The 72,089-nt window shown below is 39.6% G+C and overlaps 3 protein-coding genes across 6 annotated transcripts in view; 1 reads left to right on the plus strand and 2 right to left on the minus strand.

The window, feature by feature from the left end:
* Window positions 1-24,178, plus strand: part of LOC140564044 (palmitoyltransferase ZDHHC14-like) — a 69,737-nt gene extending 45,559 nt beyond the window's left edge. For 2 of the 3 annotated variants that reach the window (XM_072689088.1, XM_072689089.1), the window contains exons 7-10: window positions 3,251-3,353; window positions 4,641-4,750; window positions 10,255-10,357; window positions 22,967-24,178. In XM_072689088.1, coding sequence (XP_072545189.1) covers window positions 3,251-3,353; window positions 4,641-4,750; window positions 10,255-10,357; window positions 22,967-23,365 — 715 coding nt within the window. In that variant the 3' untranslated portion in view covers window positions 23,366-24,178. The remainder of the gene's footprint in view (window positions 1-3,250; window positions 3,354-4,640; window positions 4,751-10,254; window positions 10,358-22,966) is intronic. The other variant, XM_072689090.1, reaches the window with a different exon arrangement.
* Window positions 24,179-25,774: 1,596 nt separating this feature from the next.
* lgals8b (galectin 8b) lies at window positions 25,775-31,828 on the minus strand. 2 transcript variants are annotated; one of them, XM_072690268.1, is made up of 8 exons: window positions 31,655-31,828; window positions 31,340-31,428; window positions 30,949-31,159; window positions 28,606-28,725; window positions 28,487-28,513; window positions 28,304-28,392; window positions 27,437-27,602; window positions 25,775-26,694 (listed from the first exon to the last, which is right to left on the minus strand). In XM_072690268.1, exons 1-8 carry the CDS (start codon window positions 31,691-31,693, stop codon window positions 26,545-26,547), a joined length of 891 nt encoding a protein of 296 aa, XP_072546369.1. In that variant the 5' UTR covers window positions 31,694-31,828; the 3' UTR covers window positions 25,775-26,544. The 2 variants fall into 2 exon arrangements, with proteins under 2 accessions (XP_072546369.1, XP_072546368.1); XM_072690267.1 differs by lacking the exons at window positions 31,340-31,428; window positions 31,655-31,828 and having other exon boundaries at window positions 30,949-31,332.
* A 1,468-nt stretch (window positions 31,829-33,296) lies between these two features.
* Window positions 33,297-50,706, minus strand: gnmt (glycine N-methyltransferase). The gene is made up of 6 exons (XM_072690269.1): window positions 50,415-50,706; window positions 36,940-37,067; window positions 36,722-36,835; window positions 36,505-36,647; window positions 35,678-35,802; window positions 33,297-35,421 (listed from the first exon to the last, which is right to left on the minus strand). Exons 1-6 carry the CDS (start codon window positions 50,618-50,620, stop codon window positions 35,250-35,252), a joined length of 888 nt encoding a protein of 295 aa, XP_072546370.1. The 5' UTR covers window positions 50,621-50,706; the 3' UTR covers window positions 33,297-35,249.
* Between the last annotated feature and the right edge of the window lie 21,383 nt (window positions 50,707-72,089).

Consider the following 72,089-nt stretch of genomic DNA (forward strand, 5'->3'; position numbering starts at 1 on the left):
TCCATGATTTGTACTCTGTACAATAGAAGAACAGATATTTTATGTTTAAAGAAAAGGAAACCTAACCAAAGCTATAGAGTCAAATCTGGCTGTGCAGACTGCCAATGTGAATTATGCAGCTAACTGTAATTCATTGTGTAATAGTGTGATGACATTCATAGTGCGTAGTTCATAGCAGAACAACAGTAATAACTGTAGCCATGTAAGGGTTTCACTTCTCATTTCACAGAAGTGCTTCTTCTATGGCATCTCTCCAAAGAACCTTTTTTTTTTTTTTATTTATTTTTTTTTTTATTTAAGCTTTCCTAGTTTTAAGAGCGTTTTGCCAGCAGCTGCCGAGTCTCACCTCAAAGCTCCCTCTCTATCTCTATCTGAATCCCTCTCTGCCAGCCTTCTGTCTCTACAGAGTCTGGGCTTTATGTGTGGCTTAACCAGCACGCAAGGTGCTGCTGCCTAACCCCCCCTTTTTTTTTTTTTTTTTTTTTTTTTTTTTTTTATTAAGCAGGGGACAATGATCAGTTTTTGGATTATATGTTAACAGTTAATTCCGGTCATGCTGAGAATGAAAGACTTCAGCGGTGGGCAGTATTGGTCAGAGAGCCATTTCCAGCAGTTTGTGTGGTTTACAGCTGCATAAAAATAACAGGAAAGCAAAAAGGCATGGCCATTATGCTACTGTGCTCATCAGATCTTGGTGACGGCCCTCTTCAGTGGCAGTGCTACAGGTCACAAAAGCCTCAGGGGTGGGTCATTAAAATGGCCTGCATAAGGTCATTGTGTGTTTTTGCTGTAAATGCCACAGCCGTGCCAGATAAGGGCTCCGTGCTGAGAGGAGAAACCTTTGTTACCTGGAAGAGAACAACCAGCGCTGCAGTCGCCGTTCAGGAGAAAGCAGGTCATGAGGATAACATCTCTTCAAACTCTCCTTTTGTGATTGATGGAATAGCGGTCCGATCACGTCCTTGAGATTCTGTAGAGGCTGAGAGAAGCTTTTAAGAGTCTCTTAAACTAGTTTTTTATTGAGCAAACTGTCCCAATTATATTCACTGTGAAGAGCGTACAGTGAAGATCACCTGCCACCAACTATATGTTGATGGTCATCTGCATGCCACCAAAACAGCTCACTCTACAAGTCATGTGAAGGGGCTCTTGTAGAGGCACCAAGACAAGAGCATCAGGTCCTTTAACCACCGTCAGTCGTGAGGTTAAAAACACTTGCATACCCGAATATCCAGGTGATGTAGGAGACAGCAGGACTCCTCAGATCTTCATCCATTGCTCCAAGGTTCAGTCCAGACACTTGTGGACCCAGTGTAGGCACCTTTTGTGGTGGACAGGAGTTAGAATGGGCTCCCTGACTGGACTACAGCTGCTCAGCAGGGACACTGCACTGTTTGTTGTGAGGAACTCCTCCTGTCACATTACAGTAACTTTCCCAGACTTATGCCAAAGGAGCTGATCTGTCTGTTCCACCCAGATGGGCTCATCAGATAGGAGCATTTGTTGCCTTGATACGTCGATGGCCTTATGATACCTGACACCCTGGTGCTGTTTTTTAATTCGTCCCTCCTCAGACAACTATCCATAGTTACTTGCCAAGGCTGACCAGTAACCAGCCCACAAGCTGGAGATCCTCTAACCCAGTTGTCTGACCATAGCCATTTAGCTCTGTTCCACGCTTGGCAAGAAGCATTATTTGGCGTAACATCGATGGGACCCTTTCTGCTGCTGTATTGAGCCATTTCAAATGTTCTGTTTGGAACCATCTGCAAGATGTTGGCAACTCTTGCGTGCCTGACCATCAAGTGAAGTAAAATGGAACCGGTCTCCTCAGACCAGCTCCTCTTTTATTGCTCCAGGCTCCATTCTAGATGTGGTGTGCCCATTGTAGACACTTTTGGCACTTTGTTTGTTGTGAGATACTCCTCCTGTGGGTACTCCTCCTCTCGTAACCATCAATAAAAATTGACTAGTGTCACAGTGGCCACCCAATGGGATCATCAGATAAATGCCTTCATTGCCCTCTTACATCAATGACCCTTCACTGTCACTGTCTTTTGAAGTGTCCCTCCTTGAACTAGTGTCTGCAGTTACCTGCCACAGCTGACCAGGAGCTGGCCCATGAGCCTTTTTGAGATGTTCTGACTCGCCATGACAATTTGACCCTTGTGTTATTCCTAACAAAAAGGGTTGGGATCTTTAAGAGGCTTACCTTTACTAAAGGACTCCCCTCTAGAGTGTAGAACTACTACTTCTGGTTCTCTAAAGATCTTTCAGTGGATCTTCTTTAAAGAACCCTGAGATGTGAAGAGTCCTCACATAGTGTGAATGCTCTGTAGTGTTTAAAGGTTTGTCCTACACTGGTTAAAGGACTAGATCTTTAAGGAGTGTTTTTGGAGGTTCTTCAATTTGAAACTGCACAGGAACCTCTTAGGGTGCTTTGAGGAACCTTCAAGAAACCTTCTACTAAAAACTGTACCGACCTTGTCTTAAAGGTTCCTCCAAGCACCTTAAGAAGTTCCTCCACAGTGTCGAGCTGAAGAACCTCTAAAGGTTCATCAAGGATCTTGTCCTTTTAACAGTGTAGACCCATATATCTGGGCGAGGAACCTTTTAGGAACCTTTTTTTTTTTTTAGGATTTATGAGTGTAGACAAGAAGTGCCACCTTCTGATTGTTTATTTTACCTGCAAGGTTTGATGCAAGAACAGTACATGGGGTGGGGGTGCACTCTTTAAAAATGTAAGGGGTTCTTCAAGAAACCTTCTACTATAAAACTGCTTTGAGGAAACTTCACAGTTTTAAATTGAAGAACCTCCAAAAGTTCCTCAAGGGACTTTTACACAAGTGTGGTAGCAGGGCTTGTGGTTTGTTTTATCTTCCAAAAGGAGGTTTCAGCTTGTCAGCACTCGTGGATGAGGAGCTCCCAGTCAGCTACTGCTGGCCCTGCTTCTAGCACATTAAGTGTGGCGCAAAGTGGTGAGAAATCCGCCTCTGGCAGCTTTACAGGTCGATGTGTTAGTCATGGGATTATCAGCCTGTGCACACATGTCCAGTCTGTCTTTTTAATATGTGTGTGTGTGTGTGTGTGTGTGTGTGTGTGTGTGTGTGTGTGTGTGTGTGTGTGTGTGTGTGTGTGTGTGTGTGTGGCAGTCATACCATGATAATTAGGGCTTTGTGCAGATTTCTATGGTTAAGCAGTAGGTTTGCCCCTTGTGTTCTGAGGTGTTCTCTCCTTGACCCTTGTTTACTGTGCTGGAGGTGGTGGTGTGTTTCTTCTCTGTGTGGTCAATAGTGGGACTCTCCGGTTTCCACACCTACCTAATAGGATCCAATCAGACCACAAATGAAGATGTAAGTACAGTGTGTTGCTTTTGTGTTTATTATGTCTATTAACAGATGATGAACCAAAGAAGATTCTGAAAACATAGCAGCATGTTCACTATATGTCCATATATTTGTGGACACCTCTTCTAATGAATGCATTCAGCTACTTTAACATGCACCCATTGCTGATGTAGATGTGCAAATGCCCACACAGTTTGTCTAGTTCTTGTAGAGATGTACTGCCAATAGAATAGGACTCTCTGGAGCAGAAAAGCATGAACATGTTGTCACCATGCTGCCTAATGCCAGGCGTGTGCTACAGGGGTACAAAGCCCTCCAGCATTGAGCTGTGGAGTAGCTGGAATGATGGATGGTGCTCTATTCAAAACATTTGGGATGAGGTGGGGAGTTGTGGATGAGCTGCAAGATCTAGTAGAAATCCCCTTCTGGACTGCAGAGACCATGACTACAACGAAAGCAGGACATATAATATCTAATTCTAAATAGACTATTTTATGTATAGACCCTGGATTTCAGAAGAATCAGTGAATGAGCAGGTGTCCTTTAAAATACTTTGATAATATTTTGAATTAATTAAATCTGTTAATGTAAAAAAAAAAAAAAAAAAAAAAAAAAAAAATATATATATATATATATATATATATATATATATATATATATATATATATATATATATATATATATATATATATATATTATTGTTATTATGGTGTATTATTGGCCACAAGTTCCTTTCATATCCACAGACTTCTTAAAATATTGAAAAATTAAAATAGTAAAATAAATTAATATGACAAGTGACTTCCTATTTTTGAACATCAATATTTATACTCTGAGAGACGGATGTACTCATGTATTATGTATTTTGAGTACATGTCGCAAACCTCTAAGGATAACCAGTGATACCCAAGTTTGCATAGTACATTTATTCTCTCACATCCAAAATTATATTTATTTCTTTTTTTTTTTTTTTTTTTAATTTAAAATTGTATTCCAAAATCTAAACTTTCAGCTACAGTTTGGCAGCCCTGGTCAGATCATAATAAAATAATATTTAATGTGCCATTACTTTTGTCCATGCCACATTTCTGTTTTCTTTTTTACACATGTTAAAATAAGCAGATAACTGTAGTAATGCTTGAGAGTGTGCATAAGACTGCAAGTCGCAGAGTAAAATGTAATGTAATGTTAATCTTAAAATCTTACTCTGTATGATTTAAACCATCATGCTTTTAATGCCCTAATGTCTTTCTCTTTTCTAAAGGTGCTTAAACCGTGTTTCCTTCTCTCTAGATAAAAGGGTCATGGTCGTCCAAAAGAGGGAAAGAAAATTACAACCCCTACAGCTATGGAAACATTTTCACAAACTGTTGTGCAGCCCTCTGTGGTCCTCTACCGCCCAGGTGAGTTACAGGTGGTCAGATGCAGCTTCTGTAACGTCTCTGCTTGCTCTTTCTGCCCATTGACAAATACAGCAATCTCACTGTTTAATAGATGCAGGTCAATTTTCTCTGTAATTGGTGGGACTGCAGGTTATAGTTAACGCATTAATGCTGTGGAATGGTGTTTAATACTCAACTAATAAAAGTGACTAAAAGTAACTAAAATGATCAGTAAATTTAAAAACTCAATCCAGCCATTAAGTATCCAAAAAATCAAAAACCAGTAGTTTATGGGTAGTTTCAAATAAATCCTAAGTGCCAAACAAAGCATTTACTGAGCACTTTAAGACATTTAAGGCTATTTACCATCCTGTTATTTTGCCTCTGGGGAAAAATAAATTAATAAATAATAATAATATATATATATATATATATATATATATATATATATATATATATATATATATAATAAAACAGTAAAACAGTAAGCTCTGCTCTGATTGGGCGGTTTATGGCACCAGGGAGCCCACGTTATGGCATACTTTTAACACTGTAACAAATTCAGGAAACAAGACTGTCACATAACAGTTTACAATCGACTCGTTTTACAGCTCTATTCTTGTTTTCCTGGTTTTCCTCGGTTTGTCAGTTGCATGTACAGAACTCTCATTATTTAACTGTACTAAGATAAACACAGTTGGATTGTCTAGGGCACCTTTTAGGTACGTTTTCAGATTATAAAAACCCAACCCTTTTTTTGTGTTGTTTTTTTTGTTTTTCCTCCCTCTATTCCTTCAGATGACTCCCTTTCATCATCCCTTTAATGAGAAGCCTCCTGTATCTGACTGCTTATCTCATTTGTTCTGAAATTAGTCCACTTGCCATTTTCTCCCCTTTGCACCATCAGCAAACATAAAAAGGCCAGTCTTGCTCATCTAGATTCAGAGTGATGTGAGGAGACTGTTCCCTCAGCTGTTTTCATTTACATTTGTGTGCAAAGGTTGTATTGCGTCTGTCTTGCCTGATGATCAGTTCTTGATTTTGTGGGTTGAAGCTGAAGCTGGAGATGGTCCTGCTGGATTGCACTATTGCTGTAGAAATATTGTTCTGTGGTTTAAAAAATAATGAATTAGTTTTAATGACCTTTTTTAACAAAATCCTTACAATGGAATAAAATGTGCTACTGGAGACGGGTTTGTAATGTTAAACACGTTTTGTTTATTATTTATTACTGTGTATTTTATTTACAGTAATTGTCATTTTGACTATTATTGTATATTTTATATACAGCAGTATATAATAAAATATTACTGTGTATCATTGGTGTATATTATATATACTATACAGTTCTGTAATACTGTATCACTGTTATATAATGTGGTTATTTACAGTTTATTACTGTACTTAGTGTGTGTGTGTGTGTGTATATATATATGTATATGTATATATGTATATATGTATATGTATATATATATGTATGTATGTATGTATGTATATATATGTATGTATGTATATATATATATATATATATATATATATATATATATATATATATGTATATGTGTGTGTGTGTGTAATTAATGTATACTATATACAAAAATAATTTTGACTGTTGTATATTTTACAGTGGGAAAGAAAGTATTTGGTCAGTCACCAATTGTGCAAGTTCTTCCACTTAAGAAAATGAGAGAGGCCTGTAATTGACATCATAGGTAGACCTGATTTTTAAAGAATTTATTTACAAATAATGGTGGAAAATAAGTATTTGGTCACCTACAAACAAGCAAGATTTCTGGCTGTCACAGACCCTGTAACTTCTTCTTTAAGAGGCTTCTCTATCCACCACTCATTACCTGTATTAATGGCACCTGTTTAAACTCGTTAACAGTATAAAAGACACCTGCCCACAACCTCAAACAGTCACACTCCAAACTCCACTATGGTGAAGACCAAAGAGCTGTCGAAGGACACCAGAAACAAAATTGTAGACCTGCACCAGGCTGGGAAGACTGAATCTGCAATAGGCAGCAGCTTGGTGTGATGAAATCTACTGTGGGAGCAATAATCAGAAAATGGGAGACCTACAAGACCACTGCTAATCTCCCTCGATCAGGGGCTCCAGGCAAGATCTCAGCCCGTGGGGTCAAAATGATCACAAGAACGGGGAGCAAAAATCCCAGAACCACACAGAGGGACCTAGTGAATGACCTGCAGAAAGCTGGGACCAACGTTACAAAGGCTACCGTCAGTAACACACTACGCCGCCAGGGAATCTGATCTTGCGGTGCCAGACGTGTTCCCCTGCTTAAGCCAGTACATATCCGGGCGCGTCTGAAGTTTGCTAGAGAGCATTTGGATGTTCCGGAAGAGTATTGGGAGAATGTCTTATGGTCAGATGAAACCAAAGTAGAACTGTTTGGTACAAACACAACTCGAAGAGTGAATGCTGAGTTGCATCCAAAGAACACCATACCAACTGTGAAGCATGGGGGTGGCAACATCATGCTTTGGGGCTGTTTCTCTGCAAAGGGACTAGGACGACTGGTCCGTGGACATGAAAGAATGAATGGGGCCATGTATTGTGAGATTTTGAGTGCAAACCTCCTTCCATCAGCAAGGGCATTGAAGATGAAACGTGGCTGGGTCTTTCAGCATGACAATGATCCCAAGCACACTGCCAGGGCAACAAAGGAGTGGCTTCGTAAGAAGCATTTTAAGGTCCTGGAGTGGCCTAGCCAGTCTCCAGATCTACCTATGATGTCAATTACAGCCTCTCTCATCTTTTTAAGTGGGAGAACTTGCACAATTGGTGGCTGACTAAATACTTTTTTTTCCCCACTGTATATACAGTAGTATATAATATACACTTTTGCTGTAATTTATATATACTACAAATTTCTGTAATACTGTATCGGTGTATTATGAACTAAGCATTTTAGAAGTTTGTTTATACTGTTACTTTGTTATACGGTCATTTAGTGTTATTGTAATCTTTCACATTTTAGAAGTAAATAATTCATAGTACTGTATTGTACATTGGTACAGTAATAATATACAGTATATTGAGGTATTGTTTCCACATTTTAGTTCATTTATATTGTTACTTTATATTATACAGTAATTTAGTGTTGTAATTTTTACATTTTATTAGTCATTCATTGATATTACGGTATTATACAGTGATGGTGCTTTACACTGTATTACTGTATTTTGTCCACAGGATACAGGTTGCAGTGTTTTGCTGCATTTTTCTCATTTTAGATGTGTTTATTGTTAATGTATTTTATACAATAGAGTAGTTTACAATGTTGCTGTATTTTTATTTTAGTTTTTGATATTATATACAGTAATGTAGAGTATGTTGCTGTATTTTCCACATTTCAGAAGTTACTACTGTATAGAAACTTACAATCTACACAGTAGACTGAGTTTGACCTGAGTGAATTAGGACTCCTACTGTGCCTTCCTCTTTTGGTCGCACTCACACTGTAAATGTACGTGCCTTTGCTCACGTCTCCATCCTCACTTGGGCCGAGATAGTCCCTATCTCTTATCTCCACTTCAGCACACCACTTCTCTTCTCCTAACAGCCGGAGATCTTGCAGAGTGTGCTCCTGCCACACATCAGTTAAAGGTCATCAACAGCCTGAGAGATAGTCTGCAGAACAAGGCTAAAGATGAATGGCTGAAAAGCTTTTTAAGTGCAAGCAAATTGAGCTTTCTGTAAGATGTGCAGTGTGTGTACTGGAATGGAAGACCTTGGTTCTGTGAGCATTGCTTATTGAATGGATATAAGTGATGGCCTTTCCAGAGCATGTATACATCATCTGAAGCTCAGGAGAGTGCTGTACTGTGGTTTCTTCCTTTATATTTTGTGAGCACTTCCCAAAAACAAATTCCTGTATTTGTTAACCTGTAATTCTGAGGTTGATTTGCTGGTTGTTTTAGTTTTAGTATTTGATCATTTGTTGTACAAATTAATTCAACTTTTATTTTTGTGTGCCTTAATAGATTTTAAATAATTAGGAAATTTTAGATGAGTCCACAATGATGAACAGGGCTGTAGATGACTCTGGAATGACTGAAAAAAGCTTTCAAGAATGAAGGAATGGTCAAATTAATGTCCAGAATTCATCTTCCTGAGATAACTTAAAGCAGCATTATGCAAGAATTGGTATTTCATTCCAGAGTAGAAACAATACTACTCTATTCTCCCTATTGCACATTAATGGAGCTTCACAGTGATTTTGAAGATTATTTTAAGGTAAAAATGCTACTTAATGTTGCTTTTAATGCGACCTGTGATTTAATGTTTTTTGATGTGGACTGGGAGCATCCTGACCAGTGATGCTCCGGATGAGTTTTTGTGGGCGTTTTGGTTGCCTGAAGGGATCTGTACGATCCAACAAACCTAACTGTGTTCAAAATAGTGCTTCATTATAGGTGAGGGCATATTTTAAGTTCTGTTAAGTAGCAGAATTGCAGTGTGTTAAGGTGTCCATATCGTACAGCCCTGTGCAGTCTTAAAAACAAAGTTCTAGGTGCTTCGAGTGGTCCAGCAGGTCCAGCGAGAGGTCACAATTGGCCTTGCTCTCTCGGGCTGGGTAGATGTTGCTGTCTCTTACTGCACATCAGTTCGGCGTGATGCTGGCTGGCAGGGGTGTCTGCTAACCGATGCGTCAGAACCAGGTACCCAACTCTTTTTCTTCAAGCGCATTGGTTGCCCGTTGATGTTGCATCAGTGGCAGTTCTTATAAAGAGGCAGTAGCTGGTTGCGTTTGTGACGGAGGAGGCATGCATCAGCCCTCACCTTCCCAGAGTCGGTAGCATCCGGGGGAGAGTATCAACCAGTGGGCTGGAAATGAGCTATTATAAGGTTCTTATAAATAAAGGTGCTAGAAAAGGTACTTTTAGAGAGGTCACAGAAGAACGGCTATTAGAGTTGTGTGAGTGGGAAGAACCTTCACACCACCTGTTAATTAAGTTCATTGAGTTAATTGTCCCTATTAATAAAAGTGGGTCTTCTGTGTTCTCCTAAAGAACCCACCTTTATTGTTAGGAGCGTAATGCAGGCAGATTTCCAGAGACGTCATCTTTCGTGCTTTATTTCACGTTGAGTGATTTCCGATTGTGTACCTTTTTCTGCTGGTTCATCCAGAGGGACAGCTCTGCTGCACTGACAGAACTGCTTGAAAAATCTAATGAAAGTAAATGTGCGTTGGGTGATGTCCACTTTCCTTTAGAGCTGACTCAGAGAGGATTAACAGGCTTTCTGTTGCTCGTTAACCCTTTCTCCAGTGCCCCCGCTCTGACGTTCTCTGCCATTCACTCCCCTCACTGTTCATTGTTTGGCCTGTTACTGCAAGTTCTTTAATCAACACAGGCTTTTTTTGTGTAAAGGATCCATTTCTTTGTGTCTCTGCAAGGGACACTCTGTCCATCTCAGATGCTAAACAAACTACAGCATTCTCTCCCTGATAATCCCTCACTGCTGTACATCAGAGTCTCTGTGTTTCTCTCCACAGTCTCATTGACAGAAGAGGCTTCGTGCTGCCAGATACGCCCCAGCCGGCACCACCCACCAACGGCATCACAATGTACGGTGCCACTCAGTCCCAGACACACATGGTAAGCTTGAACCCTCAGAGACTGACACTAAACTCAGTGCACCTCTTCTACAGCACAGCTGCACTGTCAGGGCTCCTTTCCCCATCCCCAGATTTACTGGGTGTTAGGACTAGAGAAGAACATATGAAATGTTTCTGTGCACTGTGGAAAACTCTGGAATAAATCATTGCATGATCATGAACTAAGCTGCGGTGCATGAAGTGCTTTTGACATCGCTGATCTAATATCATGGAGCCAGAGCAGGAGAGTTTTTTTATTAGCATTGGTAAATAGGTGATTTTCTGAATCAGTTTGAGTAGTTACTAGTCCTATGATTTAGTTACTGAAAATATTTCTTTTTTTTCTTTTTGTAAACCTAATCTAAGGCTTCTCACTTTTGTTCTTAATAAAAGAAGTAGGAAGAGAAGTTGCCTCAAAACAGAGAATCTAATAAGCAGGTGCTGAGACTGAAGCACCTCGTCATTGGGATCTCTCTCTCTCTCTCTCTCTCTCTCTCACTCTCACTCTCACTCTCACTCTCTCACTCTCACTCTCTCTGTTTTTGTCTTTCTTGCTCTTTCTCTCTCACACTCTTTCTCTTTGTCTATCTTTGTCTCAGAATGATCTCTCTCGATTAAAATACTTTTACTAAAAAAATAAAATGAAAAAATAATATATCTATATTGGATCTGATAATCTATTGGATCTGTTGAATCGATTGGATTTTTGTCCCATACAGTGTTATCTTCATAAATTACAGCTGTGTGTGAGTATAAAGATGAAAGATGAATAACTTATTCATAAATCCAATATTTTAATTAAATTTCCTGCTAATATAGCTGATTAATAAAACTTCAATATCTTTTTCTTGTCAAATTAGCAGCAATAAAGTATAACAAAACAATTTTTTTACATAATCAGTTTCCAATAATGTTTTAAAAGTAAATAAAAAATGGAGACCAATGTGAGAGAATAGTTTGAGAGTATTTAGTGCCGCTGATACCATTGTATTAATGACTGAGCCACATCATCATTATCAACCCTCCTCTGCTCATGTCGTAACTAGCAACCTGATTGGCTCATTTTGTTAAAAGGCAGGACTTATTTGTGTCCCACCCCGGGCTTTCTAAGCGGCTGCCCATGTCTCTAATCTAGGAATCCGCCTCTGGTCTAGGCGTTGGCCTTTGTTATTGGGAGTTTGCTGATTCGATCCCTGGTGAGTGCCAGAGAGCACAATTGGCCCTGTTTTCTCTGGGTGGTTTGGAAGCCTCCACCCCCAAATCACTCAGTGAGATGTTAACCAGTGCAGCTGTCTTTTAGCTGATGATCTTCTCTGAGCGTGTTGAGCTAGCTGTCCAATACCATGGAATTAGCAGCAGTTTGAAAAAATGTGGTGGCTCACTTAATGTGACTTGGTCACATGCTAGTCTTCACCCTCTCAGCACTGGTAGGGTTGTGTAATGGGATGATTTCTAACTTACATTTTACAGAACATTTAGAAAGTAGTTTCCTTCTCGCCTCAAATGTAGATGTGGAAGCCAGAGTTATGAGGCTAATGTAGCTAAGGTGTGTGTGTATGTATGTATGTGTGTGTATATATTTGTGTGTATGTGTGTGTGTGTGTATATATATATATATATATATATATATATATATATATATATATATATATATATATATATATATATATATATATATATATATATACACACACACACACACACACACACACACACACACACACACACACACACACACACACAGTCTGCTACATCATCTTCTGTTCTATTAGCCTCGATGCTCCAGGGTGAAACTAAAGAAACAGACTACTAAAGCCAAACATGTCTTGGCTGATCAACTACAATTTGGATGAGGAATGCTTTTCAGTGAACTGTTCTTTTAAGAAGCTGTTTCACCCCCTTCAGATCAACCTGATTTCAATCAAATGACCATTTAACTACATTATCTCCGTTATCTTAGTTTATTATTCGACTTATTTGTGTCCCAAGCCATTCACAATTAGTGTGAAAAATGTGTGATGACGTCTTCAACTAATCGAAAAACGAACTTGCTCGTCGATTAGTCGTCGCACCCCTAAAACCATCTTCATTTTCTTGCGCTGGTCTCTTAGGAGTCTAGTATTATTTAGAGTTACCATCCAACACCTGCTTTGGCAGATTAGTGCTTGTTAAAGCTAAGACAGCTGTGCTGATGATTTCTTGGTGGCTGGGTCACTTGCTTCGAAATGAATTTAATTAATTTATTTTTTAATAAATAAATAAATAAACACTTATCGCAGAGATGAATGATTTCAAAAAATGTGCTTAGGTGCCTAAAACTTCTGCAAAGCTCAGCATTTCTGCCCTCTTCACTTTCCAGTCATTTTTCTTTCCAGTCTATTCTCCTTTTGACCAAACACTGACCAAAATGCACAATTTAACCACTGGGAATTGTGGCTCATTGTGTATCATTGATTTCGTAATTGATTCATCATGAGATGTGTTGTCCTGATGGCTTCATAAACATCAGCCTTTTTGAAACTGGTCCTGCACACGTCTGGTTGAGGCGGTCAGGAAGGTTTCAGGTGTATATATTTCTTATGGTATTTTAGTTTTGGCTTGTCTGGTGTTTTTTAAAGCAGCTAGGCTGTTTAAATGTCAGTCAGTAAGATCTAGCTTTCAGCTTGTGTTCCTCCTGCTGGAGGAAGCCTTTTGAAATATGCTATTATAATTTTGGACCGGCACATTAGAATTATTGGCTGAGCTTCAGTCTGAGTTTTTTTGACTGTTGATGGCTGTACTGTATCATTATTGGAGAGGCAGGATGTGATCTGCTTTCAGCTGGACGTGAAATGAATGAGGCTGGGAGTTCATGGTAATTCTAGCTCTTGTTTTAGTGTTTTTAGCTTTTTCTTCTTTCCTTTTTTTTTTGTCCAGTGTTGACATCTTCTCATTCTGATTCTCTTTCCCGTTCTCCCCGGAGAAACTGCAGCTCAGGCTCATCTTAGTACAGCCTGTACCCAGCCGTCAGGATAGGAAAACAAATAGTCCAACCCTTCGCTCAGCGAGACACACGTTTAAACAGTCACTCGATATCAGTCTATTTCCAGTTCAGAGAATGTTTTCCTTGTCAGGCTGAAAATATCAGGAGTTAAGTGATGTAATCTGAATGGACAGACGTGTACTGGCAGTCTGAGCGAATGGTACAGCTTGGACAGAATTGGCTGATCATTCATGAAACAACCTATATTCATAGTTGTTTTTTTTTTGTTGTTTTTTTTGGTTTTCCCACCTGCTGGGACCTTTCAGAGTTCTCTTCTCTTGACTTCTACACTTTTATATATTTATTTGCTTGTTTTCTCCCAAGTGCAAAAAAATGGTACAGGAAGCCAGAACAACCTGCTGCAGTGGAATTATTGCTTTCACACTTTCTCACCTTTCAGATTTTGGTTCCTGCTTTCGCAGAATGACCCAATTCTCATGTCTCCATTGTTCTTCTAATATAGGTCCTTATATGTTAAGTAGGTGTGTCTAAACTTTTGATTGGAAGTGGTTGTTGTAAATAGATTTACCCAACCCTCTCTGCCCTCAATCACATGCCCCTGACACTGGGAGGGTGAGGCCTGACGCATGCCAACCAGCCACCACATCTTTTCAAACTGCCAGCGATGCAACATCACCCGGCAACCAACACACTCTGAGAAAGGTGACTGGTCCCCAGCTTGGATGCATTGGCTAGAATGACATCCCTGCAGGCCGGCATCACGCTGAAGTGATGTGGGAAGATAGAGGTCGATTGTGCTCTCTTGGTCTCTGGCTGCTGATGGCAGGCACCGTGACCCGGGATTTGACCCGGGATTTGAACCGGTGGCAGCACCTTAGTACGCTGGACCAATCAGAGCCCAAAAATTTTCTAAGTCAGCAGTGCAAAAGAAATAAATCTGTTCTAGTTTCTATGTTTTTCTCAAATGCGTTACAACTACAAATTCCAACTTGTGTACAGAGGCTTCCGAGTGGCACGGCCGTTTAGACCTGTGGCGGTTCTAGCTTGTACTGCCAGTGCCCTATATCACACATACACAAATAGAATAACACACTCCTGACCTATTGCACTTCAAACAAGAAACACACTAATAAAAAAATAACAAAAAAATACACAACTGCCATCAAAGACCCGACCTTATTTTTCTTCTTTGATGCAAAGTCATCAATTTTATAATTTCACATCCTCCCTCTCCGAGACAGACCTTTGCAGATTGGCCATTAGGAAGTTCAGATATTTTCTGATGGTCCGGTCATCAGAGCAGAAAAAATGAAGCCGAAACAATGACCTCAGTATTATGTATGACTGGGAGAGCAGGACCCAAACTAACATACAGTACCAATTGTATTAATAATGAAACTGGTCCAAGTAGAACTTGCGTTTGGTCATGATCTCATTCTCACAGCAACGTCAGCTTGCAGTATTCCTCAGGATTCACCCTTTTCAATCAGTTGTTTTTATCTTACACTTGGTGTCTTGGTGTTGATGCGAGGGCTGATGTTTTCACCGTAAACTATGCAGCCTTATGTAACCTATATCTAGCCCTTGTTTGAAGTATCTTGCACTCGATTTTGAAACATGGATAGAAAGCTAAATGAGAGAGGAAGGAAAATAAAAAAGAAAAGCCTTCGCTGGCTTACTCCGCAAAGTGTGCTAGCGGAGTGGTGTGCAGGTGATGAGGACGTCCCACCCGAGCTTTCTGTATTTTTTTATGTGGGCAACTAAGCGGCTGCCCATGTCTCTAATCTAGGAATCCGCCTCTGGTCTAGGCGTTGGCCTTTGTTATTGGGAGTTTACTGATTCGATCCCTGGTGAGTGCCAGAGAGCACAATTGGCCCTGTTTTCTCTGGGTGGTTTGGAAGCCTCCACCCCCAAATCACTCAGTGAGATGTTAACCAGTGCAGCTGTCTTTTAGCTGATGATCTTCTCCGAGCGTGTTGAGCTAGCTGTCCAATACCATGGAATTAGCAGCAGTTTGAAAAAATGTGGTGGCTCACTTAATGTGACTTGGTCACATGCTAGTCTTCACCCTCTCAGCACTGGTAGGGTTGTGTAATGGGATGATTTCTAACTTACTTATATTTTGGAGAAATAAAAATGTACATTTTACAGAACATTTAGAAAGTAGTTTCCTTCTCGCCTCAAATGTAGATGTTGAAGCCAGAGTTATGAGGCTAATGTAGCTAAGGTGTGTGTGTGTGTGTATATGTGTGTGTATATGTGTGTATATATATATATATATATATATATATATATATATATATATATATATATATATATATATTACACTGCTACATCTTCTGTTCTATTAGCCTCGATGCTCCAGGGTGAAACTAAAGAAACAGACTACTGAAGCCAAACATGTCTTGGCTGATCAACTACAAGTTGGATGAGGAATGCTTTTCAGTGAACTGTTCTTTTAAGAAGCTGTTTCACCCCCTTCAGATCAACCTGATTTCAATCAAATGACCATTTAACTATTTAACTATTATCTCAGTTTATCTCTTCATTCACTACCTTGAGTTTCATCAGTTAGTTTTTCTTACTCTCACCCTGATGTTTATAGTTGGAGCCAATCTGCTGCCTTTTTTTTTTTCTGCTGTCAGTGTGATGTCCCCCTCTATTTTCTTTTATGGCGTGCAGTAGGATTTGGTGTTTTGCTGTAGAAGTAGGTCAGCAGCAGGCAAGGCTGGGAGAGATTTGTGATGGTGTGAGGTGGCTTCAGAATGTGTATCGCTTGTCTTTCTGGCTGGCGCACATTCTTTGCCTCGCTAATACTCACACCTAACGTCCTCTCTGATGTCTCGACACTTATTGTGCTTATGAAAGAGATTCTGATACATGTTTGGATTATTGGATTATCTTACAGCGCTCTCTGCAAAGCAGAAATGAAAAGCGCAGTTTACTGCTGGATGCTCGTGCTTCTGACATAAGAAGGTGAATACCTTACAGAAGTATGTGTAGTCCATCTGTTGTCCATAGTGCTTGATTTTACAGCAGGAAAAATGACCTCAGTATTTTTATATGGCTGGAAGAGCAGGACACACACTTATAGAGTCAAATAGGTCCAAGTAGAACTTGCTTTTGATCGTCTTGTCGTTTCAGTTGTTTTAATCTCACTCTTTGTGTCTACATTTGAAGCTCCACTTTGAATCCTTTTAATAACTCTCATCGAGAGCTTGCTTGACCTCCACATGCTGGGGCTAGATATAAGTGTTAAGTCTCTGTAGAGAAAACAATGAGACCCCCCCCCCCCATATAAACTCAATATAACTGATATTTGAAGGCGTTCATTCAAACATTCATCAGAAACAGTCATAGTGTATAGATTTGGAAGTGAATCAGGTGAGCTGCTGGTGGAACTGAACAAATCCCTACAGTGTCCAGAAGCCAAACCTGTGTTCTTCTGAATATGTTTGGTAGATCAATTGTTTGAGTAGCTAGCTGGTAAGTTGTTTGGTTGGGTAGTTGCTTGGTAGGTTTTGTTAGTACGCTGGTTAGTTTTGTGGTTGTTCGGGTACTTAGTTGGGTAGTTGGTTGGTTGCTGGGTAGGTTGCATAGTAAGCTGGATTGTTTTTTGGTTGGTTGGGTATTTAGTTGGGTAGTTAGTTTAGTAGTTGGTTGCTTGCTTGGTAGGTTGTGTTGTAAGCTGGTTAGTTCTTTGGTTGGTTGGGTATTTAGTTGGGTAGTTGGTTAAGTAGTTGGTTGCTTGCTTGGTAGGTTGTGTTGTAAGCTGGTTAGTTCTTTGGTTGGTTGGGTACTTAGTTGGGTAGTTGGTTAAGTAGTTGGTTGGTTGCTGGGTAGGTTGCATAGTAAGCTGGATTGTTTTTTGGTTGGTTGGGTATTTAGTTGGGTAGTTGGTTAAGTAGTTGGTTGCTTGCTTGGTAGGTTGTGTTGTAAGCTGGTTAGTTCTTTGGTTGGTTGGGTACTTGGTTGGGTAGTTGGTGAAGTAGTTGATTGCTTGCTTGGTAGGTTGTGTTGTAAGCTGGTTAGTTCTTTGGTTGGTTGGGTACTTGGTTGGGTAGTTGGTTGGGTACTTGGTGAAGTAGTTGATTGCTTGCTTGGTAGGTTGTGTTGTAAGCTGGTTAGTTTTGTGGTGTCTGTAGGTTATATGGTTGCTTGATTGATTGGTTGTAGTTAGCTGGGTGGTTGGTTTGAGTAGTTAGCTGGGTAGTTATTTGGTTGGGTAAGTAGATAGCTTGGTAGGTTGATTGGTTAAGAAGCTAAATTGACATTTTAAGTCATTCTTATCCAGAGTGACTTACAAAAGTGCTTCACTGTTTAATCAAAGTATGTTACGCTAGTTTCTATAGGCTAGAGTCCAAAAGATACCTCTAAGCTTCAGTACTACTAAAAAATACAAAAGTCAGTATGGAGACCACAATACTCAGCTTGGTAGTTAGCTTGTTAGTTGGTTGGTTGATTGGTCTGTTGGTTGTTTACCATTTCAAAAGCCAAACGTTACTGATCAGATACTTATAAACAACGTTTGTTGTCTTTTTGCAACTTCTGAAAGTTGGAAAATGGAGAAAGACAAAGGCCTTACTCTTTTGAACATGCCTCCAATCTTGGCAGGCGAAGGGTGCAGTGGTTGCACTGGTGGTATGCTGATGACTCACTTGTGACATGTTCACACCTGTCACTATAACTGGGCACAGATCTGTAATCAGCCTCCTGCTTTTGAGTCTCGGGGTAAAGCTACTCTGTAGTGCTCTGTTGTTTCCATAACTTATTTGATCTGTAACTTCCAGCGCTGAGCAGTCTGCTGATGGGTCAGTCTCCTTTGGCGTCATAATTATAGAAGTTAATTATAGAACATAAAAAAGAACTTCTTGGTTGTAAATGACACCGATAAGAAGCAGAGCTTTCAGGGGCTGGCGGTATGGCTTAGCCCTTAAGACTGGAGCAGACCTGAGCATGTGTAGCTCTTTGTTCCTGTTCAGCCACAAGGTTCTGCCTTTCTCGGAAGAGATAAAGGCCTTTTTGAAGTCACTTGGACTCCTAGTTTGAAACATGACTTCATGGCTTCATTTGATCACAAAAGCCACATTTGAAGCAGCAGGAAATGGTGTGTCCAGGGAGAGGATTCTGGAATGCATGTGTGACTATAAATGGACTCACTGTGATCAAAAACAGCGACTTATCTCGGCTCTAAAAGTGCTTGTGTTAAGAACCGTGTCCATTTAAGTGGATTATTTAAACAGATGATCAGATGCTCACCACCTGCTGGTGCAGGTGGCAAAAATGAGAAGCTTATTGGCATCATATTGCAGTCTAGTGCTATGGCTAGTCACAGGAAAACACACAGCAAGCAATCTGCTTGCTTGACCCAGCTATTATAGGGCATAAGTGTGGGAGATATGACAAGTATATATCAGGATCCTTTAAGGCAGTGGTCTCTAACTCTCCTCCTGGAGGTCTGTTGTCTTGCAGGTTCCACCGCTCCAACCAAAAGGGAATAATGGCAGTTAATGGTGCTCTGAACACTGTGGTTAAAACAAAGACTCGGAACTGGATTAGGATTAAAATAGCCAGTACCAGATCCATTAAAATACGCCTGGATCGCTATAATACTTTACTGTAATACTTTTTTTCACTTTATAATTTAAATTAAAATAAAGCTTTTTTTAGAAATGTATTAATGTATATAAAAATATCAGTATACACAGATGAATTATTTTGTATCTTAATGTTTATTTCATATACTGCTCCATATCTGATAAAACAGAACTGTATAATTTGTAATCTTCCAGTTGGTTAGTACTGACCGTATACAACATAATGATTTATTAAATCATTTATTAAATTATTTTCAATTCTTTTTCATTTATTTAATGGAGCATTCACTCACTTTTTGTGAAAGCTTCTGGAACAGGCATGTGTCAGTGACCCAAGACGAGCTGGAAGATGATGTAATTTGAGCTGAACCTCTGGATGGATCGCTATATTTTAAAAACAGAATAGTGAATAGTCCACTAATATTGTGTCTGCAAAATAACAAATAACTGACATTTTACATACCATCAGGGTTCATGTTATTGCATTTACTCTGCTATGTAAGACTAGGCTCAGACAAGCTGCCAGCAGGCATTTTCATCATAATCTCACAATCCATATCAACTACATTTAATCAGACTGTTGTTTCATAAAATTCCAGTGGGAAATTATACTTTGCCCAATTCCTCATAATATAATGCAGTTTAGCTGGTCAATAACTACAGCTCTGTAAAAGATCTATTTTAATTAGAGTGGAATTAAGTGGAGGAACTACTTGTGCACACCTGAAAGAAAAATGGGTCGGGATCAGACTATTAATAATTAAACCATGTTTTAATAATGAAAGTCTATTAGCAAAACATTGCAGTGATGAATATTAACTTACAAGCTGTGCCAGTGTGTGACAACCTTACTTAAACTTTTAAGAACTATGGTGCTCTCTGCTTTCAGAACCACGTGGGCGCCTGAGTCCTGTTGGAGTAGAACATTGCAGCTCTTTACTATGATATGATGGGTGATGCTAGATCTGGAGGGTGGGAGGAGAAGTAAGACTTATTGAGGACATGTGATACAGCTTTATTGCACTGTTTAGAGTAAACCACACACTTATCTAGTCCCTGTAGAGAAGTACTGCCAATAGAATAGGACTCTCTGGAGCAGCTGAGCATGAACCTATTGGCATCATGCTGCCTAATGCCAGGTGTGGGCTAGAGGGGTATAAGGCCCCCCAGCATTGAGCTGCTGAGCAGTGGAATGATATATGGTGGTCCATGCAATACATTTGGGATGAGGTACGGAGTTTGGCATGAGGTGATATTGGGTGGTGATCATCCAACATCCTGACGCCACTAACATTCTTGTTGCTGAATGCAATCAAATCATAACAGCAATGCTCCATAATCTAGTAGAAAGCCAACTTTACTGGACAGTAGAGACAGTTACTTCAACAAAAGCAGAATAAACTTTTTTTTTTTATTTCACTTACTTTTAGAAGAAAGCAGGTGTCCCAATACTTTTGTCTAGTTAGTGTACTATGGGCTAGATGTCTTGCTGTACTTTAACACACCAGTTTTTCAAAAGGACAGTAAATACCTAGTTGTTTAAATATGGTCTCATTACTTGCTAGAACCCATACAGATCAGGGGTGTCCAATCTTGTCCACAAAGAACTGGGGTGGTGCAGGTTTTCATTCCAGCCAAGCAGAAGCACATGTGATCAGTTGTTTGATGACTGACCAATTGATTAAACCAGTGGAATCAGCTGTGATGCAGGTGTGACCTGCAGTCATGCCGGCCATTTGTGGATAAGCTTGGACACCCTTGACATTTTTTCTGTTGGTTTAAAAAGGAAGCTATTTGGGGGTAACTCAGACCATTCTGCACACAGACGTTCTTTAACTGACCTGTGTGATCAGCTGTGTTTCTTTTTTAATCAGAGCTAGTCTTTGCTTCATAACTCCAAGCAGTTAAACTCAGTTCCAGGAAAAGCCAGGCTGTGGCTATTTCTGATCTGGTTTATTATCATTATTTATGCATTCAAGTGTTAAAGTGTTTTCAAAGCAGTTGTTGTTGTTGTTTTTGTAATGGATGCAGTTCTCTGCTCCATATTTAAAAAGCAGTGATTTGCCACAGCCGTTTACGCCTTCATCAGATGTGCCGTCTGTTCCTCCAAATACATTCTGAATGCAATTATTTAGATAAAATTGTTTGCCTTGTCTCCAGAGCTAAGCCACCTTCGTTTCACAAAGAAATCACGTCTGTTCTGAGAGAAATGACCCAGTCCGAGTCTTCGGGAGCATGGCAGTGGCGACAGCGGCCAAACAAAACTAGAGGAAGGAACCTTGAGAGGAACCAAGACTCAGAAGAGGAACTGTTCCTTTTCTGGTCATCAGCAGACAGCAGAAAGGGAAACAGAAGAAAGCAGGTCTAATTACAGGACAGTAGTGGGGGAGTAAAGCAATGGGGAGTACAATTTATAAGGAGAGCTGTGTCCTGGTGTAAGAGCAAGAGCAAGCCATGGGTTATGTAGAGAGAATGATGATGAGGGAAGTAAGTGCAGGACACATGGCTCAGTATGTTCTACAGAAGGATGGAGTGAAGCTGTTGTGGAGGTCATACATGATATGCAGCCCTTAACAACTAATTGCATTTAACCAGGATGAATACCATCTTCCAGTTGTCTGTTGTGCTGTCCAGCAGGATGGATGGTTCCTTGGTTTCTCTCAAGGTTTCTCTGAAGGTTTCTCACTGTTATCATTAGCTTCTCCAAAAGAGGCTTGGACACAGATCCCTATAAAGCTCCTTTGTGAGAACGGCTGCTTTGTAAAGATCTATCTGTCTGTCTGTCTATCTACTTATGTCTGTCTCTGTCTGAATCTATATAAAAGTCTCCATCTTCTTCTGTCTACACGACTGTCTGTCTATCTAGGTATCTATGTGTCTATCTATGTACCTGTCTGTCTGTCTTAACTCTATATATCTCTGTCTGTTTATCTGTCTATATCTTTGTCTATGTATCTGGCTGTCTGTCTGTATATCCTGCGTGTCTGGCTACAACTCTATGGATCTATCTCTCTGTGTCTATTTACAAGTCTGTCTGTCTGTCTCTCTATCTGGCTGTCTGTCTGTCGTTTGGTCGGTCGATCTATCTATCTAGTTATCTATGTATCTGTCTTTTTGTCTGTCTATCTATCTATATTTGTTTATCTTTCTGTCTGTCTGTCTATATACAGCTCTATGGATGTATCTGCCCCTGTCTGTCTATCTATATCCATCTTTCTTTGTCTATCTGTCCGTCTATACCGTTCTTTCTGGCCTATTTGCCGGTCTGTCTAGGTATCTATGTATCTATCTATCTGGCTGTCTGTCTACAACTTTCTTTGTCTCTCTCTTTCTATATGTCTCGGTCTCTCTCTGGCCTATATCTTGCTGTATATATTACATATTAATGATCGAATGAGTCAGTTACCTCTTGGTGTAATATATTCCTACACTATCCTACACTCCAGCTAGTGTTTCTTTCATTAGTCAGTCCAGTCCTGAACGGTATTTGTGTGTACAGTGCACAAGCACTGGTTATGTAACCTCTATTATCTGCTTGTAAAAGATCTCCTGGCCATATGCTTCTTTTAAAAGTCGCTTAATCTCTGCATCTACTACAAACTGGTCCTGTCTGTCTGGCTCGAAGAAATGCAGCCCTTGATCTAAAATATGTTTTGTGATGTAATTGTTTTGAAAGGTCTGCCTTTAAGTAGACCGCAGATGTTTTCCCAGCGTGATCGATTGTTCCCTGTGATCCAAAAGGCCCTTTAATGGTTGTTACAATTAAGGTAGCAGAGGCATGATCAATACTTGAGTTTTAGAATGGCTCTTCATGTCTCGCCCACTCATTGATTCAGCTGTGCATTTTGTAAATGTGGGCCAGGTAGGAACATGTTTCTTCAGTGGTTTGTAGTAAAATAATGAACATCTATACTAACACCTACTGTCTTCTTTTCTTACTCACCCACGTGATCCTCTCTCTGCTCACCCTCCCTTTCCATCTCCCTCTCTTCCTCCTACTCTTCTATCTCCTTGTGCTGTTCCCTTTCAGTGTGACCAAGACCAGTGCATTCAGAGCACCAAATTCGTTTTGCAGGCTGCTGCCACTCCCCTGCTGCAGAGCGAGCCCGTAGTCATGGCGGACGAGTCGTCTCTTCCTGGCCGGACGGCTCTGAGTGGTCCGTGCACGCTGCTTCCTTTAGGCCAGCCCACGCCGCCCACCTCCACGCCCAACCTGAGCTGTGAGCCAGAGATGCTGCATCAGAGCCATCCTGCACCAGAGGGACACCACCACTTCCTCACACCTGACGAAGCCCCCTCGCCTCCCGGCATGCTGCCCTGCGGCAGTCCGCTGGGCCACAGCCACACCATGCCTTTCTATAACCCTGCCAGCCAGGACTCCCTCCACGAGGACTCCGTCAGGGGCCTGGTGAAACTCAGCTCGGTTTAAAAACGAACCCGTGAGCGCTCGTAACCATCATCCGTCCCTCAACACCTCCCTTTAATCTGTGCCAAGGACTCGGCACCTCCACGTTTTAACCACCTCTTCTTTCTCCTCTGTAGCGTCATGGGTCTCAGTGATGGCCTGAACTCTGCTCCACCCAGTCTACAATCTGCCAGACTGCCACATCAAACTCAAAGGCAGTCTGTCTTTGCTCCTCTAAGGACTGTGTATGGATGCACGACCTACTGCCCTGAAGGCTGGGTGGCTGGTAAAACAAAGGGCTGTACCCAGTGGAGTGTATCAGAACATAAAGAGGTGGCGTGACGGTTCCTCTTGAAAAGCTGCTTCTTATCTAGGTTGCTGGGCTCCCTTCACCGTCTTTCTCTTATTTTGTAAGTCGGATGAGTTGAACAGCCTACCTGGCAACTCAACGAACGAACACTGTCCTGTCCTTCGTATTTCTTGAGATTGTTGTTGACGGTCGATAACATGAGTTGCTGTCATCATGATGCATATCATACTGTCATTTTTTAAGTTACATATTTTGAAAGGAATATGGTAATGTGTTGTGCCATAATAACCCCCCCCACAAATTGGTATATTTCCTGTGGATATTAATAAATTCCCAGAGTTTTTTAATGGGATTCTGTAACCGTTGTTTGTGAATCTCTCAAAGATTGAACGACTCGGTGTTGCGTGCTGCATAACTGCGGTGTCCTCTTGTGACGATTGCCTGTGGTTGTTATCCACTAACCAGACCTATAATACTGTGTCATGAAAGGATGCACTGCCCAATAAAATCTCTCATTCGTACAAGCATCAGTGGCTGGCGCCTACGCTGTCCCCAGGGGTTTCTTTTAGGGTTTTGAATATTGTCACTGTCACACAATTTAGAGACCTCATATATCAAAAATGGTAACTTTACAGGAGAAGGACAAAGCCTTCCTAACTTTCAGTGGAAGTCGAACAAATATAAAATATTTCATTTTCCAATAGACCAATAGAAATGCTCCAAAAAGGCTTGGAATAAAATCTTTCTGCATTGATTTCCATTGAAAGTTAAGTTTTTCTTCCTGCTCCTGTAAATTTGCAATCTTGAAAATATAGGGATTTGCTTGACTATGGCAATATAATCACATTAGAGGGTATTATTATGGTATAAAGTATTAATATAACATTATTATTGAATATGTTATTATTGAGTTGTTTTAAAATTGCAGGCAGAGTGGGAGTCACTCAAAGTTTAATAGCTGAAAATGGTGCGACAGTATGATATTTACTAAACGAATGCCACCCACCCCACCATTCAACATGGCTATCTAGCTCCACCTGGTGGCATTGAGTGTGTTCGTCATATAAGCTCATTCATTTCATCTCTGAACCAGGTTTTAGGAGTATGTGTGATTAAGCTGCATTAAGGAGCTTCTCTTTATGCAACAGACCAGGGCTGCCCAAAGTGGACCTGTGGTCCTGCCGGACGACTACCTTTACCCAACTCATGCTTTAACATTTTTAATCTTTATATACATGTTTGTATATTAAACATATTCAATTCATATTTCTTTTTTTCTGTACCTTTTTATGTCTTAAGTCTTTTAGTAACACAATACAGTTTAAAAAAAAGCCTTCCTAACTTTTTTTTACTTGAATAATGTTTTGTCTTTTTGACCTTTGGCCCACCACAGAAACTGCACTGCACTTTGAATTTCAACACAACACAGTACAAATAGACTTTGGGCACCCTTGCAGTAGACTACGCTCATGAGTTTGGACTGTTGGTCAGTGTGTTAAAATAATTAAGTAATGTTGAACAGAAAATGGGTCAGGTCTGAGACTATGCCTGAGATTAAATCTAATCTAAAGGTAAATTATTTATTTATTTGTTACATAAATTTATTTAGTATTTATAATTTATATTTTGTTACAAAATATGTGTGTGTGTATATATATATATATATATATATATATATATATATATATATATATGTATATATATGTATATATAGTATTAATTATATATTGTATATTAATTATATATATAATTTAATCATTAATGTTTATCCAAATTTATGTAACAAATAAATGTTATATATAACATTTATTTAATACATACATTTATTATTTATCTATTATTTTTGTTACAATATATATATATATATATATATATATATATATATATATATATATATATATATATATAAAAATCAATGTTTAAACCCGTATATATGAGCTCATTACCCACCCTTACCTAACCTTGAAGGGGTTGATTCTATAGACCATCATTTTAACTTTGAGTTCAGTTACATTTATTACTCAGTTGAACGTTGGTGAGCATCTATAATGGACGTCTATACTGGACCACCCAAAAGTGTTAGCAAATGCAGCTGTATCCAAATATAACACTGTGGACACGTCTGAATATTGTAAGCTATATTTTTCACCATATATTTATTGAAAACCATTTTACATGCTTTTAGAGATCAGTAATCTATAAAGTACATTACCAGGAACGCTATTACTCTGTAACAGTCCATTTGCCCCTTGTTTCCTCATACAGTCCTCCTTTTACACCAGAAGTCTACGATGGCCTTTAAACACGTACCTCTGTCACTTCAGGATATCCATTCAAGCAATTCAGGATCTTAGAGAATTTATAATGAACACTGGCATTCCAATTAATGACTTAATTAACTGCATACATGCCTTTTCTAACCTGCTTTGAGAGGCAGCAACTGCTTGTGGTGGTTTAGTTTTAAAAAACTGTTTCAAGCTTGTAAAATGCTTCTTTCCTCACATTGTAGCATATAAGGCATGTAGGTGTTGCCACTGGCTAGCTAGTTACTGATACTGACTATATACTTAATTACGTAGCAGTGCTCTGGACCACATTATAGTCTTACTGACGAAGCTGAGCCACTTCATTTGTTTATTCTATTATAAACTCTCCTTTCCCAAAAGTCCAGATTCTCCATCTCCTCCTACAAAAACTAAAGCAGGAAAAAGCTGCAGATTTCAGTTTAGCCTTCCATCTGAATGTTCACGTTTCAGAAACTCACCTCTTACTCTCTTACACAAGGCCAAGACAAAGAAATATAGACAACCTCTCTGTGATACCGATAGCTGAACTAGGGTGAAAAGGGCTGAAATACAAATGAAACACAACGTCCCATTTGCTGATGACCGAGTCACCACAGCTTAATGTCCTGTAACTCCAAATCCCCCAGGACCTCCAGCTGGTTAATGGAGCTCAGGTCCTGCACTCTGTGCCTGTAGTCCAGCAGATGGGCTCCATTTACAGCCATTTTGAACTGATGTGATTGGCACAGGACGATTATCTGAGGAGACAGAAAAGAACATCAGAGTGAAGATGATGTGGTCAATGTGTTTCCGAGTTCTAGAGGACACCATCCTTTTTCTAAGAGCAGAAGAACCTACCAGGAAGGGATCGGCCAGTATGAGGTCTGAAGATTCTGCTAGGCTACTACTAATATTGGCCCAATACAGATTATTTTATATATATATATATATATATATATATATATATATATATATATATATATATATATATAATGTGTGTGTGTATACATATATAAAATCATGGTGAAAGTGCCTCAATTTCTCATTTTTTTGCAGGTCTCTCACAATGTCACATTTCTGGAGCAACTTGCAACGTGCAAAATGCCTACTAATATGTCTAGTAAGCTAAATGGCTTTGTAATTATGCAGAATTTCACAGTGAAGCATGTAACCCCAGCAGCAGCATCTCACTGGTCAGCCTTCAGGTGATAGATTGGGAGAACTGAAGACCCAAAGTGACCATCACTGCAAAGAAGAGGTTTGTCAAACCATTCCTACAATGTATCCAACTGGGTGCTGTGCTAGAGCTGGTGTTCGGTCCTCTCCTTAACAATATATCAGTGCTCTGATCCAGTATCAGGAGTTGATCTTTCCATGATTTGAATCTTTTATTTGATTTTATCAGCTGCTTATAGATAGCTAAGAGACTTGGTTTCCTGCAGACCACCGTTATCATGAAAGCAAGTTGCCTCGTTCTTGAGTAACATGACTCAGCAATACCTCAAAGTATTTCCCAGCAGAGAATGGGAAAGACGACAGCTCAAGCTCCTCCGGGCCCCATGACTGGCTTAAGAAAGAGTTGCGGACGAACATGCTTGATTTCATCCGAGCGTTGAGGTGCAGGGCAATGTTTTCTGACTGGCTGCATCTCAGGTTTATAGTAAAACTGAGAAACGAAGAACAAAAAAATTACTTTTATCATGTGATATTAGACAGACAGGGCAGAAAATACCAGGGTTACTAGAATCTATCAAAAGTAACTAACACTAGACTGATCTTTAGAGTTGACTGATATTTACTGAACTATTTATTAATCTCCAAAGGAGCAGAGAGGTGATGCTGGACTTCTGCATTACAATATCTGCATTTTAATCAGATTACTGCATTTATTATATATTATATATTAGTTATATTATTATCTAACTAATAAATTAAATAAATGTCAGACTTTCGTACCCTGTAGTCTCTGTTTCTCCATTTACTAAATGTTTCCCAGCCAACATGCTCATGTGGGGCTCACATGGGCTCCAGTTGGGCTCTGAATGGGTTTATTCATGTGTTTTTTCCAAGGACCCAGTTGGGCCCCATTGTTACATCCCACCTTAATCTCACATGAGTCCCATCTAGGTCCCATATGCAATGTACAACCCAGATAGGTCCCATGTTTAACCCCTCCTGATCCCATTACTGACCCTGGTGGGCATCACTGACCCATATGTGGGGCCAATATGGAACCTACATATCTACACAGGCCCCGCATGGACATGTTAGCTGGGTTATGATCTGATATCACACTCACATCAGCACAAATGGCCCACAAATTCCCAGATCAGTGCGTCCCCAGAAAAGACCCAGATGTGTACGCACCTGTGAGGGAATAAGCTGATGTGGCCCTTTATTGTGATGTGCTGTCCTGATCTGAGCCCTTTAAGTATACTGCCTTTGTAGGGTATACTCTTTAGGAGAAGAAATCATGGCACTGTATAAAAAGCATTGCCTTTAGAGGATGCCAGCATTAGTAATCTGTAATAATGGGAAATATGAACTTACCAAATCACCTGATTCTGAAAATATTGCCTGTGAGGAGATTGTAGAACATTAGAGCGATCACCCGGCTGACTCAGCTCTAAACTCAGTGAGGGCAGGAGAGAAGAACCAAAGCTACTTACTGAGTTGGGGACGTAGCCAATGGCATGTATTTTGACCTTTCCTGATATGGAGAACGTGTCGACCCGTTCCAGAGGGATTCTGTGCTTGTACTCCAGTACGTGGGTACCGTTCACTGCCACCTAGAGGAGTGACTGACCAATCAGCAACAACGTACAGATAAAGTAGCCTCACAAAAAAATAAAAATCAATGTAACTGTTGGAAACTGCAAAACATTTACTTTACACACTGTGACACATTTCTGAATAAGGCTCAGTATCAGGCAAGGGTTTCTGGGTTTCCAGAGGGTTTTGGGAGGTGGAGATGACATGCTATTTCCCTGTCTGCTGGTGCAGGGTGAGTCAGAATTGTGTCATTATGCATGATAAATATGTGCTTAATATGATCAGAGATGCAATCTAATGAAGCTTAAAAAAAGAAAAAGCCTGTTCTGATTTCGGGTTGACTTTAGAGGGGAAATGCACTGATTTTCAGTGGATCCACCAATCACAGTGGTTTAATGTGATATGGTTCATTGTCTAGACATTTGCACTGTATAGAAAGACATATGAAGCCGCCCCCCCCCCCCCAAAAAACAAAAAAACAAAAACATTGCTATTTCAAGATGTACCTCTATCTTACCTTTATCATCATACATACATCTACAACTCAGAGGGTTCACTGGGGGTTTTGGATAATAAACAAAATGGCTATATTTGGGTTGTAGCTGGAGCTGGGCAATATGACAATATTTTACTGTATCGCGATAAATCATGTTACCGTGATACACAAGGATGCTTAATAAACACTGATCGGCTGCAGGTTTCATTACAAATGAGTGTAATTAGACTGGTTTAGTTGGAAGAAGAGCAGCAGATGTTGAATAATAATCACTGTACTCGGTCTGGGAGAAGATCTGAATGGTAGTTTTTAAAAATCTGTCGCTACTGATGTGTTTAGCGTAGTGAAAAATGTCTTTAAATAATAGTGATATAGTATTTTCACCATGTCGCGCAGACCTGGGTTGTAGTCATAGCCACTCCTGGTTTCTGTCACCACTAAACATCCCACTTGCTAATGCTGCGATCCATTAATCTCTGAGGTCAGCTAAAGGATTTGACAATCCAACCAGTTTGGTTTGAGTCTAACCAAAATATGTCCCACTTCTTATGTCCAAGGTCCGCATTGTTAGTAATACTAGTGGGATCATGTCCACAGACATCATGTCCACAAGTTGGACAGTACCATATGTGTATAGGACTAATTTAAAAAGGCACACACAGATAGAAGTGCTGATAAACTGTATAACCCTGCTGCTGTTACTACTGTTGATGTACGGTGCAGCCATCCTGGATTTTGAACTCTGGCTTGGTGAGGCTCTCCTGACTTTCCGAATAGGAAATTTGACTTGTGGGGGCGTTCCAGTTAAAATACCAGTTAAAATTTCATACTTGGATCTGGGACATTCCAGCATCCCAGTTTAACTGGGACGCAGTGCTCATTGGAAGGTTGTAAATAACAGATGTGTAACTAGTAAGTACTTCAGTTCGGGGGATTGTCAGAAGATCCGCCCACTACGCATGGAGATCCAGAAAATATCAGAAAACAATGACATGATGCTGTCCACAAACACTGTCAAATATCAAATTAATTAAAAAAAAAAGTCAGCTGAGCAAAAAAAAATAAATTAATTAAAAACTGAATTTAAAACCATATAGAAAAGAATAAAGGTTGCAATATACATCACATCTCCTGGTGGTGGTTGGTGTGGCGCAACAGATAACACCACTACCTGCCACGGCCCACACCATGTGGGCACCATTCTGGGTAACTATGCTGTGCTACACCAATAAGAGTCCTTGGGCAAGACTCCTAACACTACATTGGCCCACCTCTGTAATATGAGTAACCTTGTAAGTCGCTCTGGATAAGGGCGTCAGCTAAATGCCGTAAATGTAAATGTAAATCTCCTACATTCGTGTATCGCCTAGAATCCAGAGTTTCCCATTTGCACTTGGCTGTTCGAGCTCACTTTACAAGTGGTACAAATGGTATTTCCCAGTTTCCAACACCACTCGAACCCATCATGAGTCTACAGTGAACCATTTGACACCAAACCCACTGTTTACATCCAAAAGACTGAATTATGGCTTTAAAAGCAAAGAATCATGTTTTATCTGTAATAAAAAAATGCACTGATTGCAAATTAGAGCAGGTTACAATTCCTTTCCACCTCAGGATGATCATAAGCCCAAATATAAGCTTCTACTTAAAGACGCTGTGTTGGGAATGCAGACCTTCCTCACATGCCAGATTAGCTCACTGCTCTCTTCCTAGGTTTCAACCAGTGCATTTAATGCCTTACCTTGAAGACATCTTCATGGATCAGGATGATTGTCTCAAAGGATGCTCCTTGTCTGAAGGGCATCTGATCGAGTTTCTCCTCTCGACCCCAGCTGCCCTGCTGCAGAGAGTTGCACACGATGCTGGGAGGGTTCCTGAAGCGAGGGTTGAAGTGGAAGGCGATGTCTGCCCGAGGTTTGGTGCTGCTGCCACAGCCCAGGTCAAACTGGAACCTGTGGGAGTCAGAGCCCAGTGGCAACTGGTTGAGAAAGTGGGCCATGAGGCCTACAGAGGAACCTACCAAGTACAAGCACCACTGCAGATGCAGATTCCTGCAGGCCTCCCATGGGACTGTTAGAGACATGGAGGTGAGTAAAGGCTAATCCAGGTTAATGTGCCTGTAACTGTCCTACCTGTCAGCTTCATTGAGGACACAGCCTTGAATAACAACCATCTCTCCTGGATGGAGCCCACCTGCTATCGTTCCTGTGAAAGGAACTACCTGGAATGAAGTAGAGGGTGTTTAGGAGATTATCAACAACAACAGAGTGGACTGGATATGAAAGAGCTACAGCTGATTACTCCAACACAGCTCAACGTAGTCGACACGTTTATCTCTCAGGCTGCCTTCAGCTCCCTGCAAACCGCATCTCTGCTGCTAGCTGCATCAGTACCAGTCAGGCTGGGGGAATCTCTCTAAATAAGCCCGAAAACACGCGCTAACGTACCGGATTGAAGACAGTCTGCCTCGCATTGGCCACGGACATTTGGTAAACGTGTAGAAATGTGTGAGCAGCCGCTGGTTTGTCCGATTTTGTGCGGTGTTTACGTGCTCAAATCGCCATTGTGCCAAACAGTGATGGAGCTCTGTTCAGTGAGTCAGCTCAGTTGGCTCGGTTCGCTGAGACGAGTCGATTCTTTCTTTAAGTTGTTTTTAAAACGCACATTAGGTACTAATTGCAAAATACATAATAAATACATAATCAGATACTAAGTCAGATGTGTTAACAACATGAATAATAATGACTCTGTGACTCTCGGATCTCAAAGTTGCTGGATAGCAAGAGATTCGATTCACCAGCGAACAGGTATCGAGCTTTCATTCGCTTTATTATATTGAACCACAATTATTATTATTATTATTATTATTATTATTATTATTATTACAGAATTTCTTACAGTCCTGGCTCTGTATGTACACATATGGAAGACGTTTCAGTGGATGCACTTCAACTGATCCAACTGATAATGGATCTTCAACATGAGTCGACTCACCTGTAAAAAGAGCCGACTCGTACGCGAAAGACCTATCAGTAAGGAATGGCACTTTCACTGCTCTCTCTCTCTCTCTCTCTCTCTCTCTAAAGGTATATTACTTAGTAATCTTTGACTTTTTAGTGTAGTTAATAAATGTAGGATTAACTGGGATGTTATAAAACTAAATACTAAAAACACTAAATATTAAAAATTGTTATTGCATGTAGTCTGTTAATCTTTTTTAGGATGCAGTTCTGAGGGGATAAGCTGGTGTAAACACAGAATGGACATTGGCTTTGAAAGTGTTTAACACTCAGTATAAACTCATAAGAAATAACCATTTTTTAAAAAGCCAGATGGTTCACAGGGCCTCGCAACTCTTAGGCCAGTAGAATAGAAACATGATCCTATTGGCACCCTGCTGCCTGCCGCCCGGTGTGGGCTAGAGGGGTATAAAGCTAAACTGCTGTAGGTGCTGTATGTAAATATGTTGGTTTTTGTGACTCACATACTACATACATTTTTGTATTCCAAAAATTACTGGATATTCATTTTTTTATGATATGTGCCCTTTAAAATGACTCTTTCTTAATAATTTAGCTTTAATTCTACCAAATTTAGAAGGCCTAAATGACCTAAAGGCCAATTACCCATTCTCTGATAATCATGAAAACTCCCCTATCTCTAGCAATGCCCCAAACACTATGATGGAGAAGCCAGGCACAGAGTCTTCTCCAACAGTCGCTGATGCAGCATCAATAGGTAGCTCAGCGCCCCCAGCTCCAGACGCCTGCGCATCATTACCCACCCCTGAGAGAGAGCAAGGCTAATTGTGCTCTCTCTGACTCCGGCTACTGATGGCAAGCAGCATGACCTGAGATTTGAACCATCGATTCTCTGATCATAGTTGCAGCACCCTGCCTCAGTCCTCTGGACCACTCAGCCTCGAGGACTGTACTACTTTCCTGTCCACTGTGCGCTGGCAGAGAGCAGAGAGCACTCAGCGACTCTCTGAAACACGGGAGCTGTAGAGACTCATTCTGTGATGAGACGAAAACCCAACAACCTTCATGACACAGTTAACATTTCTGTAACTCAAACAGACGACAGACACCAAGAAACACTGCAGCTTTAATCACTGTCACGTTTTATCCTTTCTCAAACTCTCGTCTCGGCCTATTATTTACAGGTATTTGTGTTTTTTTCCAATAGTAATCAAAACGAAATAAACAGTCGTGATAAAAGAAAGGTCTTCCTTATGAAAGCATGAAGATGACCCTGCTGTCCTTGACATTTTCCACACAAACCCCAAAACACTGAAGCAGTACAAATAAACCAGCACTAAGTAGGAGCCTCTAAACAGGCCTCTCAGGTGGAGCAAAAAACGGCGTCAGTCAGGACTCATACAGCTGTGTAGTTACAGTACTGTCCAGAGGTCAGGCAAAAAAAAAAAAAGGGGGGGGGGTTCTTTAAGGGTGCTTTATTACAGGCAGTGGTGCTGCACAGAACCTTGAGAACCCAACAGAACCATTAGAATGGTTATAAGGGCTTTTGCACTGTGGGAAAGCTATTTGTCAAAGGTTCTGTTTAGCACTAAAAGGGTTCCTCTATTGCTTATTGCTGTTGAGTCAATAGACCCGTTTCCAGTACTGTCCACAGTAGAACCCTGTTTACTGGTGTATAGAGGACCTTCAATGGGGTTAAACATTTAATGTAAACCGTAAATGGGATAAATTAAGCCTGGTTAAACTGCAGACGGGAGTTGATGTGGAAAATTAACATATCATCATAGTCAAGCAAAAAACTTGTATCTCCAATTTTGCTCTTTTTCACTTTTTGACATATTAATATATATATATATATATATATAGCATAATAGATATATATAACATATCTATATAATATATATATATATATATTTTAGAATTTTATGATGAACAGACTAATAGAAATGCTCCAAAATTACTTTTTACATTGACTTCCATTGAAAGGTAAGGTTTTTCCCTCTCCTCTAAAGCTGACATTTTGGCATTTTGATTTTTTTATAAAAAAAATCTATTTATATATAGCTCCATTCTTTTATCAGGGGTCACTTTGGGGCAAGTCTGTTATTGTACAAGTTCTCCCTGACCTTTGCACTTTGCTGTTCCAGCCAAACAAACAGACTGGACAAACAGAATCCAGACAGCTAGACGTTAAAACCGTGTCAGCAAAAACAACCGTTTTCAAGTAAAGAATGCAATAAAATCCATGTATTTATACACTTCTACACTCTACAATCTGTCCAACAGGTGGAGTCTGCGAGCTCTCGCTGAATGTCTAAGAAGCCAAAAAGTTCTCCAGCCGGTCACAACCTTAGAAAGCTCACAGAGCGTAGAAGTGATGCTGAACTAAAGGCACAGGTCTAAAAAGGAGACGTAGTTCTACAGGCTTTCTGGTTTTTCAGAGGCCTCAGACTGGGCTAATATATAAGCTTGAAGAAGAAACAATAAAGCAATGGAAGATTAACTTCTTGAACTGATAAATCAAAGATTTCAAAGTATTTAAGTTTTTTACAAGAAATGAGTTAAAATGTTACAAATGATTTACTGGCTCAGGGGACTCAGACAGCAGGGTAGGGTCTAATCCGTCTTTCTAACAGTTTTGGCTGAAGGCACATAGCTGTGGAGGTCTAAAGGTTACAGAGCACATTTCTGCGTTAATGCATTCAGAGGCAAGATAAAAGTTGGGTTTAGGGGAGTAAAACGTTAAAAAGATTTGGCAGTATTTCTTTGCCTAATGGCCTCCACAATACATCCTGCTTTTTGCTTCAGATTTGGGAGGTCAAAACAAAGAATTCAGTGGCATACAGGACCGTTGGCTCCCTGGCGTCTCCCAGTAATAATTGAATTTCCAGCACCGTTTGGGTTCCCATGTGAAATCTTGAGCTGCAGACGTCTGCATGACAGTCTTCTGCCTTGACTTTGTTTTTGAGGCTTTTGAAGTGAAGACCAGCAGCAAATGAAGGAGAAAAGCACCACAGACATGAGACAATGACATCAAAAGAAATGATGAAAGGATGTTTTTTTAAGCAGTCTTTTTAACGACGTGGATGAAGTAACGAGGAGCTTCTCCCTGGCCAGGCTTGTGCTGCTTGAAATCACCAAATACGCTCTGCTCACACTTTCCCAGGAACGCTTCCTTCAGGAGCTCCTTGAAGCTCTCCACCCGGTGGGGGTAATACGACAAGCGGAATTTACTGCAACACAGATCATGGGTTATTACAGTCTTATTACAGTCTTATTACATGCCAATAGCTTCACAATACCAACACAGCGTCACTCTCTCTCTCAAAAAACTCCAAAACGTCAATTTACAGAATAAGCTTTCTTCCATTGAAAGAAACTTGGAAACTAAGTTGCGCGAGCCTTTAACTCTAATACAGCTTACATTCGCTGAACTTTTCTCCAGGATCATTCCTAAGCCTCCCTGTCTATGTTTCCAAGTTACTGTACCTCGTCTCTGGTGGTGTCTTCACTCCCTCCTCTTGCGGGACCTCCAGTGAGTAGTCTAGTGTGACCATGTGGGGCTTGTTATTGACCCAAAGCACTGATGTGGAGATGTCCTGTTTTAAGTCACTCTACAATACAAACAGAAGGCTTTTGAAGAAAGGTACTACACAAGTTATACAAGAATTACTTTTATGGCTCTTTTATGCTTTCACTGACCTTAAATTTTACTAAGTGCCAGATATGCAACACAAAGACAATAAGCCCATTTATCCTGAATCTTCTGAGTGCTGGCTTTAGCCAAACAGCCTTATTTTAAAAAGTGGTCTGCTTAAATATAAACATAATATAATCCTCTATATGTTTTGGAGCTTAATTCCTATTTATTTTCTAAACCTATAATTAAAAAAATGAATGTGGCATTGCTTTTGCACAAGCCACATTTATCAGTTTGTTAAAGCAGTGATTATGCTTATAAATATGCAGAAGTGTGTCTTTGTAGAGATGTAAAAAATTATAAAACATAGAAAATATCACTTAGAAAATCGCATGGGGACAGTGGTGGCTCAGCGGTTAGAGCTTCGGGTTATTGATGACAGGGTTGTGGGTTCGATACCCAGGCTCAGCAAGCTGCCACTGTTGGACCCTTGAGCAAGGCCCTTCACCCACTCTGCTCCCCACTCTGTGCTCACTGTCCACTGTGTATGTTTCACTGGTGTGTATGTATGTATGTGTGTATGTATGTGTGTGTGTGTTCACTGCACGGATGGGTTCTGTGTCTGCTAGTGGTGAATATGGTTGTCTTGTCTTAGTGTTCGGGAAAGAAAACCTACCTGGTAATAAATATTCTTCCCTTCTGGAGCTCGGCCGGTCTCCAGGATATAGTCATAATTACGGTGATCGATGATGAGGATTCCTCCAGGTTTCACCATGCTGGCGATGTTCTGCAGGGCCAGCTTCTGGTCACTCTGGTCCCCTAAGAGAGAATTAATCAGTACATCAGAACATCCAGAACTGAAACCTTAATAAACTTAAAAAGAATATCCTCACCTTTAAAGTCTGGTAAATGAGCGAATGAGTTCCCCAGGCAGATAACAGCATCAAACCCATCTGCAGGCTTCTGCACATCTTCTGTTAGTGTGAGCCAGTTAGCCTCTTCAATAACTGGGAGGAAGATGTTCGGCACAGAGTAACAATGAGATTAGCTTTACAGTAATTTCACAGATTCCTCGAGAGCTACTTCTCATGAATTAGAAGACTCTTCTTACCCCACTGGTCAAAAGCTGTCTCTTTCCTCCTCTCCCATCTCTCCTTGAGGGCATATTTCAGCATCTTATCACTGGCGTCCACGCTGACCAGCCTGAATCCCTCCTCCACCAACATGATAGAATCCACTCTGCAGAAAGGTAGGGCTTTAAAGGGGTGGTTCACTGGATAGTCAAATGTACACAGTCTCCCCCCAATAAAAACTCTCCAATAAAAAACACCAGAGCGAGGTCACTCCAGATGTGTGTCCAGATGTATTACATGTATCGCCATTGTCATATACAGAGATAGCCCAGACGCCTTTTGTGCTGTTAGGGGTGTTAGTTAGTTCAGAGTGATGTCTGCATTTGGCAGACGCTCTTCTCCAGACCGACTTACAAAAGTGCTTCACTGTTTACTCAGAAAATACCCTTAGCTAGTTTGTACAGACTAGAATCTGTGTTTGAAGACAGCGAGCGTTCGGACACCCAGGGGAAGTTCGTTCCACCACTTCGGTGCCAGAACGGAAAAAAGTCGCTCGTCTTCCATAGATCTTACAGGATGGTGGCACAAGCCAAGCCGTATTTGAAGCTGGAAGGGCTCTTGGTACTGATCGGCTTTTGACCATCAAGTACGGAGGGGCTGGTCCATTCTCGGCTCTGTAGGCCAGCGTCAGGGTTTGAATCTAATGCGAGCAGCAGCTACAGGAAGCCAGTGAAGAAAGAACGCAGCAGAGGAGAGACATGGCTGAAGTGCCGCTGCATTCTGGATCAGTTGCAGGGGCCTGATGTATTTGGTTAACCATATTGCCCCACCCCTTGGTCACACAAAGCCACACAATGAATGGACCAATAGAAATGCTCCAAAACAACTTGGAGTAAACTCTTTTTACATTGACTTCCATTGACAGGTTAGACATTTTTTCCTTCTCTTGTAAAGCTGCTATTTTTGGGAGGCAACGATAGCGACAAATTGTTTAATCAAATAATTCTGTTAGGTGTAACGCCCACCTTTATGAACTTTAAGCCATTTCTGACATTTGAGCTTATTCTTTTTTTAAACTGTACAGTTGTCATAAACTAATACCACTAAGAGAGGGTGCAGTTCATCGCCCACTTCTTCTTATGTACTTAAAAACAGTCACGCCATTGTTTCATATGTCTAGTTACACTGGAAAACTCTCCTGGGGACTTACAGGGCAGTACTCTAACATGTCAGACTTCTGTCTGACTGGGGTTGAACTGTGCAGCTGCCCTCAGGGAAAGTAGCCTGTTAAAATTCCTCAGATTCCTGTCTGAAGAATACAGGCCCTCCGTCAGGGCTCTAGCTGTCAGTCTCTGAACTGGGGATACATAACTTCAACACAACGTGTGTACCATACCACAATTCATATTTAATTAAACTTAAATATGAATATTACTTCTAGTTTACTGAGTAACACAAAAGCTGCTCTGTGCGCTTGTTAATGTGTCACCCATCAAACCCTGGATATTGAACTAGTAGGAATGTTATGGTAATGAGCAGCTGATACGAATATGAGTATAATATGTAAAATCACAGAGAGTAGGAACCAGCAGCTGTGATGATTAGAGCAAAATATACCATCTGTCCAAATGTTTGTGGACACCACTTCTAATAAATACATTCGACTACTTTAAGTTTGCACCCACTGCTGACACAATGGTATTTACCATCAAACCTGACTGAAATACTTTGTAATTACACAGAAGTACTGAAAATATAACCCCCTTGACTTGGAGAACACTGATGATGTGATGAAAAAATCAGGACACCCCATGAAAGCATATTTAAACGGCCGGACGTTTGTAAAATACCTAAACAGCTGAAGAAATGTCCTAGAACCAGGTGCAGAACATCCGCTGCAGATGTTTAGAGCATGGTTATAATAGGTTCTTAGTTCACCTTTAAGTAGCTATACCCGTGGAGGTGTTTGTTAATATGAAGATCAATTACACTATATGGACAAAAGTATTGGGACACCTGCTCATTCACTGATTTTTTAAAAAAATCAAAGGAGCTGATCCTGCTTTTGTTGGAGTAACTGTCTCTACTGTTCAGGAAAGAAGGCTTTCTACTAGATTTTGGAGAAGCATTGCTGTGAGGATTTGACTGCATTCAGCCACAGGAGTGTTAATAAGGTCAGGATGTTGGATGACCAAAACCGCACCTCACCCCCAACTCCCCAGCTTACTCCAAAAGTATTAGATGGAGCATCATGAATTGAACCACCAATGCTAAAATACCCCTCTAGCCCAGGCCTGTTTATTCTATTGGCAGTACTTCTCTACAGGAACTAGATAAGATCTGTGAGTTTGCATTTGCACATTAGTGTCAGCAATAGGTGCAAATTAAAGTAGCTGAGTGCATTCATTAGAAGGGGTGTCCACAAATATTTGGACATATGTAGTGTAATGTTTAAATATGTTAAAAAGACAAAGGTTTTCATTGGGGTGCACTTGTTTATTCACATGACTGTATCACGGAATTGCACTGGTGAATTATTAGCATGGCGTGGTTTCAGACCGGCCTGACCATAGTAATTTACTTTCCGCTGAGCTGGTCAAGACATTCATATACAAACAGTAAAAACAGGAGGACTGATTACAGGGCTGATGTATGTGCTGCCATGTGATGCAAGAAATAGCTCAAGACTACCTTCAGCACGAGTGAAAAGTCATCATCGTGTTTCTAGATTGTGCTGAAGCAGCAATCTGCGAGGAGCCTGTTCTGGCCCAGGAGCAGCTGCTGCAGGCGAGAGAACAGCAGCAGCGGAGGCTATTCTTAGTTCAGGTTAGTGTGTCAGTGTTACACTGGCTGAGAGTGGAGGGTTCAGTGGGCTAGAGTAAAGCAAAGCCTTTAAAGAATCTGTAAAGCTACAGCAGCACTGCAGCTCTCACTGCAAACACACTATATGTCCAAATGTTTGTGGACACCCCTCCTAACGAATGCATTCAGCTACTTCAACGTGCAAATGCGCACACACAGCTTGTCTAGTCCCTGTAGAGAAGTACTGCCAATAGAATAGGACTCTCTGCAGCAGGTAGACATGAACTTGCTGGCACCATGCTGTCTAATGCCAGGTGTGGGCTAGAGGGGTATAGAGCCCCTCAGCACTGAGCTGTGGAGCAGTGGAACTGTGTTCTCTGGAATGGTGATGCTCCACCCAGTACTTTTGTGATGAGTTGAGGATAAGGTGGGGTGGTGATCATCCAACCTCCTGTCCTTACTTATGCTCTTGTCGCTGAATGCAATCAAATACTCACAACAGTGCCCCAGAATCTTATAGAAAGCCTTCTTCTCTGCACAGCAGCTTGATTTCACCGTAGTGTGACACTATGGTTCATCAGTGCAATACTCAAATTATACTGTTCATATGTGCAATAATAATAGTACTGTAATTCAATTTAATATGTGTGCAATAATTGTCCATATTTATTATCACAGTTATTGCCACGATGCCAGTTTACTATATTCATATAATTTGTATTTATGTACACACACACACATATATATAACAACTGCAACTTCCCTCCTGGGATCCATAAAGTATTTTTGATTCCAATTCTGATTCTAATTCTGATTTCAGAAGAGAACAGTGAACGAGCTGGTGTCTCAATACTTTTGTCCATATAGTGTAACATTACTCGAGTTACAACTTGAGTTATGAGCTGGAGTCATGAACTTGAAACTTATCCTTTTCTGCCCCTCCAAACATGCTAGTAATCTACGGCATGTGACGACGGCTCCATTTCATTTTCTTCTCCATTAAGTCATTTTTTAAGGCAAAACTTTCTGCTTCACCAAGTTCTTACAAGAGGTCATTCCACTGTGTTAGACAGCTGTGCCTCATTAAGCTGAGGTACAGCTGATCTAAGGTTGCCACCTTTCAGAACTGAAAATAAGGGAGCCCACCATGGCTGCTCTGGGCCATGACCACCACGGGCCTGACTACAAACATTTGTAATCTAGGAAATGTGTATATATTTAAGAATAAACGTTTTCTCTTAACTAGTGTATTTATTTATTAACTATTAATGCCCATTTATAATATTCATTTTGGCTAATACTACTGAATATTAAATAAATGATAATTCACTCGACTTTAAAAACTCAACATCCTAAACAATAGTCTACTAAAATAAGCTTTATCTCCACTGACACTGTCCAGCCAAGGATGTGCCTCTTCCCTCTCACGTCTGTATTGGACATTTATAGAAATACGGAACAAAATTGGTTGAATACGGGACGCAACATTTCAGTGCCAAATAAAGGGAGATCCTGTATTTTACAGGACGGGTGGCAAACCTAAGCTGATCTCTTGTCAGTGTACTGATAAGGATTAGGAGTTTGTGGTGCTGTTGATGTACCCATCTAATGGCATGACTTAGAGGCAGCACTAGCCTCCATTCTCAATTCCTGGGTGGCTAGTGTCAGCTTCTAGGCTCTAATCAGCCATGCTCCCTTCTTCGGTGTGGCTAGTGCTAGCTTTTAGGCTCCAGTCAACCATTCGTCCTTCTCCTGTGCAGCTAGCATTGGCTTTAAGCCTTAATTCTGTTAGCTTTAAGCATCTGGTTAGCAATACCTGCTTGGTGGTTGGTGTGGCGCGACAGATAAAACCACTAGCTACCAGTGAGCTATTACACCATGTGGGAGACCAGGGTTTGATTCCCAGTCTGAGTGATTATTCTGCGCTATACCAATAAGAGTCCCTGGGCAAGACTCCTAACACTACAGTGACCCATCTGTGTAATACGAGTAACCTTGTAAGTCGCTCTGAATAAGAGTGTCAGCTAAATGCCGTAAATGTAAATGTAATTCCCCTTTCTTTGGTGTGTCTAGTGCTAGTTGGTCTCAGTTAGCCATTCTCCCGTCTCTGATGCCCCTAACATTAACGTTTATGGCCCAGGTCAGCTGTGTCAGTCTCTTCTCTGCTGCAGCCTAGCATTAGCTTTTAGTCTATTCAGCCTCACACATATTCTCCCCAAGCAGCCCTTGTGTTTAGCCTTAAAAGCCTTGGATGTATGCTACCTCTTGGGGGGCGTAAATCAATCTTTGTAAATAAAAAAATGGGTGTGCTTTTGAAAGAAGGCAGTGTTTGAGGTACATGGTTTGTTGCTTACATGTCCTGAACTCTCATTCTTACCCCACGCTGAGATAAATACAGTTTTCCCTTCTAGAACAGCTTTAACGTTAAAAATGATCTTTGAGAAGATTCGACTTCTGCAATCAGAAAACTGCACAATTTTACCTACAGCACCCCCTGTTGAGCTCAACAGTAGCGACGCTGTGTTTACATCGCTCAGTAAAAGTGCCGATACGCCACGAGGCTCTGTAAAGAGAGAGAGACCTACGGGAGGATGTTGGGGCCAACCTGGTAAAATGAGTAATTTACATTAAAAAGGTTAACATGTTAATCTCCTGCATTAACGCATTAACATTAACAGCACTGTTTATAATCCCTTTATAACAATAACAGTGGGTTAACTTCCTAACCTAGTAACTGTTAGGCCTCAGGAGGCGTGTTTAAGGATCTTACTGTAACAGTGCTGAAAGTCCTGCCTACTCACAAAGAGCCTGAACCAAAAAACAAGAAAGCCTGAGTAAGCAATTCTGTGCCAAAAAAAACTAAGCTATCCCTTAATTCCATCTCCCTCTGTTGCACAAGTACACACACACACACACACATATACTCAGGCTAAAGTAGCTTTAAAACAAATCAAACAAGATGACTGAACAGGGCCGGGTTTCTTGAAAGTAACTTAGCTCTCCTAAAGCGGATTCTTAAATGGTCGAGCGAGCACCACACTGAATGCTCTCTCTAGCAGTTAAGCAGATTTTCACACCAGGATGTTCGGGTCCAGTTTATTCGAGTGAAAATAATTCCTAAATCGCTCTAAAACTCAATGCTAATTTTGGTTGCTTGCACAAAGCAAGGTGGGAGCTACCTCAAACCCAGAAAATGTGTCTTGTTTAAGACTCCTTTCAGGATCACCTAAAATAGTTTAGTCTATTATCGTTTTTACGGCTGCAGTTTACAGAAGCTGCAGTCACAGCAGACTTTGACGAAGCACATACAGAACATGTCTGAGCTGGTTTTGCAAAACAGTGCCTGAGCCAATGCCCTGCCTAGTGACCCAATATTACACAAGCAGGGAGAGAGGGAGGTACTGCGGGGAACGAATGGCCTTTAACTGTCACGGTCAGTAAACCATTCACTCCGCCTGGCCATTTTAACAGTCTCAAATACACTGGATATGCTTGGCTCAGTCCAGGTGGCTGAGCTGCCCAGGCATTTGCAACAAAATAAGGGGGCGGAGTTTTACTTTCTGGACCTGAAAATCTCCTTCTCTTAGATGTATACACTAAATTAGGCATGCTATGATAAATAAACACTAAAATAAGAGTGTTATAATGAGTAAACACTAAAATAGGCCTGTTATGATGAGTAAACACTAAAATAAGAGTGTTGTAGTAGGTAAACACTAAAATAGGCCTGTTATAATGAGTAAACACTAAAATAAGAGTGTTATAATGAGTAAACACTAAAATAGGCCTGTTATAGCAGGTAAACACTAAAATAGGCCTGTTATAATGAGTAAACACTAAAATAGGCCTGTTATAGCAGGTAAACACTAAAATAGGCCTGTTATAATGAGTAAACACTAAAATAGGCCTGTTATAGTAAGTAAACACTAAAATAGGCCTGTTATAATGAGTAAACACTAAAATAAGAGTGTTATAATGAGTAAACACTAAAATAAGAGTGTTATAATGAGTAAACACTAAAATAGGCCTGTTATAGTAAGTAAACACTAAAATAGGCCAGTTATAATGAGTAAACACTAAGATAGGTCTGTTATAATGAGTAAACACTAAAATAGGTCTGTTATAATGAGTAAACACTAAAATAGGCCTGTTATAATGAGTAAACACTAAGATAGGTCTGTTATAGTAAGTAAACACTAAAATAGGCCTGTTATAATGAGTAAACACTAAAATAAGAGTTATAATGAGTAAACACTAAAATAGGCCTGTTATAGAAAGTAAACACTAAAATAGGCCTGTTATAATGAGTAAACACCAAAATAGGCCTGTTATAGTAGGTAAACACTAAAATAGACCTGTTATAGCAGGTAAACACTAAAATAAGAGTGTTATAGAAAGTAAACACTAAAATAGGCCTGTTATAATGAGTAAACACTAAAATAGGCTGTTATAATGAGTAAACACTAAAATAGGCCTGTTATAATGAGTAAACACTAAAATAAGAGTGTTATAATGAGTAAACACTAAAATAAGAGTGTTATAATGAGTAAACACTAAAATAGGCCTGTTATAGTAAGTAAACACTAAAATAGGCCTGTTATAATGAGTAAACACTAAGATAGGTCTGTTATAATGAGTAAACACTAAAATAGGTCTGTTATAATGAGTAAACACTAAAATAGGCCTGTTATAATGAGTAAACACTAAGATAGGTCTGTTATAGTAAGTAAACACTAAAATAGGCCTGTTATAATTAATAAACACTAAAATAAGAGTTATAATGAGTAAACACTAAAATAGGCCTGTTATAGAAAGTAAACACTAAAATAGGCCTGTTATAATGAGTAAACACCAAAATAGGCCTGTTATAGTAGGTAAACACTAAAATAGACCTGTTATAGCAGGTAAACACTAAAATAAGAGTGTTATAGAAAGTAAACACTAAAATAGGCCTGTTATAATAAGTAAACACTAAAATAGGCTGTTATAATGAGTAAACACTAAAATAGGCCTGTTATAATGAGTAAACACTAAAATAGGCCTGTTATAATAAATAAACACTAAAATAGGCTGTTATAATGAGTAAGCACTAAAATAGGCCTGTTATAATGAGTAAACACTAAAATAGGCCTGTTATAGTAGGTAAACACTAAAATAGGCCTGTAATAATGAGTAAACACTAAAATAGGCCTGTTATAATGAGTAACCACTAAAATAGACCTGTTATAGTAGGTAAACACTAAAATAGGCCTGTTATAGTAGGTAAACACTAAAATAATAGTGTTATAGTAAGTAAACACTAAAATAGGTCTGTTATAATAAGTAAATACTAAAATAGACCTGTTATGAGTAAACACTAAAATAGACCTGTTATAGTAGGTAAACACTAAAATAGGCCTGTTATAGTAAGTAAACACTAAAATAGGTCTGTTATAGAAAATAAACACTAAAATAGGCCTGTTATAATGAGTAAACACTAAAATAGGCCTGTTATAATGAGTAAACACTAAAATAGGCCTGTCATAGTAGGTAAACACTAAAATAGGCCTGTTATAATGAGTAAACACTTAAATAGGCCTGTTATAGTAGGTAAACACTAAAATAGGCCTGTTATAGTAGGTAAACACTAAAATAGGCCTGTTATAATGAGTAAACACTAAAATAGGCCTGTTATAGTAGGTAAACACTAAAATAGACCTGTTATAGTAGGTAAACACTAAAATAGGCCTGTTATAATGAGTAAACACTAAAATAGACCTGTTATAATGAGTAAACACTAAAATAGACCTGTTATAGTAGGTAAACACTAAAATAGGTCTGTTATAGTAGGTAAACACTAAAATAAGAGTGTTATAGTAAGTAAACACTAAAATAGGTCTGTTATAATGAGTAAATACTACAATAGACCTGTTATAATGAGTAAACACTAAAATAGGCCTGTTATAGTAGGTAAACACTAAGATAGGTCTGTTATAGTAAGTAAACACTAAAATAGGCCCGTTATAATGAGTAAACACTAAGATAGGTCTGTTATAGTAAGTAAACACTAAAATAGGCCTGTTATAATGAGTAAACACTAAGATAGGTCTGTTATAGTAAGTAAACACTAAAATAGGCCTGTTATAATGAGTAAACACTAAGATAGGTCTGTTATAGAAAGTAAACACTAAAATAGGCCTGTTATAATGAGTAAACACTAAAATAGGCCTGTTATAGAAAGTAAACACTAAAATAGGCCTGTTATAATGAGTAAACACTAAAATAGGCCTGTTATAGTAGGTAAACACTAAAATAGACCTGTTATAATGAGTAAACACTAAAATAGGCCTGTTATAATGAGTAAACACTAAAATAGGCCTGTCATAGTAGGTAAACACTAAAATAGGCCTGTTATAATGAGTAAACACTAAAATAGACCTGTTATAGTAGGTAAACACTAAAATAGGCCTGTTATAATGAGTAAACACTAAAATAGACCTGTTATAATGAGTAAACACTAAAATAGGCCTGTTATAGTAGGTAAACACTAAAATAGGCCTGTTATAGTAAGTAAACACTAAAATAGGTCTGTTATAGAAAATAAACACTAAAATAGGCCTGTTATAATGAGTAAACACTAAAATAGGTCTGTTATAGAAAATAAACACTAAAATTGGCCTGTTATGAGTAAACACTAAAATAGGCCTGTTATAATGAGTAAACACTAAAATAAGAGTGTTATAGTAAGTGAACACTAAAATAGGCCTGTTATAATGAGTAAACACTAAAATAAGAGTGTTATAGTAAGTAAACACTAAAATAGGTCTGTTATAGAAAATAAACACTAAAATTGGCCTGTTATAATGAGTAAACACTAAAATAGGCCTGTTATAATGAGTAAACACTAAGATAGGTCTGTTATAGTAAGTAGACACTAAAATAGGCCTGTTATAATGAGTAAACACTAAAATAAGAGTGTTATAATGAGTAAACACTAAAATAGGCCTGTTATAATGAGTAAACACTAAGATAGGTCTGTTATAGTAAGTAAACACTAAAATAGGCCTGTTATAATGCGTAAACACAAAAATAGGCCTGTTATAATGAGTAAACACTAAAATAAGAGTGTTATAGTAAGTGAACACTAAAATAGGCCTGTTATAATGAGTAAACACTAAGATAGGTCTGTTATAGTAAGTAAACACTAAAATAGGCCTGTTATAATGAGTAAACACTAAGATAGGCCTGTTATAATGAGTAAACACTAAAATAGGCCTGTTATAATGAGTAAACACTAAGATAGGTCTGTTATAATGAGTAAACACTAAGATAGGCCTGTTATAATGAGTAAAGACTAAAATAGGTCTGTTATAATGAGTAAACACTAAAATAGGTCTGTTATAATGAGTAAACACTAAAATAGGTCTGTTATAATGAGTAAACACTAAAATAGGCCTGTTATAATGAGTAAACACTAAAATAAGAGTGTTATAGTAAGTAAACACTAAAATAGGCCTGTTATAATGAGTAAACACTAAGATAGGCCTGTTATAATGAGTAAACACTAAAATAGGCCTGTTATAATGAGTAAACACTAAGATAGGTCTGTTATAGTAAGTAAACACTAAAATAGGCCTGTTATAATGAGTAAACACAAAAATAGGTCTGTTATAATGAGTAAACACTAAAATAGGTCTGTTATAGTGAGTAAACACTAAAATAGGCCTGTTATAATGAGTAAACACTAAGATAGGTCTGTTATAGTAAGTAAACACTAAAATAGGCCTGTTATAATGAGTAAACACAAAAATAGGTCTGTTATAATGAGTAAACACTAAAATAGGTCTGTTATAGTAAGTAAACACTAAAATAGGCCTGTTATAATGAGTAAACACTAAAATAGGCCTGTTATAATGAGTAAACACTAAGATAGGTCTGTTATAGTAAGTAAACACTAAAATAGGCCTGTTATAATGAGTAAACACTAAAATAGGTCTGTTATAATGAATAAACACTAAGATAGGCCTGTTATAATGAGTAAACACTAAAATAGGCCTGTTATAATGAGTAAACACTAAGATAGGCCTGTTATAATGAGTAAACACTAAGATAGGCCTGTTATAATGAGTAAACACTAAAATAGGTCTGTTATAATGAGTAAACACTAAGATAGGCCTGTTATAATGAGTAAACACTAAAATAGGCCTGTTATAATGAGTAAACACTAAAATAGGCCTGTTATAATGAGTAAACTCTAAGATAGGCCTGTTATAATGAGTAAACACTAAAATAGGTCTGTTATAATGAGTAAACACTAAGATAGGCCTGTTATAATGAGTAAACACTAAAATAGGTCTGTTATAATGAGTAAACACTAAAATAGGCCTGTTATAATGAGTAAACACTAAGATAGGCCTGTTATAATGAGTAAACACTAAGATAGGCCTGTTATAATGAGTAAACACTAAAATAGGTCTGTTATAATGAGTAAACACTAAAATAGGTCTGTTATAATGAGTAAACACTAAAATAGGTCTGTTATAATGAGTAAACACTAAAATAGGCCTGTTATAATGAGTAAACACTAAGATAGGCCTGTTATAATGAGTAAACACTAAAATAGGCCTGTTATAATGAGTAAACACTAAGATAGGCCTGTTATAATGAGTAAACACTAAAATAGGCCTGTTATAATGAGTAAACACTAAGATAGGTCTGTTATAATGAGTAAACACTAAGATAGGCCTGTTATAATGAGTAAACACTAAAATAGGTCTGTTATAATGAGTAAACACTAAAATAGGTCTGTTATAATGAGTAAACACTAAAATAGGTCTGTTATAATGAGTAAACACTAAAATAGGCCTGTTATAATGAGTAAACACTAAGATAGGCCTGTTATAATGAGTAAACACTAAGATAGGCCTGTTATAATGAGTAAACACTAAAATAGGTCTGTTATAATGAGTAAACACTAAAATAGGTCTGTTATAATGAGTAAACACTAAAATAGGCCTGTTATAATGAGTAAACACTAAGATAGGCCTGTTATAATGAGTAAACACTAAAATAGGTCTGTTATAATGAGTAAACACTAAAATAGGTCTGTTATAATGAGTAAACACTAAAATAGGCCTGTTATAATGAGTAAACACTAAGATAGGCCTGTTATAATGAGTAAACACTAAGATAGGCCTGTTATAATGAGTAAACACTAAAATAGGTCTGTTATAATGAGTAAACACTAAAATAGGCCTGTTATAATGAGTAAACACTAAAATAGGCCTGTTATAATGAGTAAACACTAAAATAGGCCTGTTATAATGAGTAAACACTAAAATAGGTCTGTTATAATGAGTAAACACTAAAATAGGCCTGTTATAATGAGTAAACACTAAAATAGGCCTGTTATAATGAGTAAACACTAAAATAAGAGTGTTATAATGAGTAAACACTAAAATAGGCCTGTTATAATGAGTAAACACTAAAATAGGTCTGTTATAATGAGTAAACACTAAAATAGGCCTGTTATAATGAGTAAACACTAAAATAGGTCTGTTATAATGAGTAAACACTAAAATAGGTCTGTTATAATGAGTAAACACTAAAATAAGAGTGTTATAATGAGTAAACACTAAAATAGGCCTGTTATAATGAGTAAACACTAAAATAGGTCTGTTATAATGAGTAAACACTAAAATAGGCCTGTTATAATGAGTAAACACTAAAATAGGCCTGTTATAATGAGTAAACACTAAAATAGGCCTGTTATAATGAGTAAACACTAAAATAGGCCTGTCATAGGTAAACACTAAAATAGGTCTGTTATAATGAGTAAACACTAAAATAGGCCTGTTATAATGAGTAAACACTAAAATAGGTCTGTTATAATGAGTAAACTCTAAAATAGGCCTGTTATAATGAGTAAACACTAAAATAGGCCTGTTATAATGAGTAAACACTAAAATAAGAGTGTTATAATGAGTAAACACTAAAATAGGCCTGTTATAATGAGTAAACACTAAAATAGGTCTGTTATAATGAGTAAACACTAAAATAGGTCTGTTATAATGAGTAAACACTAAAATAGGCCTGTTATAATGAGTAAACACTAAAATAGGTCTGTTATAATGAGTAAACACTAAAATAGGCCTGTTATAATGAGTAAACACTAAAATAGGTCTGTTATAATGAGTAAACACTAAAATAGGTCTGTTATAATGAGTAAACACTAAAATAGGCCTGTTATAATGAGTAAACACTAAAATAGGTCTGTTATAATGAGTAAACACTAAAATAGGCCTGTTATAATGAGTAAACACTAAAATAGGTCTGTTATAATGAGTAAACACTAAAATAAGAGTGTTATAATGAGTAAACACTAAAATAGGCCTGTTATAATGAGTAAACACTAAAATAGGTCTGTTATAATGAGTAAACACTAAAATAGGCCTGTTATAATGAGTAAACACTAAAATAGGCCTGTTATAATGAGTAAACACTAAAATAGGCCTGTTATAATGAGTAAACACTAAAATAGGCCTGTTATAGTAGGTAAACACTAAAATAGACCTGTTGAAGCTGCAGTATTAGAGCAGGTTAACAGTACAGTAGGAGAGTCTGATCAATCAATCAATCAGATCAGGGATCATCAGTGTTAAAGCAGGAACTGCTCTCTTGCTGAAGAGGAGTGTGTGTGTGTGTGTGTGTGTGTGTGTGTGTGGTGTCCTACCCTGTGCCGCAGGCCACATCCAGCACCTGGAGGCAGTTGTGCTGTCTGAGCAGCCCCGCCAGCCAGCTCCTGTACTCGTCTGTCCTCCTCCGGGTGTCTCCGATATACAGCTGCCACACTTTAGCCGCTTTCCCGTCCGCGTACTGGTCCGGCAGGCCCACTGCGGCCACCCCGAGCGAGCGGGTCCGGTACACACTGTCCACCATGCTCAAACACGAGTGTGTGTGTGTGTGTAAGGGTGTGTGTGTGTGTGTGTAATTGTCTGGTGCAGCGGTCTGTTTGATCTGTCGTCTGTCCTGCTTGTTGTCCACGCGCAGAGCTCCGCTGATGTATTTATGGTTCAGCGATACTGAAAGGAAAACTTTCAGCCAATGAAATGCGAGAGCTTGATCACGCCTACGTTTTGATTGGTGGACAAGATCGGTGACGTTTCCATGTGTCTGCGAGTGTGGATTTCATCAGATTTCCAGACGGTGTGTGTGTGTGTGTGTGTGTGTGTGTGTGTGTCTGTGTCTGTGTGTGTGTCTGTGTGTGTCTGTGTGTGTCTGTGTCTGTGTTTGTGTGTGTGTGTGTGTGTGTGTGTGTGTGTGTGTCTGTGTCTGTGTCTGTGTCTGTGTCTGTGTGTGTGTGTGTGTGTGTGTGTGTGTCTCACATTTCCAGCTTAAGGAGTGTTAGAGTAAGCAAACGTGGACAAAAGTATTGGGACACCTGCTCATTCCTTGTCTGTACTGTCTGTACTGTCCAGGGAAGAACATTTTCTACTAGATTTTGGAACATTGCTGGATTTGATTGCATTCAGCGACAAGAATGTAGGTGAGATCTGAATATTGGATACTCACCACCCTACCTCATCCCAAAAGTACCATTCATGCCATCCATAATAAGTCAAATAGGTTGTCCAGTGATTGCAAGTGGGTGTTGTGTATAAAGGCAGTTTATAAAGGAAATCTCTAACATCAAGGCCTACTTCACAAAATGTTGATGAATGTATGGTATGATGCTTTAGAGAATCTTAACAATATTTAAGGGGTGAGATGGGGCCTCCATGGATCACATCCATGAGCTTTGGGTGCCCCGGACACTGTGGACAGTTCACTGGTTGCTCTACCTTGGTATTGACCACTGCGTAATGGGAACACCCCACAAGACCTGCCAGATGTTTTGGAGATCTTCTGACCCAGTCGTCTAGCCGTCACAGTCTGACTCTTGTCAAAGTGGCTAAGATCCTTACGCTTGCATAATAATAATAATAATAATAATAATAATAATAATCATAATAATAATAATAATCATACAAAACTCATTTATATTAATATGAGTATGCAATGCCCTCTAATATTTAGCCCATGTTTGTAGTTGGTGAATGTGTACAGGTAGAACTTGTCCACCTAATTTGTGCTGCATATGAGTGCTGTCACCTCCTCCTCTTGTGATTGGTGCTCTCCTGTCTGAAAGGAAGGCGAGGTGAAGCTGGAGCAACTCTGTGAGGTGAAACAGCTGGTAGCCAGAGCAAGGGAACACAGAGTGACGTGCTGATATCAGTGGAGGCAACGTTTGCCCTGTTAGTTTACTCACAGTAAGAGGACACCAGAAGCCTATTCAAACAACCACTGCCGTGCTTTTCTCCAGTGAGCTTCTTCTTCTTGAGCTAAACTCCTAAAAATAAAGGTTGCGTAATACTTTTCTTTGAGCAGTGCCACAGAAGAACCCCCTTTGGAGTGTGAAAAACCTTTAAACTGGTAACGAACCTGTACATGAAGCTAGACATTTCATAGGTTCTTCAGCGCTACCACTACGGCCCGGGATCTCGAGTATGAACCCTAAGCCATGCCGCTTTGCCATCAGCAGCCGGAGTCTGAGAGAGCACAATAGCCCGTGCTCTCTCCGGGTGAGTAGATGGTGCTCTCTCTCCTTATCACTCTAAAGGGATGTTGGCCAGCACAGGCGTCTGTTAGCTGGTGCTGTGGAGCTGGGGACCCGGCGCTTTCCTCCAAGCACGTTACATTAGGTGGCAGCTGGCTTTGCATGTATCTGAGGAGACGTGTGATAGGTCCTTACCCCCCCTAGTGTCGGGAGTAGACACTAGAATTGTTAAAAATGGCTAAAATTAGAAAAGTGAAAAAATACGACAAGCAAATATAAATAAATAAATAAATAAATAAATAAATAAAATGTTCTTTGCACTTAGACATTTTACCAACATGGTTCTTTATGGAACCAAAAGTGGTTCCTCTCTGGCATCACTCAAATAACCATTTGAAGCTCCTTTATTTTTAAGTCGACACTAAAAAATAAAGATTCAAGCCCTAAATGGTTCTCGGTTGGAATATATACGGTTCTAGGGAAAACCTTTGAGCTGGTAAAGAACCTTTACATTTTGTGGAAGTTCCTTCATCTTTAAAAGGTTCTCATTTGTCTTCCACAGAAATTTTATTTAGGAAACCAAAAGTGGTTCCAGAGCCTGCCCTGCTTTTCTTATTATATGCCACATCACTTGCTGCTCTGCTGGTTGAGTCATTATGAGATTAGTCAAGGTGACTTGGCATATTTCATCATGACTGACTAGCTGAAGCCTATTGAATACAACACTGAAGGGCATGGCTACTGCCAGTTCAGTTCATGTCTGGTCATGTCATGGTCCTCCTTCTTCGCATTTCCAGAGCCTCTGTCTGGGTTCCGGTATTGCGCTGATGATCTCCCTGGAGAAGACTGTAACACCCTCACAGTGAGAACACAGCAAAGAGCTGGCTTTGCCCTTGACCCGCATTCCTCCTCAGTAATCTGCTTTTTCTCCCTCCTCAGCTGCTCCCCGACTCTCTGTGACCTCGTTGACTCCAGTGGGAGCACAAAGTCTGACCACACATCACACTGTGCAGAGCTGCTGGTCACATGACTGTGAATTCTGATTAAAAAACTGTGACAGTGCAATATGGTCATTTTAGGAATCATTTACAAATCAAATAATTACAATAATCTATTCAATTAAATGCATTGTTGGTAAAACGCAGATTCATAAACAACAAAACATAATTAATAAAACAAATATTATACAAGGTGTGCCTCAAGGGTCAGCAATTGGTTCTTTTCTATTTCTTATTTTCTTGCTTCCAAATTGGACCAGTTTTTATTTATTTTTATTTCTATTTAATTTATTTTTATGCAGACGACCTTTAGTTATACCTAAGGGCCGGCTCCCTCGCTCTTTCCAGTAATCCTGAAGGAGGAACATGTGTTTCTGATCTCAACACCTGGATTATCCTTATTTTTCTTATATATATATATATATATATATATATATATATATATATATATATATATATATATATATATAAGTGTGTGTGTCATGGAGTAAGCAAGCGAACAGTCACATGAAATGGCAAGCATAGGAATCTGAGCCACCAAACTGGCTAGATGACTGGGTCAGCACATCTCCAAACATCAAGCAGGTCTTATGCTTTTTTTCTGGAATGCAGGATGACCAGTGAACCAGCAAGACTTGCTTTAAATTGCCACCAAAACCTCCTGTGTAGTCTCTCTAAGGCCTGTCTAACTGCTAAGGCTTGTGTGAGTTTCCACTGGTTTCGCACAGTCACAACTACAACACTGCGTTTGATAGTAGTTACTAAATTACACATCGTAATTACTGAATAATGAGTCATAGGATTAATAACTCAGTAAGTAATCTGCAGAAATAAGTCCACGTGACTTATGAGGCTTTCCTGTCTGTCAGCTGTACACATAGTGTGAAGTATATAAAACACACACCCCAAAGACAAGCCGGTTAGGAAGCAAAAGCAGTGCCGCGCCCTGTAATGAACACAAACAGCTGATATAGTAAACGAGTTTCTGTTCATTCTGGTCTCGGAGGCCTTGGGACGTGTACGCTCTGTTTGTGATGCCTCCTCTGACCTTGAGGGCCGGATGGGATCTCATATACACACTGGCCCAATCTGCACCTGCCCTACACCGAGAGCTCCCAGATAGGCCAAACAGAGCTGACCTTTGTCCTCTTTTCCCAACCGAGGCGACCACAGGGTCGCTGAAGTTGAGTGTTGATGTGCTGTGGAAGATTGATAAGTGTTATCTTTCTGCTAAACTCAGTGAGACACAGCACCACAGACAAGCATGTTTTGAGGCTTGGCGTGTCAATGAATAACAGAATAAGTAAGACTTATCCAAATATATACTTATACTCATATATACTTATACTCATATATACTCATATATACTTATACTTATATATACTCATTAAATATATACTCATTAAATATATACTCATATGTACTCATTAAATATATACTCATATATACTCATTAAATATATACTCATATGTACTCATTAAATATATACTTATAAATACTCATTAAATATATACTCATATGTACTCATTAAATATATACTTATATATACTCATTAAATATATACTCATATATACTCATTAAATATATACTCATATGTACTCATTAAATATATACTTATATATACTCATTAAATATATACTCATATGTACTCATTAAATATATACTCATATATACTCATTATATATATACTCATATATACTCATTAAATATATACTTATATATACTCATTATATATATACTCATTCAAATATACTTATTCACATATACTCATACTCAGAAATTCAAAATATATTCACATATATTATTAAACATATACTCATACTAATATATACTCATTAATGTATACTTATTATACTGATTAAGAATAAACCCATATACTCATATTGTACTTATTTAGTCCTTAAATATATACTTATATTATACTCATATATACTCATCTACTTCATTTAAACTCATTAAAACTACTCATATACGTATTTATACTCCTTTTTCATATTGTAGTATCATATATATTCATAAAAACTATACTCATATATACTCATAATCATTAAAATAAAATAAAAATTATCCTCATATTCATTAATATTGTTATGTTCATTATATGCCCTCCTTTCTGCAGAAACAGCCTCTGCTCATCTGGGAAGATGGCATTGGTCCTAGACCCAAATGCCTCTTCAGCTCATCCCAAAGCTGATTTGGAACTGTGTTCTTTGGAGTGATAGAGCTCCACACTAGTCATTGGAACACTGCTGTGAAAGTTGATTGCGTTCAGACACAAGAGCATAAGACAGGTCAAGTACTGCAACTCAGTTCCATCACCCTCATCTAGGTCCATCACTACAGTGAACACAGTTCCACTGCTCCAGAGCCCAGTGCTGGGGGGCTTTATACCCCTGTAGGGGACATTTGACATCGGGCACCATAATCTTAGAGTCCTGTTCTATTGGCAATGCCTCTTCTATATGCAGACGAAACCAGCTGTGTTTAGTTAAACCCCTCTGTCAGCAAAGCGTTTTCTCAGAGGTGTCCGGATACTTTTGGATATGTGGTGTATTTTCTTAATGATATTTTGGGGATGAACCTGCCCATATGTCATTTGCAATCGTTTATTGGTTTCTGTGACCTTCACTCTTTAAAATGCACAACATGGACAACCGCGGTCTGACCACTGATGTTGGGTCGAAGGTTAAAAGAAGATAGCTGGGTGCTGGTTGTGCGGTTTGTGGTCACGAGAAAGGCTACAGAACTTGTATAATGACCCCTACATACAGCTGGAACTTACCTGGAAAGTCATATAGCGCACACCCACACACACACACACACACACACACACTGAACGGTTTTCATTACAACATCTTGACACTATCTTGATGGACTGCCACACAGACAGCAATCGACCACCATACACACACTTTAGCGAGAGGTCAGGGTGTCACAGAAACAAACAGCTCATCAGAAACGTGAATAGCAGGCAAGGGTGCACAGCCAGCATTGTGAAGTGCTATTGTAACACTTGCCCTGTGAATATACAGCAGTCAGCTGTGCTTACTGATCCTTTTGCTACCTCAGTGCACATGGTGTTGGTGACTATTCTGTATTTTCTTTTATTGACCAATAAGGAGGATTCACTCTCATTCATTGATGACTATTGTTATTATTGAAACAGCATTAATGTCCCCAGGTCAAACTGACCCATGGTTAGCCATGTTTAACCATCTAAAAGTATATTTCTCTTCATAAACATCATCTTTAGCTCAATTACTATGAATATCATCATGGTTTACTGATGATCATTCCCATAAACACGCCAAACCAAAGTTCTCACAAAGCAGCTTGGGGTCAGAGCCTCTTTTGAGCAAGGAAAACCGCCAGAGGAACCTTCAGAGGAACCAATACTCCTCTGGTCGACACCGGATGTGAGTGAGTGTAGGACACAGGCTCAAGCATTCATGTGAAAGTCCATGCAGATTAAGCAGTCATATATTCATGGCTGTTCAGAATCTAGTGAGGAAATGCAAAGATCCAGAGCAGGACAGCAGGGTAGTGGAGAGCCAGGTCAGGCAACCTGAGGCAGAACAGTGGGAACAGGGCATCTTGATGCATGGGAAAAAGATATGCAGGAAAAATAAAGGGAACGCAGAAAGGAAGGACAAACGAAGGGGTTAGGAGGACTTGCAGCAGCGAGCAGAGAGCAGTGGGCAGCTCAGGACATGGGGGAGAGGGAAGAAAGGGTAAGGAAGATATATAAGCTGTGGCCTCCTTCTCAGCAGCCTGTTGGTCACGCAGATGGAACAGTCTAACCAGGTTATGTGCTGACGTCACTGGAAAGGCCTTTTGCAATTTCGGCACATGTATATATATAACATTTGCTCTGGAGGCTTCATTTTCTGCCATTTCTGTGGTTGTGCATAGAGAACTGTGGGTAATCAGTTGCATCCTCCAGTTGCATCCTTTGTAACAGCTAAGTGAGGTCTTCTTAGCCTGCCTCGGGTTTGGAAGGCAGCTAGTGTCTGGTGTGGAGCCTGTATTGGAAGTAGTTTGGAAAGGCAGTGGAACAGAACAGTGGTAATATGTAGGCAGACTACGACAGCATGGAAAACAGTAGTCTGTAATGGAGCATTGACTGAAATCTTTAGTTTATTTCATGCTCTCAAACATTATTTAAAATAATTTTCTGTATTTTAAAACTTTGAAACGGATCAGTTTGATGTGGAATGTAACAGGAGGGTTAAAAAAGTGAGGTGGTTGGGTGGGCTCTTTCGTTCTGTAACATGTCGGCTAGTTCTTGTATTACATCATGTTGTTAATTTTCAATAGCTCTGTTTCCATCAGCTGTCAGTCAAAACCATGTAAAAGGTCCCACATAGCCATGAAATGCTGGTTTGTTTATTGGGTTTATTTGTTTGTTCATTAAGTTGTGAGCTGCTTTCATTTCATTAACTTCATGTTTTTGACAGCTTAACCATCTTGACTCTTTTCTTTATTATTTATTATTTTATTCCATTACAATAATTCAGGCAACATTTAAACGACCAAAAGTGGGGTAGCGACTAATCTTTAGTAACTAAACATGTACCCATTTACACATATTTAAATAAGATTATGACAGATTTGTACTTTCTTCAGTATCAATTCATATCATTCATAATTCTTCTACTTCTACTTAAATACACACTCTTAAAACAGATCAATAGAACCGATATTTGGTTCCCTAAAAGTTTGAAAAGGAGATTTGTGAATGTGAAAAACTTAACATAACCCATATATAATACGCTTCTAATTGTTTTTATTAGTTCCTGTGAAAGTTCTTTACATTCTAAAAACTCTCACATTCTTAGCATTTTCCTCTTATTATTATTATTATTTAGTAAACAATCTATAGTACCACTTATCCATTCAAACATTTATTTGAGTGTTCACAGGTTTTCATATAACCATAGTCTTTATTAGGCCTCTGGACCCATTTTTTAAAGGGCTACACTTACAAGAGTTGTTCCCTAAAAACCACTGAAAGATTTTAGTGGTTCTTTTATGGCATCACGCAGAGAGACATTTCTGTCAGCATCAAAAGTGAATTGTTAGAAAAAACATCTACATTTTATTTAGTTATAATATTAATAATTAACATCAAAAAGAGAAGAACAGAGTCAAACAGGCTTCAGTTGCTGTGCTGATGAATTCTGGATGGACCACTGCAATTCCTCAGAGCTGCCACTTCAGTCTGTAATCTTTTACTGCAGTAATCACCTCAGAGTAACACTACTGTAAATTGTTTATGAGTTCATGCTACTCTACACACATCTGGCGAACTCTCAGTTGATTTTGGTGAGAGAGCAGGACCCCTAGTGGACAATCTGAGTAAACTCTGAAAGGAAAGACACAAATGCCAATGTTAAAAATCTTAAATCCCCTAAAATGACAGAATCCTTTAAATAATAAAATACATAAATGCACAGAAAATGTATAGTTACATTATACCTTAATTCAATCTTTTATTTTAACTAAGTTCTGTTGTTTTGACACCAGAATACTGAACCTGACACAAAACATAGTGAGGTTAAATAACGAACATGAGCTTTAATATGAGGATATTTACACCTCATCTATAAATCTATAGCTGAGTGTTTGGGTTAGGGGGGTTTGAGGCTTGGCTGCGTGTTATAGCATCATGAATTCCTGCATGAGAGGATCTAGATGTAGCATTTCCATCTGGAGTTCTGTTCATGGCGGTGAACATTTGGTGTTGGTGTTGTATATCCTACAATGCAATGATACAAGAACCTGCCAGTGGGCCTATTAGACAACCTTGAAACCATGACTGCAGAAAATCTGATCAAGACCTGGCAGCTACAGAGCTGTGTTGGGCAGTCTGTGATGCTGTTTAACGCACTTGACAGTTTCTCAGCAGCAGTAAGTGTGTTTTTGCCTGTAAACACTATATAACATTAGAAGATGCCTAGCTTGCAGGCTATGATGATTGAGTCACGCTGAAAGAGCTGCACTGCCCGACGAGCAGCCCAAATAAGAGTGTGGAGTAGAACTGCAGTGAACAGTCTGCTATTTTAAAAGACAGGGTAGGTCAAGCCAGATCTCCGGGTTGACCCCTGAGCTACACTCTTAAAAAAAGCTGCATCAGAAGGGTACTTGGTGAGTGATGCCATGGAAGAAGAACCACTTTTGGCTCCATCAAGTACTGTGTTTGTAATTGTAGTTATTTTGGTTGTGGGTCAAGTGAAGGTCATTCACGCTCCCACATCTCTATTACAAATGTGGTTCTTTATGGATCCAAAAGAGGTTCTTCCACGGCATCCCTCAAAGAACCATTTGAAGCTCCTTTATTTGTAAGAGTGTAGGAATTAATGACACGACTGTTTCTATTTCAGTAAGAAACATGATGGGCTTTCTGAGTGCCAGTGGTCAAGCAAGAGCCAGAAGAAAGTGCATAGCTTGGTCTGTAAAAGGTCATTACAGCCACGTCCTTCAGTAACTTTTAGAACATCGTAAGGATTACTATTCAGTAATTACATGGACTTACATGGAGTTAGAGGAGTGAAGAATGCAAGTCTGGAACTGCTGGCCATGCAGTGGAGTTTAAGCAGCTAGCATCTCATTTTTTAGAGTTGCAGAAAACAGCCGGGCCTGTAAACGAGCACATTGAGCACATTGAGATATCTTCAGTTTCAGAGAGTTTTAGAATTTGGAAAGAAATTGGGTCAGAGAAATAGGTCATTATTCAAATATCAGTAAATCTCTGACACTGACCATTGACCCGGCGTTTGTAAGAAAGGTCAGATGTGTTTTGAGTCTCTTCCATTAAAGATCATGTTCAGACTCTCAGACGGATCTAATCTGCTCATCATGTTTACGTTCATGGCATTTAGCTGACCCTCTTATCCAGAACTTCCAAGGTTATTCATGTTTCAGAGGTGGGCCAGTGTGGTGTTTGGAGTCTTGCCCTGGGACTCTTTTTGGCGTAGAGCAGCATAGTCACCCAGACCCAGACTGGGAACCAAACCCGAGTCTCCCACACAGAGCTGGCCTATGGCATACTTGAATTATGCGGCCGCTTAGGGCCCCAACGCCACCTGATCATCATAATAAAAAATGCATATTTTAAAAATAACCTTGAATATTTTTATATTTATTTCTTTTCATTGTTGACACACCAATACTAGGTTAATCAATTTCTCCTGTTGGCTGCTGCCACTGTTGGGCAAATACAGATGTGCGCCACTTGGGTGGTCGATAAATGCCCGGGTGCTTCAGCGTATTGCACAATATATCTCTCTCCCCATGAAGCATCTGGTGCTGAGGTGGTTTTATGGTGGGCCCCCAAATGAAAGTCTGCTTAGGGTCCCATAAAGGCTTGGGCCGGCCCTGCTCCCACATGGTGTGGTTGCTTGCTGGCAGTTAGGGGTGTTATCAGTTGAGCTACACAAATCACCAGAGGCTGTTGTTCTCTGGGTGTCCACAAGGAGGCAGTGTGTCCATGCTGATATGACTGTCACAGTAAACCTCATTCTGTGGTGGGCTTCCATTCAGAGCACTAACACTGCTCACAAATAGTGTGATCATGCTAAAATTGTCCATCTCAGGCCTTTTTGGACTGTATGATAAAATATTACACTTTAAAAATCTTCGTTTAGGAGATTCATTTGGACTGCCACTATGTACACAATATGGACAAAAGTATTGGGACATCTGCTCAGTTATTGTTTCCCCTGAAATCAAGAGTTTATCCTGCTTTTGTTGGAGTAACTGTCTCTACTGTCCAGGGAAGAAGACTTTCTACTAGATTTTGGAGGAGCATTGCTTTGAGGATTTTAGCATTAGTGGGGTCAGGATGTTGGATGATCACCACCCCATCTCATCCCCAGCTTGGAATCACCAGGCACTATTTTACTGTGAAAGTTAGATTTTCACATGAACTAACCCTTTAAGCACTGGATTAAACTGCATACAGAATGACTTAAGGCAACATTATGTAGATTTTGTACCTTAAAACAGCAGCTTCAGAATCATGGTGATGATCCACTGACTGTAATGGGGAGGATGGCGTCTCTGTTATTGCCACTCTGGGCCTGAATGCTGGTGCTGCACTCTAGGGCTGCCAGAACTGCTTAACGCTGAGTAACCAGAGTCATATTTGTGTAAAAGCCTGTAACATAGGGTGAACATATTTTGGGTTTCAAGAAAGAGGACACTGGGAACACACAGGCATCCGTCATGATGTTAGGATGTTGTGGTGGGAAGGGTTTTAAGTTGGTCTAGGTTGTAGGACCAAAGTAGTGTGTGTGTATGTGAGGGTGGGAGGGAGTTAAAATAATGCAATTTTGTTAATGTACATTAATACATAAACATCTACTCATTCACCACTAATAAATATGCCTTAATAAGTTTTATTGTTAAAGCATCCTCTTTCATTTCAACCACCTTTTGCATTACATTTTATTTCTTTACTCAATAAATACACCAATTTAATACAAAAAAGTCAAGTAGAGTCAAACTGATTTGTGTTTTATATTTTTAGACTATGGTCAGTCAACTTAAGTGGAATACAGTTTGACCAATGGTTGATGTAGATACAGGTACAGAGACGTGTTTAAAGCTGTAAAAATTCGAACACCGAACGTGAGGCGACTGTAGAAGCAAAACCGCTGATGTGAAATCAGTGTGAAATCCCGGGTTGCGTTTTACACAATTTCAAAATCCTGGATGGACACATTTCTCACATTTCAAAAAGAGGACATGTCCAAGAAAATGTCTTACCACCTCAGTCCACAAGCTTTTTTGCTTCAGATGCTGCTTCTGTATCTCTAAGCTTGTCAACAAATGCACGTGTACAGCTGTCCATGAGGGGGCGCTCAAAGTGTGATTTGTATTTACAATCCCCAACTGTGAGATGAATCTACTGTTGACTCCATCATCTTCTGTGATTTTTTTGTCTTTAATTTGATGCAGTGTGTGAAGAACAACACCTTAGCTTTAGCCTTGGGGAGGGCCAGAGGTCATAGGTCAGATCGAACTCTGCGTCCTTCCGCTTCACACAATAAACATGTGGCATGAGAGGAGCAGCTCCTGCCATTGTTCTTCTCTCGCTCGTAAACAGACCGGTGGCCTGATGCCAGCGCAATCTTCCCAGGGTCACCGGCGCTCTAACCAGGGGTGTCCAACAGTTTCCGCTGTGGAAGGCTGGCCTCACAAACTCAGGAAACAATTGGTGTCATAGAGGGACTTTTGTGGGTCCAGCACAACACACGCTCTCCTGAGATGCGAGGGAAAAGGAGAAGCTGTAGCGTGGAGCATGGAGGCCCAGCTGCTTGTTCCTCTTCCTGTGTTACTATGTGGGGAAGGAGGTGTGTGTGGGGTGGGCTGCCATCTCCCTGTGCCAAGGTGGATGTTTTGCGAGCTGCGTACCAAGGGCATTTCCACAGAGATGGCGTGTGGAGACATTACGCTCGCTGTGAGTTACTCCCACTGGAGCACCGCACCGGAGGAGCTAATCTGGTTTGTGTCTGATTTGCCTCTTCACCTCCAGGTTTTTCTGAGGGACTGTTGTGCTGATGTAGGTTAGATAGCTGGAATGACCCATTTGACCCCAGGTAGTATTATTCAGCATCTTTCAGCTCTTTAAATAAAGATGTTCAGTCTCTCGTCACTTCAAGACTTGATTACTGCAGCTTCCTTTTGGCTGGTTTCCTTTTGCGCACCATCAGGCCCCTGCAACTGATCCAGAATGCAGCGGCACGGGTCGTCTTCGACGTTTCTAAGTTCAGCCATGAACCTCCTCTGCTGCATTCTCTCTTCACTGGCTTCCTGTAGCTGCTGCCCGCATCAGATTAAATACCCTAACGCTGGCCTACGAAGACAAGACTGGACCAGCCCCTCCGTACTTGATGGCGATGGTCAGAAGCCGATCAGTACCAAGAGCCCTTCCAGCTTCAAGTACGGCCCTGCTCGACCCGCCATCCCTTAAGATCCACAGAAGATGAGCATCCAGGCTATTTTCTGACTGAAGACCCACCTCTTGGGTGAAGTGTAGTGCCGAGAACTGTGGTAGTAGTATCCAAGCTTAGAGGGATCTTTGGATTGTAGCCAATACAAACTAGCTAAGGGTATTTTCTGAGTAAACAGTGAAGATAATGTCGCTCTGGAGAAGAGCATTTGCTAAATGCCTTCAGTGGAAATATGAAATATATATATAATCTACTGTAAAATGTGTAAAACTGATGACCCTCTTGAGGAAGCAGAGTAAAGACTTTTAACACCACCAGGCTGATACATCACTCAGAACTAACAAACACCCCTAACAGCACAAAAGGTAACTGAGCTATCTTGGTCTAGAATGTATGGTAATACATGTAATACATATATGACATCTGGACACACATCTGGAGTGACATCGCTCTGGTGTTTCATTGGAGAGCAAAGTTTGTCTTGTTTTTGATCTGTGACTCAAAAAACTATCGATCCTCTCTGAACAGTGAGTTTTGTGATCCAAGGCCATTAACCTGAATCAATCGGGCCTTGTTTAAAAAACAGTGGTTTTATATATTTTAATGTTTTATTAACGTAGGAAATGTAATAATTGTTCACATTTTAATATCTGAATATTATATTATATGTTATCAAACATTCATTGTTTTTTTTTTTTTAAGTGTAGTTGCAGTGCTATATATTATGCAGTTATATATATATATATATATATATATATATATATATATATATATATATATATATATATATAATTGCATAATATATAGTAATATAATATAATAATGCAATTACACCTTTTTAAAGAGCAATGAACATTTGATAACTAAAAACCTTGTATCTCAATTTTTGCCCTTTAACATGATGTGAATTTCATGATGAATGGACCAATAGAAATGCTCCAGACTGACTAGTAATACAATATTTACTCATTGACTTCCATTGAAAGTTCATATGCTTTTTTTTTTCATTTTTCTGTAAAGTTGCCGTTTTTTTGTGTTTTTCGTGCAACAGCAACAATGCTCTGTATTTACAGTCACATGTCCTAATGGGACGTCTCAAACTGGCTTCATGAACATGACAATAAGTTCAGTATTCTTCAGTGGCGGTTCTTCCCAGTCACCGGATCTGAATCCAGTAGAACAGGGCTGGAATGTTGTAGAATGGGAGATTCGCTGCATGACAGTGCTCCTGAAAAATCTGCAGGAACTGTGTGATGCAATCATGTCAACATGGACCAGAATCTGAGGAGGAGATTTTCCTCATCTTGTGGAATCCAAGCCACCAAGAATTGAGAGTTATGAGAGTATTAGTATTGAGCTCAGTTCATGTGTGATATTATCCACAAAAAATGGAAAGCACGGACTTTCATTGTTTAATTTTTTTTAATACAAAAAATACAATGAAAAACTGAAACGACCCTACCTACAAATTAATACAGATTATTATTATTATTATGATTATTATGATTATTGTGTATAGGATCTACAATACAGCTTTTAAATTCCTTAAAGTCTTAAATTAAGTAAATAAATAACCAAACATGTAAGTATGTTTGAAACTGAGCACAATATAATTGAATTTTATAATTTAATATTTAAAGATGATTTTTTAATTGAATTTCTTAACAAAAAATCTCAAATGGCTTGAACATCCTTGAAACTGGCGGTATAACCTAAGCAGTTCTGGCTAATATGTTAAGGGTTTGTTATATTTGCAGAATAAATCAGGCCATGTCCTCAAAAGGAAATGGAAAGTTTGAGCTTTTCTCATGTGCTGCCCCTTGGAATGATCTTATCTTGAAATAATTAAATAAAAATAGCAAAAAATAATAAATAAAAAAACGTACTGTTGTCTGTTGTAAGCGCTGATTAGGATCAGGGCTGAAGTTGCCCTCTGGTGGGAGTGTGTGTGAGTCAAGTCAAGTCAAATTTATTTGTATAGCGCTTTTTACAACTGTTGTCGTCACAAAGCAGCTTTACATAATTAGTGTGAAATAAGTTCAGCTGCATAAATGACTATGCTTGAAACGCAGTTATCCGTGTGTGAACACACACATACACACTAGTGAGCAAACACACATGCCCATGCAGTGGGCAGCCATTACTGTGGTGCCTGGGGAGTAGGAAGGGTGAAGGGTCTTGCTCAATGGTCCCATAGCAGCATCTTGCCAAGCCCGGGTATTGAACCCACAATCCTGTCAGCCTGGTGCTGTGACCACTGAGCCACCACCGTCCCATATCAACAGATCAACAGCCAGATTTACATTATGTCAAAAAGTGAGAAACGGCAAAAACTGAAATACCAGCCAGCTGCAATATCAACGCCCGATGAGCAGTTGGGGGTTAGGTGCCTGCAAGGGGTTCTACTAGGGGTGCTGCCACAATTCTGCCAAAATACTTAAATAATACATTTTAGGCCCCCTGTCAATCACAGGCCCTTAGAATCGCCCTAAATCTCCCCTCCCGCCCAATATGGGGCCTGGCTCAAGGGCCTGGGGATCGAACTAGCAACCTCCTGGTCCTGAGCCAGCTTCTTGAACCGTTTAATATATTAGATCAGAAACATATTCAATTTGAATGTAGAAGGGACAGTGTGTGTGAGTGAGAGTGTGAGTGTGTGTGTGTGTGTGTGTGTGTGTGTGTGTGTGTGTGTGCCACACCAGCATCCTTTTGTCTTTCATTTGACATAGGCCTGTTTCTGGCAGAAACGTAATATATTTTGAACTGAGATTCAAATCTAAGCCAAGTAAAATCATGTGTTATTAATGTAGGAAACATTCCAATTTTAATATCTGAATATTCTTAGTTATCAAACATTTATTTATTTATTTATTTTTTTAATTGCATAATATATAGTAATATAATATAATAATGCAATTACACCTTTTTAAAGAGCAATGGACGTTTGATATCTAAGAATATACAAAAACCTTGTATCTCCATTTTTGCCCTTTAACATGATGTGAATTTCATGATGAATGGACCAATAGAAATGCTCCAGACTGACTAGTAATACAATCTTTACTCACTGACTTCCATTGAAAGTTCATATGCTTTTTTTTCATATTTCTGGCCTCCTGGTCCTGAGCCAGCTTCTTGAACCATTTAATATATTAGATCAGAAACATATTCAATTTAAATGTAGATGGGGCAGCGTGTGTGAGTGAGAGAGAGAGAGAGTGTGTGTGAGTGAGAGAGTGTGTGTGTGTGTGTGTGTGTGTGTGTGTGTGTGCCACACCAGCATCTTTTTGTCTTTCATTTGACATAGGCCTGTTTCTGGCAGCGAGTGTGTTGACGTAATATATTTTGAACTGAGATAAAAATCTAAGCCAAGTAAAATCAGTGTGTATTTCTTTTTCCAGAGTGTAATCTGAGCAGCGATAACTCCTCAAACAACTCGATTTGAAAACTGCACCCTCGGGGAAAAGGCTAGATTATGTAACAACAATGTAAACACAGTCGGAGTGCAGATATGCATTTATTTAATCAAAAATGACCAGGAAAACACTTCAGGTGAAGGCGCAGGATTTACCAGTGGCCATACAGAGCTGTTTGGGTCAGATCAGTGAAAGGTCATTGCTGACTGCTGTGTTTGTGTAAAACAAATGCCTTTCAGAAGCCTTTACAAGCAGCTGATGGAAACATCAGATAATCATGTGGGTTTATCCAGTCATCTGACCATGCAGGTCTCTTGTTCATATCGGAACTTTTAAAGGAATCATATCCTACATTTTTGTCCTTTCCTTTTATGTTCTGTATATACACACACACAGCTTGTCCTGCAGAGAAGCACTTCCAATAGAATAGGATCTCTGGAGCAGATAAACATAAACCTACTGGCACCATCATGCCTAATGCCAGGCGTGGGCTAGAGGGGTATAAAGCCCCCCCAGCAGCTTTGAGCTGTGGAGCAGTGGAAGAACTGTGTTCTCTGGAATGAGGGATGATGGTGCTCCATCCAATACTTTTGGGAAGAGTTGGGGAGTTGGGGATCATCAACCATCCTGACCTCACTAACACTCTTGTTGCTGAATGCAATTAAATCCTCACAGCAATGCCCCTCCAAAATCTAGTAGGAAGCCTTCTTCCCTGGACAGTAGAGACCGTTACTCCAACAATGGCAGGATGAACTCTTTTTAATATCTTTCAGATTTCAGAAGAAACAATGAATGAACAGGTGTCCCAATACTTTTGTCCATATAGGGGCAGTACTTGTTTTATATTGTCTCTGTCCAAAACGGCAGCTTTACAAGAGAAGGAAAAAAAAACCTTAACTTTTAGTGAAGGTCAATGTAAAAAGCTTTTATTCCAGCTCATTTTGGAGCGTTTCTATTGGTCCATTCATTCCGAATTATTTACACAGGGTACAGAAGCAGCGACTGGAGCATAGAAAAATAGACAAAAATACATGTTTTTCATTGGACGGCAGAGTTATGGTACCGATTTGAGTCCCAAAAGTGTCCAAAATCATCAGATGACATGATCACTCACCAAATATCAGAATATTAAGGATTTAACCCCCCTGGTTTGCTGTTTCCATTTTTGAGTAACAGAGAGAGACAAGACCCAAACTGCTCAGCGTGAGGCTTCCGCCTGTACTGAATGAAGATAGAGAAGGGGTGCAGGAGCTTTGCTTTGAGGGGCTTTGCTACATCTCTGCTTTGAGGGAATTCAAATTAGAATTCAAAATAAAAGTCCTGAGACGAGATTACAGTAATAACTCAGAAAAAATAATAGATATTCAGTTTTATAAAGAATATATTATCAATATATTTGTCAATCTAAACAATAGAAATAACATCCCACAAAAGTCCTGAGAGTCAAATTACAGAAGATGTGACTTATTAACTAAAGGCTTCATTCCACTCTTGTTGCTGAAAAAAAGAAAAACTGTAGAAAATTTAAAAACAAAACAGTATTAAATTATAATTTTTTTTGTTTTGTTATTAAAACTGGTATCGAGAATTTAACTTTTTTGTGGTATTGGTACCGACTACGAAATTTCTGGTACTGTGACATCTCTACAAAACAGTAGAAAAAAGAAAAGTATACTAGCAAAATGTAAATGAAATAACTTTAGACCAGTCTGAACTAACTCTGTGGCATTTTTCCTTTATTCAGATGAGTGTAGTTACCAAACATCAATGGCAAAATTGACTTTTCTGGTAATTCACTATTGATTAATTAATTAATCAGCTATTCAAATCTATGTGAAGTAAAATCAGTGTGTATTCCAGTGTTTTCCAGTGTGTCGTCTGAGAAGTGATAACTCAACAGTCGGTGTGCAGATGCACCTTTTTTAATTTTTCTGAATGCAGTCAAATCCTCACAGCAATGCTTCAAAATCTAGCAGAAAGCCTTCTTCCCTGGACAGTACAGACAGTTTCTCAGCATAGCATGGGTTAAAGGCCTCAAGTGTTTGTTATGGGGCTGTATAGTGTTTCTCAATAATTAGCGATCACTACGTCTGGGCTAAGTCTAAATGCTGTTCTCTGAACAATAGGAGAAGGAACAGGGTTTTGTTCACTTTAGGTCACGTGGGCCATTTATTGTTACAGTACTGCAGCTTCTCACGTGGAATTATACGTTTGCTTTCAGACACAGATCTGTCATTCATCTGTAAATCTGTAGTAATCAACAACAGGCAGAAGCCAAAACTGTAATTTCTCTAAGAAATGCTGTTTATCATTTCAGGACACAATGGAGGCATATTTGTCAAGCACTTTTGGAGTCTTTTAGTTCTCATGCTCGGACTTGAACAGGGTGAACAGGGTGTTTTGGGAGACGGTTACAGATCCTATGTTTTGAGGTTATAATGGGTTATAATGTGTTCAGGAACAACATGTCCAACCAGCTCTTACCTTGATTTCTGAAACATGAGTAAATTTGAACTTCCAGCACTTTTGGGGCAGTGGTGGCTCAGCGGTTAGAGCAGCTATTAATGACAGGGTTGTGCAAGCTCTGCAAGCTGCCCCTCTTGGTCCCTTGAGCAAGGCCCTTCACCCTCTCTGCTCCCCAGGCAGTGCAGCGATGGCTCTGGGCAAGTGTGCTCACTGTCACTGTGTGTGTTTGATCACTAGTGTGTATGTGTGGGATGGGTTAAAGGCAGAGGCCATTTCCATCTGTGTCCAACACTAATAGTGTCCTCTGCATTTGACCCATCTGTAGTAGTGAACACACACATGAATTAGGGACAGTGAGCACACACACACACACACCCCCAGAGCGGCCAGCGGCTAACTCCAATTGCCTAGGGATCAGAGAGGGTAAAGAGGCTTGCTCAAGGGCCCAATAGTGGCATCTTGCCGAGCCCGGTGTATCGAACCCACAACCTTGTCATCAATAGCCCAGAGCTCTAACCGCTGAGCCACCACTGCCCCATGTTCTCTCTGCTGATTGGTCAGACCTGTCTGGGGTGGGAGGCAGAAAGTAGATACAGGAAATGCATATTTCTGTGCAGTTAAACATGGAGCAGTGTAGTAACGTTAATTATCTGGGTAGTATCCCAGGTTTACACCTGGCAATGGGAGCCAGTTAGCTCAAATATGCAGAGTACACCTGATATTTGGGCCGGATCAAGGTCAGATCACATTCTCTCCACAAACAAACAGCTCCAGAGATCGCTACGGACCGGGCCGAGGTAGTGCTAACCTCCTCTTAAGGGTCTTGGTGAGATTAATGTATTTTCACATGCCCAAACACACCGATTTAGGGCAAGTGTAAAAAAATGGCCTAAAGGATCCTAAATGGGATGTACAGTTCTAGGTAAAGCCTTTCATTGGTATTAAACCTTTGTATGTTGTGGAGGTTCTAAACCTTGTAAGCTTTCAAAGGGCAACCAACCTGTGAAGGGTTCCTTAGGGAAGCGAAAGTGAACTGAGTTATGTGAGGTTTTGGTTCCAGTTCATTCTGTAAAGTCCAGAGTGAAAGTGACTCATGTCCACACATCACTGAGGAATCTCTGGTGTTTGTATTCCAGGCTTTAATGTTTGTGCTCTGAAGTTGGAAGAGGAAATATTTAGCTGGTATTCTCACGTGGGCTCGAGCATGTAGCTTCACACTGACTGAGTGGACGTCTAAAATCCCAAAGAGGACAGCGGAGTGTGCTCACTGGAGTGTGTACACTTTTTCTGGCTCTGGCTTCCTTCGGTAGTTCACCTGCAGGGCACAGGTGCATGTTTTCCATATGAGCTCTCTAAGGGGCCTTTCATACCGTGCCCGATTTTTATGACCGAAAACCATCCATGTCAAGTTTTGGTGTTTAAATTAGGGTGACCAATCAGAGCCTCGTTGGCGTGGTTGCAGACTAAACAAATGAGCATCCAGACAGCAGCAGAACAGCTCATCTTGTTTGTAGCAGAACACAAAAGCTTACATGACGAGAAGCAACACGCTGACTGTAAAAATACAGAGGTTCGAGAAAATACATGGTGGAGCAGAGCTGGGGAAAGGCTGGGGAATGATGGGAGAACTCTACAGTGATTTTATGCAGCTGTTTTTTTATTATTATTATTTTGTCTTAGTGCATCCCAGTCTGATGCACACAAAGAGCCGCGAAACTACAGCTAGCTTCCCTCCCTAATGAGCATGCATGTGGAGGAGGGAAGTTAAAGAGAGCAGAAGCAGACAGGGATGAGGGAGTGGGACAAGGAGTGGGAATTGAGAGGTATGGGAATTTAATATGAGAGGTTTAGAGTCTCTAGCACCGTTTACAGAGCACAGATGGCAAAAACGGGTCAGACTTGGTGTTAAAAAGTAAAAAATCACATCCAATTTCTTCAAATGAAAAAAAGAAAAAAACTCAGCTGACTTGATAATTAGTTTAAGATTATTTTAGATTTTAGACTATTTTTGGAATATTTCACTAGTCAGACAGTTCAGTTAAAACGGAGCTTTTCACAACAAAAGTTGTCAGAAAGCAGCTTTACAGAGATCCGGGTCTGAGCAAGCCAGGGGCGACGGCGGCAAGGAAAAAAGCCTTGTACTAGATTAATCTCAAGACTTGTCTAATCCGAGACTAGGCTTAGAAAATACCCCCAAACAGTATTTATCTCTGTATGAATGTATTTGTTGACACAGATGGGAAATTCCTGACTGGAACAATCCTCGCTTATTGTCTCCTGGTCGGCCCTCATTGCAGATAGATGGGGGAGATTTTCAGTCCCGGTCTTGTGACCAGCGGGTTGTGTCAGCACTTATTTCGTGCTTAAGGCATGTTGTCCGCTAACTACACCTTTTCTCTACGGTTCTTTTAAGAGCCATGCCATACCCAGCAGGTCAGCGTATGGTATCACACAGAGGTGAGGGTTAATGGAACAGCGGCATGTCTTACTTTCACCACGAAAGAAAGGAGGATACTCCATTGTAAAGCACTGTATGAGCCACCAGGATCCGAATCCAGCATGGACTCAAAGGGCCAATAGCACAGCTGGATAAAATGGAAAGCTAGAAATATGCTTTTATGATTATAAGAGACGTTACTCATACATCTCCACAGTCCACTTCAGTGGGTTTATTGGTGTCTGGCGTGCTTCATGTAATAATGTTGCGTTTTTATGCTCGGTGGTGAGATCAGTATCAGGGTAAACAAACCATTTTACAAAGTCAGCATGATGAGATCTGTTACCGCTGTTACCTTGACCTTTACCGCACACAGGTCAACAATGCTCTTAAAAATAAAGGTGCTTCAGATGTTTCTTTTGAGCGATACCATAGAAGAACCACTTTTAGTTCCATAAAATCCTGTTTCTGGTCCTGCACATTTTAGTGGACTCCCTGCTTTAATTGCTGTGAGGATTAGTGAAGTCTGTTACTGATAA

This window comes from Salminus brasiliensis, chromosome 10, assembly GCF_030463535.1.
Source record: "Salminus brasiliensis chromosome 10, fSalBra1.hap2, whole genome shotgun sequence".
NCBI lineage: Eukaryota > Metazoa > Chordata > Actinopteri > Characiformes > Bryconidae > Salminus > Salminus brasiliensis.

Bases quoted from the DNA above. Each gene is read 5' to 3' on its own strand.
- lgals8b (XM_072690267.1), bottom strand. From the start codon at position 31,290: ATGTCTCTAACAGTCCCATGGGAGGCCTGCAGGAATCTGCATCTGCAG. The intron at 28,726-30,948 runs GTAAGGCATTAA...TCACTCCTCTAG, and splicing joins TCCATGAAGATGTCTTCAAG to GTGGCAGTGAACGGTACCCA. The intron at 28,514-28,605 runs GTAAGTAGCTTT...ATCTCCTCACAG, and splicing joins TTGGCTACGTCCCCAACTCA to GCAATATTTTCAGAATCAGG.
- gnmt (XM_072690269.1), bottom strand. From the start codon at position 50,620: ATGGTGGACAGTGTGTACCGGACCCGCTCGCTCGGGGTGGCCGCAGTG. The intron at 37,068-50,414 runs GTAGGACACCAC...ACCTTTCTGCAG, and splicing joins GATGTGGCCTGCGGCACAGG to AGTGGATTCTATCATGTTGG. The intron at 35,803-36,504 runs GTAGGTTTTCTT...TTTGTATTGTAG, and splicing joins GGAAGAATATTTATTACCAG to AGTGACTTAAAACAGGACAT.